The sequence below is a fragment of the Oncorhynchus clarkii genome, chromosome 7, assembly GCF_045791955.1.
Source record: "Oncorhynchus clarkii lewisi isolate Uvic-CL-2024 chromosome 7, UVic_Ocla_1.0, whole genome shotgun sequence".
In the NCBI taxonomy this organism is placed as follows: Eukaryota; Metazoa; Chordata; class Actinopteri; order Salmoniformes; family Salmonidae; genus Oncorhynchus; species Oncorhynchus clarkii.
In genome coordinates, this window is record NC_092153.1 from 44909564 (window position 1) to 44971774 (window position 62211).

The 62211-nt window shown below is 42.8% G+C and overlaps 2 protein-coding genes and 1 pseudogene across 3 annotated transcripts; 1 reads left to right on the plus strand and 2 right to left on the minus strand.

Annotated features, from left to right (window-relative positions):
- Positions 1-6196: 6196 nt before the first annotated feature.
- Positions 6197-11002, minus strand: LOC139412601 (protein SAND-like; annotated as a pseudogene).
- Positions 11003-12034: 1032 nt separating this feature from the next.
- Positions 12035-17134, plus strand: LOC139414265 (TRAF-interacting protein). 2 transcript variants are annotated; one of them, XM_071162166.1, is made up of 16 exons: positions 12035-12513; positions 12756-12867; positions 13018-13075; positions 13219-13305; positions 13440-13479; positions 13597-13724; positions 13822-13916; positions 14031-14144; positions 14739-14826; positions 14950-15039; positions 15172-15260; positions 15375-15530; positions 15643-15694; positions 15849-15956; positions 16174-16224; positions 16418-17134. In XM_071162166.1, the coding sequence occupies exons 2-16, from the start codon at positions 12770-12772 to the stop codon at positions 16529-16531; spliced, it is 1368 nt and encodes a 455-aa protein (XP_071018267.1). In that variant the 5' UTR covers positions 12035-12513; positions 12756-12769; the 3' UTR covers positions 16532-17134. The 2 variants fall into 2 exon arrangements, with proteins under 2 accessions (XP_071018267.1, XP_071018268.1); XM_071162167.1 differs by having other exon boundaries at positions 12437-12557.
- Positions 17135-19262: 2128 nt separating this feature from the next.
- On the minus strand, positions 19263-54625 carry LOC139413356 (metabotropic glutamate receptor 6-like). Its single transcript, XM_071160618.1, has 11 exons — positions 53250-54625; positions 51478-52088; positions 27155-27371; positions 26863-26998; positions 26561-26715; positions 26276-26416; positions 25961-26161; positions 25051-25190; positions 24171-24794; positions 23686-23997; positions 19263-19502 (listed from the first exon to the last, which is right to left on the minus strand). The coding sequence occupies exons 2-11, from the start codon at positions 52018-52020 to the stop codon at positions 19263-19265; spliced, it is 2709 nt and encodes a 902-aa protein (XP_071016719.1). The 5' UTR covers positions 52021-52088; positions 53250-54625.
- Between the last annotated feature and the right edge of the window lie 7586 nt (positions 54626-62211).

Here is a 62211-nt window from a genome sequence, read left to right on the forward strand (position 1 = left end):
CGGTCATATGCGTCTGCGGCTGGGGGGGGAGCAGGGGCGGGGGATGGGGGAAGAAGAGGAGGGGAAGGAAGCACACCTCATGATCAGAGTACAGGTCCAGAGGGGAAGGCCACAAGGAAGGAGGAGGAGCAAGAAGCGACGGAAGGAAGAGAGAAGGAAACGGAAGGCACGGGAGTAGGAGAACCAGGAAAAGCGGCGGAAGAAGGCAACCGAGTGGAGGAGCATGAGAGAGAAGAAAGCGATGGAGGAGTGGTGGAGAAGGAGACGGTGGAAGAGCAAGTGGACTGGGGGGAATGTGCCCTGGTGGAAGAGATGAGGGGTATGGTGGAGGAGCTGGCGGGGGGGGGGGTTGGTATCTCTCCACTGCCGTCATCACCAAAGAAGAGAATGAAGAGGAGGGAGCGATTGGCCGACAGTGAGAGGGAGGGGATGGCCAAGAGAGTGATGGGGGTGGGAGAAACCTCTGGGTTGCTGCTGGTTTCCACAGGCTCTCAATATCTGTTGGGTGGGGACACACCTAACAGGACTCAGGACTGGGTACAGGAGGAGGTGGGGAGTTTTTTGTTTGGGGACTCAGCCTCCCCGGATTTTTTTCCAATCCAGCTGCAGCACTGGGGAGGGGGAGGATTGTGGGGGTAGACCCAGGGTGCAGGGCACCCCGGAGCCAAACACTATTCCTGCATCCTGGGTTGGTGAGATGGAGGAAGAGGAGGGGATGTTGGGAGTACAGATGGTGTTATCACCGGTAAATATGGAGCAGGGGAGCATCGGGTGAGTCTCCTGTTTTTGTTTTTTTCTGTCTGGGTTTAGAATTTGAGTGTATTACATGTTTATATTTTATTCTTTCATGGGGTCTGATTTTACTTTTGTTAGTTTAAATGTAAGGGGTTTAAGGGATTGTGTTAAGAGGAGGGCGGTTTTTAGTTATTTGGAGGGTGTGGGGTTTGATTTTTGTTTTTTACAGGAGGTTCACCTGAGGGATGGAGGGGATGTTAATAGGTTTAAGAGGGAGTGGGACAAGGGGGAGTCGGTTTGGGGTGTTGGGGGGGTGCACTCATCGGGGGTAGGGATTTTGTGTGGGCACAGGGAGGTTAAAGTGGAGGATTCTTTTGTGGTAATGCAGGGGAGGGTTATAGGGGTGGATGTCACGATAAGGGATTGTAATTTTAGATTAGTGGTGGTGTATGGACCACAGGTGGTGGCAGACAGGAGGGAGATGGTGGACTGTCTGACGCCCCTGTGTGTCACAAATAGGAAATTAGTGATAGGGGGGGATTTTAATACAGATTTAGGAAGAGGGGGGGATAGCAGTGCAGGCGCCATTGCCAGGCTAATGGCTTGCCATGGTCTGGTAGATGGTGGTCTGCACACTACTCCGAAAATGGACGGTCCTACATGGCGCAACTCCAGGGGGGTTGAGCGGAGGCTCGACTATATTTTTGTACCCAGGTCTTTGGGTAAGTTGTCTGGGCGGCTGTTGCCTGTTTCCTTTTCGGATCACGACGGGGTGCTCCTGCAGGTGGGGTCGCCAGTCTGCCTCTTTGGTAGGGGGTACTGGAAGCTAGATCGGGATGTGCTGGAGGAGCAGGCTTTTGTTGACAGGTTTTATGGTTTCTTTTGGAGGCTTGAGGGTCTCCGGTCCATGTGCGAGGGGGTGTTAGAGTGGTGGGAATTAGTTAAGGTGAGGATTAGGGCTTTTATAATAGGGTATTGCAAGAGGAAAAAAAGGGAGGAGAGGAGGGAGGTGGATCGTATCCAAAGGTTAATTGAACTCGAGTACGAGGCAGGCAACCTCGGCGGGTCATTTGACTGGGAGAGATCCGCAACCCTAAAGGCGCAGCTCAGGGAGTTGCAGGAGCGGAAGGCTCGAGCTTTCCTGGAGCGTGCGCATAGTGGCTTTCTAGAACACAATGAGACTTGTTCTGCTATGTTCTTTAAGTCGGTTAGGGCCAGACAGAGTAGGAAGGTAATGCATGGCGTTAGGGAAGAAAATGGTAGTATAGTTAGAGAACCAGAGGATATGGTCAGGGTGACAACTGATCATTTCCAAGGTTTATTTAAGGAAAGGGAAATAGATGTAGAGCAGGGAAATGTGTTTTTAGAACACTTGTCCAGGCGGTTGCCGGAGGACATTAGAGAAGTGATGGAGGCCCAGATCTCACTAGAAGAGGTTGAGAGCGCTCTTAGGAGGATGGGAAAAGGGAAGGTGCCTGGGATAGATGGGCTGCCGGCTGAGTTTTATCTCAAGTTTTGGGGTATACTTGGACCAGTGGTCCTCGAAGTCTTGAAGGCCATCCTTGAGACGGGGGTCCCGGGGGGATCAATGGCTGTTGGTGTGCTGTCACTTTTATATAAGAAGGGGGAAGTAACAGACCTTGGCAACTGGCGGCCGTTGACCATGCTGTGTGTAGATTACAAGCTACTTGCAAAGGTTTTAGCAGACCGGTTGCGCACAGCCCTTCCCTACGTCGTCCATGAGGATCAGACGTGCGGGGTAGAGGGCCGCTCTATTAGATGGAACCTACAGTTAATCAGGGACTCCATCGCTTGGGTTGAAGATAGAGGACTGCCTTTAATGGTAGCAGCGCTAGATCAGGCGAAAGCCTTTGATCGCGTGAATAGATCATTTTTATTCAGAGTGTTAGGTCGATTAGGATTTGGGGAGAAGTTCATAGGATGGATTCGTACATTATATGTCGGAGCGGGGTGCCGAGTTAGTGTAAATAGTCACTTGGGTGACGTTTTTGACCTCTCGTCTGGGGTCAGGCAGGGGTGCCCACTCTCGGCTCTCCTCTTCGTTCTGTACATGGAGCCTCTGGGGGCTGCCATTAGGGCAGACACAGGGGTGGAAGGCTTGTTGATCCCTGGAAGTGGTGGGCTGCGTGTTAAGATGACGCAGTACGCCGACGACACTTCCTTGCTGCTGTGCAAGGACTCGTGCCTGACAAGGTCCCTTGCCATCTTTGGGGATTTCACCCGAGCGTCGGGAGCAGTTCTGAACCATGCAAAGTCTTCCGTCAAGTTTTTCGGAAGATGGCGCGGTAGAACGGATGTGCCCGGGGGGTTATCTCTCTGTGAGGGGGCCCTGAGGATTCTCGGGGTCCATTTTGAGATCTCCGGCTCAGCGGCGCTAAACTGGAACATGCGTATCGCAGTGGTACAGAGGAAGCTAGCAATGTGGAAGGCTAGGTATTTGTCTTTTATGGGCAAAGTCCTGGTTCTAAAGGTGGATGTGTTGCCGTCTCTTTTGTATTTGGCGTACATCTACCCATTGCCGGCTAGTCTGAGGAGGCCTCTAGTGAGGCTTGTGTTTCAGTTCATGTGGAGTGGCAGGTGCGAGTGGGTCGCCAGGGCACGCATGCTTTGTCCCATCGGGGAGGGAGGTAGGGGGGTACCACATTTCCCCCTCAAGCTGGACGCAATTTTTGTTTCTTTCTTGTTAACGGAGCTTGCTCATCCAGTGATACACCCGTCCGGTTACCTCCTGCGGGTGTTCTTCTCGTATCAGGCGAGAAGCGTAATGGTGTGGTCTAACACGGGTCCTCGGGCGGAACAGCTGCCGTGGCACTTTGGTCATGCGGCCAAGTGGCTGCGTGAGCACCCTGAGGTTGAAGTTGCCCGAGTAGGTTTAGATCACAGGCACCTGTACGAGGAGGTCAGAAAGGCAGGGAGTCCGGCGCCTGTAGTGGGCATCTCGGAAGTGGTCTGGGAGGGAGTGCAGGCGCGGGGTCTGGACAACAGGCTCAAGGACCTGAATTGGTTGAGCCTCCATAAGTGCTTGCCGGTACGTTCCATCATGTACCGGTATAGTTTGGTGCAATCCCCCACCTGTCCAAGATCTTCTTGTGGCAGGGAGGAGACTGTGCGCCATGTCTTTTGGGACTGTGCCTTTGCCGGAGTAGTATGGGCTAGGGCACGGGTGTTGTTAGGTTTGGTAAGGGGGGATTTTGTATTGACGTGGGCCAGGTTAGAGAGAGGTGTAGGGAGAGTGAGAGGGACGGATAGGGACAGGTTTCTGCTCTGGCTTCTCATGAGTCTCTTTAAACGGGGGCTGTGGGAAGCCAGGCAGAACATGGTGAAGACAGGGAGAGATTGGGGGGTGGAAGGGATAGTGAGGAGGGTGGAAGGAGATTTGAGGGGGAGGATGAAGAGGGAGGAGAGGAAGTGGGGGCAGCATGCTGCCCGGGAGAGGTGGAAGGGGGGTTTAGGGCTGGGTGTCATTTAGATTTGTAAGGGGATAGATTAGGGACGGGGAGATAGGGAAAGGTAGTTTGTAGGATGACGGGGAGGGAAGATGCTCCCCTGAGGTTTTGTTTGGGGTTTTTGTTTTGTTTAAATTAAAATACCACTATTTGAGTTTGTATGGAAATTATGAGTTGTACAGAATGAATGGTATTGATGATAATAAATTATTTTTATAAAAAAAAAAAAAAAAAAAATAGGCTGTTTAGGTTTTCACGGTATGTTTATTGTTTTGTATTGTTCATGTTTATATTTTATTAAACATGTATCGAAATAACCATGCTGCATTTTGGTCCGCCTCTCCTTCGACAAAAGAAAACCTTAACACTTTGTTTAGAAACATTGGAGTAAAACAAGCTTATAGTTTGTGTTCAGATTGAATACGACAGTTGAACTAAGCTCATGGGGCATTTATAAATTAAATCCTTTAAGAATCAATGGGTACATATCATTCATATTACAAGTCCAAAAATGGATGTAGCTACTGCAGATTGCTAGCCTGACAACTCACACTAAAATCTTCCGCTGCTCTGTCGTTTGCTACATACTTTAGTCTGAGACTGCCATCATTGAAGTCGTTTGTGGTGACGAAGGGTGTTGTACAAAAAAAAATAATCAGCGATTGGATCGTCTCTAACCAATCAGAGTGTCAAAGCCAATGAAGAATTTTCAAACCAACACTTTACCCACGTGTGTTCTGGCTTTGGCCCAACCCATCAGTTTCTGGACCAATCAGATGGCCCAGAACGTGTTCGCATTCGGTGAAGGGTTGGAGAGGTACTCAGATCCAGGCTCATTGCGTAGAAGAAACTAACGTCTCTGGGCGTAGCCTAGCGTTTGGCCGGAGCAAGGAGTCTGGGTAGCCAGGCAAGCAGATTGGTTTTTATTTAGTAACTATTTAAGCGGCAAAGGTCATATCTGATGCCAGTTGTCTTATGATAGCCTACAGACAAAATCCTCACACTGTGTTGTATTCAGAGATTAACACTTGTCCAATGAACTTGTCCAAATGAAATCCTTTGCCTGCTTTTTAAAGCTACTTTTACTATTAATTTGCTTGATCTCCAAGGGAAGGCTATTCCACAGACATACCTGTATGGAAAAAAAATGCTCCTCGCAGTACTGTTTACTCTTGGGATTTTACAAGACAAAACACTAGGGCTGGTATTGTGACTGTGTTGGTTATAGACCATATCAATGTGGTTTTTCATGTAACCTGGGGCACAATCATTTAAGATGTCAAACATATGATTCAGTTTAAGTTGGTCCACTCTGGACTCCAAAGGCAACAAGTCCACCTCCCGGAACTCCTGCATCCCTATGTGGGTCCTAGGGGGGACATTCAGCATATACCTGATAACATTATTTTGCATGACCTGCATGCTCTCATTCAGCTTTAGCCCACTATACCACAAGATACTTTCCCAAGCAGATCACCTTTGACAGTGAAATCCTTCATCCAAAACCCAAGCAACAAATAAAGACACAAATAATAATTAAAATAACTCATCTGAGCAACACAACTGTAATCATGGGAGACTTTTCCCCTGGGAGTATGCAGATAAACAAAATAGTGGAATTAATAGAAGTATGTGTTTAAAGTAGGTGCATATACAGTACTGTAAGTAGAGTGCATGGGGCTAACTGCATTACAGCCAGAAAGTGAGATTAATCTTTCTTGGTTTCATCAATTAATGGGCTAACCATTACGGACTCTTTTGACAATAGAAGGCATGTTTCCATTGACCCACGTGTATTTGACAAAAGCAAGTCGCAAAAAACAACAACATTAGGACGTGTAATGGAAACGGCAACTATAAGAGAACTGTTCTAAACAGCGTCATTTTTATCTGCTCAACGGGTGGATTCTTATTTTGTCTGGCTTTCTTAATTTGTCACGACTTCCGCTGAAGTTGGTGCCTCTCCTTGTTCGGGCGACGTTCGGTGGTTTCTAGCTGCCACCGATCCATGTTTATTTTTCCATTTGTTATGTCTTGAGTGTACACACCTGGTTCCCATTAAGTTATTATTATTTCCCTATTTAACCCTCTGGTTCCCATTATGTTTTATGCGTGACTATCCCTGCGTGGATTATGTTGGCTGATATATTTTACTTTTTTAAAGTACGTTATTTTACTCAATTCTGTGTCCTGCGCTTGACTCCGTCCTCACCTCTGCACAACTGACATAATTGCAACAAATGATGGAAACTGTTTTTCGAATAAATTATGATTGCTGAATAATTTTGAAGGTACCCGGGCACGTTGTGATCACGTAACTATAGCTAAAGCTCCACTCCACATTTAAGTATAAATCCCTACTGCTTGCTTAATCTTTTTTCTCAACTATACACATTATGTTTCTTCCAGGACAAGGATTGTCCTGACTTTCAATAATGCCTGAATTGCTTCACCTTGTTTTTCTGGTTGGCTGGCTCACCTGGATAAAACGTTCACTATGCAATTATTTCAGATCTACAGGAGCGCACGTTTTACCATGGCACGGACCGTGGCGATACGTTGGCAGGGCACATTATAATTATTAACATATGGCAAATTAATGACAGGTCTATTACAGTTTCAAATAATCATCATCTTATAGCAATTGGGACACCCATCACAGATTTCAGCATTGTTATTAATAGAAATGACTGCTGCATATCTCTCAATTCCCATAAGTCAACCACCAATTAAAATCATGAAATTCTGTTTGATAAAACATAGCTTTACCCTCATTGTGATTACCTAATTTTACCCCCTGATGACCATAGACTGAATAATCTGCAAAGAGCAAACAGACTGCATATGCACAAAAGTGATGCATGATGATTTGTTGGCATTACATCCATGACCTACAATAGTGTCCATCCGTCTTCAAGGTCACGAGGCAGCAGGTTTAGAGGGCCAGGGTTTCTTAGTACTGTAGCTAGGTCAGCTGTGGGCTCAGTATGTCAGGGGACTGAGGACAAAGAGGCAGTCGTCCTCCCTCTTGATCCACTCCAGCAGCTTATTAACAGCGGCCACGGCCTTGGTCCCCAGGGGACTGAAACAGCGGTAGAGCTCAATGCCACTTGTCACCTGACGGAGAGGTAGGGTAATGGAAGAGGGTTTAGAGGAGAGATTAATAACCATGGTACTACAGATATCCCCTGAAGAGAGCCGCATGGACAAACATCTTCCTTCTACACTGCAAGACTGTGCATTTCAAGATCAGCTGCAATGGTATAAAACCAGTGTACTATGCTTACCCAGGCCAGCATGTTCTCAGTCTCTCCACAGCGGTAGGTGGAGCGCAGGGGGCGTGTCGGGTGGTGCAAGTGGCTTTGGAGGTACTGGTACAATCCCATCAGCCTCTCCTGCTCCTCTACAGATTGGTATAGCAGGGGCAGCTCAGGGCTGGTGGAAGACACAGAAACAGAATGGGGAAAAAAAGAGGTAAGACGGTTATCAAGGACTATAAACCGTATAAGCCGTGATGGTGTACACCAGTGGCTCCCAAACTGTGGTTCCCCCAAAAATTATATTATTGTTTATTTTTTAAAGGAACTCAGTCCGGCTTTCAACTTAGTCTTGAAAGTTTTAATAGTAGAATGCACAAGGGGCAATTTCAAAATTGGGTAGTGTTTTCCTCTTGTCATGTCAGCCATAGAGAGCTATTTATAACTTGTCAGAAATGTCCACATCAACTAGTCCATGTCGGCTAACATTTTTAGCTGGGTTTTTTAGCCCATAGAATAATGTTTGAGTCACTTAAATATCACACATTAGACATGGCAAAATGTATAGAATTGCAAGAAAATTAGCTTTAAAACTGCTACATTTGCTCTGCACCCCATGACAAAAATGTGTAGAATTGCAGGAAAGCTTTAAAGCTGAAACAAATATATTCACCAACATGAGGGGTGTGAACAGTTTGTACCATGAAAAGTGCTTGTGCTAATAGAAATAGACATGGAACGCAGGGGGGGCGTGGGATGTTCCCCAATACTTGAAAGGAGGGCCTGAGTGAAAAACTTTGGGAACCCCTGTTGTACATTACATAAATCGTCCATACTCACCTTGTGTAGATTCCAGAGGTCTTGGACTTGTACAGAAAGTGCCTGAGCTCTGGGATGCCGACCTGGTTGACAGAGTAGCTGGGGAACTTCAGTGTCTCCTTCAAGGCCTTGTAGGCAGTGCGTTGGCTCAGCCACTCCAGGAAGCGGTGCTTGCAATCAAAAAGGTTAAAGAATTCCTCCCGGTCGGCGGACACCAGGATGAGGCAAAGGTCAGAGGCCGGCTCCAGGTAAGAGATGTGGGTGTGGAAGAAGCCAGCAGTGCTGAACTTAGGGTGGCAGATGGGCGTCCAGCCTTCACCCTCGTGGAAAGAGGACGCCCACCAGGTTGAAGAGCAGGTGCAGGTCCATATGGTGCAGGTACTGGTCCTTCTTGCGTACCAGGGTGACCAGGCAGTCCCCAGCCAGGAGGATGGAGAAGACCAGGTTCTTGGTCTTGGCAGCCTGGAGGAGACCAAGTCGCTGGTGGAGCTGGCAAGGGGGAGGCAAGTGACAGTGCTGACGAGCAGGCCCGGGTCACGGTCCAACAGACGCAGCAGGTTGTCCGTGAGATGCTCGGAGACTGTCAGTAGGCGGCCCAGGTCATAGTTCTGCTTGTGCTGGAAGATGTGGTTGAGCTGGGTGAGGTTGAGCAGGCAGACGATCTGGTAGTATATGTACTACAGCTCACGCGTCAGCTCTCTATCTGACTGACAGGTCTGGGAAACGCCCACCAGGACCAGAGGAGTTTTGCGAAGGAACACCACTCTGTAACCGTCTTGAACAGAAGATTTGAATGAGAGGGCAATAACACATCTACAGTACAGTACAGTCAGATTGTTATTTTGCAATATGGCATATCTTACTGACTGAGATTTGAATTGCATAGCCTACTTTATAGTTGTTCACTATGTTTCACTGACAAAAACTATGACAAAGCTACTTTACCCTCTAACTCTAATTTTCCACTCCACAGAGATACTCCCCAAATCTTCTACTCACCTGCGTGAATGGAGCAAATGATACTGTTGTCTGCCTTCACAACGAAGACCAGGCACCATCATGACCCCCATGGTGCTGGAGAGGGCCTCCTTTGTGCCGTAGCGTGAGTAGATGGGCTTGCCTGCCTCGCTCAGTACAAACATGTTTCCTGTGGCTACGACAGGCCTCACTGCACACATCCTCTTCCTTAATCCTGCTTTCTGGGCACACCTCCTCCTCTACCTCCACCTTATGCTGCTGCTCCTTCTGGGTCTCCTCCTCAGCCCCCAGACACAGAGCCTCCTCCTTTACAGACGGTCTTGACTCCCAAAGCACAGAGTCTCTTTCAGTTTCGATCTCAGTAGTCACCTCACTGTCAGCAGTCAGGTCCTCAAAAGACTGTACATGAACAAACACTCTCCTGGCCAGCACCTGTGGAGATTAGATGTTTTTAATACAGTGAATCTTGACATAAACCCATTCTCATAAAAAAAGTGAATACAGGGGGAGCATATATGGCTTAACTAACAGCAAACCCTGGGTTAAATATTGATTGGTCTGTTATACTGTTGTGAAGGACAATTGTATGTCTGTGCTTTTCTAATAACCAATTTGACTGGGTTCATGCAAGTGACTGATTGATCGTGCCTGGGAGGAATCCTCACTATCAGTATCTGCAATTTGGCAGTACGCTCAGAACATTGTCTTGAGAACCAAAAGGGGTGTCTCAGTTTCAAGGTCTCAGCTTGGAGAGAAGAGGCCTCGTGAGGTATTGGTTGGTTACATGCATGAACCAAACGTTAACGATTAATCAATTATGAATAATGAATAAGCTAAAATCATGCAAATATAACTTGTCTGTGTAAGAAGTATATACTGTGAGATAACTAATGGGACTTCCTCGGCAGAGCTCACTTCAGACCTGCACTTTATGCATCTAAGTTTGACTATGACCTCTCCAGCTTGCTGATTACTTTAGGTGTCCCTGGTGGTAATTTCCACGACACTGTACTATTACTTACAAATGTCAATTGATGAAATAGTGAAATCTACAGGGGAAAAAAGGAAATTAGTAAAAGTGTAATAAAGTATAAGTGAATTCAGTTTATGGATCTTGCTGGAAGGACAGAGAACTGAGCTGTTTCAACTGTGCTTTGACTACGACACTGAAAACAGTCATTCCAGATAAAGATCATGAATGGTGTGTATTATGAATTTGTTTATTTTACCTTTATTTAGCCAGGTAAGCTAGTTGAGAACAAGTTCTCATTTACAACTGCGACCTGGCCAAGATAAAGCAAAACAGTGCGACACAAACAACAACACAGAGTTACACATGGAATAAACAAGCGTACAGTTAAAAACACAATAGAAAAAAAGAAAGTCTATTTACAGTGTGCGCAAATGGCGTGAGGAGGTAGGCAATAAATAGGCCATAGGAGTGAAGTAATTACAATTTAGCAGATTAATACTGGAGTGATAAATGAGCAGATGATGATGTGCAAGTAGAGATACTGGTGTGCAAAAGAGCAGAAAAGTAAATAAAAACAATATGGGGATGAGGTAGGTAGATTGGGTGGGCTATTTACAGATGGACTGAGTATGATACGCTGACAGTTTTTCTGTGTGACTATGTTGCTATCATGATAAAAAAAATAAAAGGGAAATATGACTGGTACAACACTCTTCAGTCAATGGCTATGGTCATAGAGATGGAAAGAGGCCTCATCATTGTACCTGTGCCATTGTGGTGTATGTGACAGCATGAGCAATGCCATTGAGCCTATCTCCATTTTAGGGAATACGTTTTCTTCTTCACGATTGGCAGATCCCTCCTGATGACCCAGTTGGACATGACTCCAACAGGGTCACCAGGAGGGATCAGCCAATGAAGTTGGAAATTACACACTGTTGACTACATTAAAATGGTGGAAGCGCTCAATGGCGCTGCGGCGCCAATGCTAAGACAGCCTTTCGGCCACTAGAGGCCTCTATCATTCTCTATGGCAATAATGTAAAACCACAATGTTAACAACTTGAGCTGAACTTCTTTGAGCTGTTCCTGATCTGCTGAGACGGAAAACAGATAGAAATATCTGTCATTGTTCTCCAGATGTATAAATGTGAAGCATCCGATTGGCGTTTCCACTCACTACCAAATATGGTGGTGAGAGGAAGCCCAGTTGCCGGCAGTGGGAAATGATGGAACTTTGGCCTTGCTACATTCTTCAAATGTTCTCATTGATGAAACATGTGATCTCAATACAGTTTTGTTTCCAAAATTCAAATCTGTTACGAGCAGAGTGGACCCTTTTGTCGACTTTACTCAGTCAAAGTTTCCAAAAAGTGCTAGATTCCAATCTCGCTAGATCCTGCTAGGCTCTGCCCCTCTCCTTGCTTGTTCTGCCCACTATTACACATTTGTTCACATTGGAAACGACAGGCCGTGGTCTATCTTGAGTTAGTTATGGACATAATTTAGCTGCTAGATTATGCAGCTAAATAGAATAGTTAAGAAGCTGAAGAATTTTCCTGCGTGTAACGTTACACAAAATAGCTACCTCTAATTTCTTCGAGTCGAGTTAAAATGCATATTGAATGTTGTAACGTTAACCGTTGACTGTCACTGTGTAAAATAATACCACTCGCTTGGGCTGGCTAGCACATCATTTTCTGACAGAGAAGGTACAGGGGTGCAATCATTAGTACACAGTTTCGTTTTGCAACAGAAACGAGTTTATTTTCGACAAATTCAGGTATGTCCCTCCCCGTTTCGTTCAGTTCAAGAAACGTTTTGCAACAGAATCGTCGTAGCGAAACAACTGAGGCGTATTCATTATCATTGAATCTTGTGGAATTAAGTATTTTCTCCACATTTTCGCTAGCATCCCGAATGCTTATATTTTCACTTCACGGTGGTTTGCATGGCCTTGATTGCCACAGATTCGTTCCTATTTTCGGCGGGTTTAGCTCGCTATTTGTGTTGCGGTTAACACTATTTCAGGGTTGAAAGAATGCCACGGTTTATCTCAGAGCAATCTCTTTTACGGCAGAACTCAGACTGAAAGAAAGCAGACAGGAAGATATCTGAACGTACCATTTGGATGATTACGTACACGCAAGGGGCGGGGACTTTTACGTTCGAACTGCGCCGCGCGAGTGTTGTGCGTGCTAGCTAGGCGTAAACAGGATTTCATAGTTATTCGAACTGCAATGAATAATATACGTTAATGTAACAAATACTCGATAGCTTTAAGGTAAATACGGGCGAATGTATGCAACACAGCCTGCTGTATCGTAGGTGACAATGAGGGTTAACAGCTATCTAGTTGGCTAACGCGAGCTAGCTAGGTTGCTAACTATTGGTTAGATAACTATTGGCAATAATAGCAAAGCTAGCTAGCTAGCAATTTAGCTACTGGTAGCTGATATCAACATTAGAACCAGCAAACATGACTATGTTGAACACAAAAATGATAACTTGCTTTTTTCTTGACAGGGTGGTCTTCAAAAATGCCTATTCGTGCCTACTGTACCATCTGTTCAGATTTCTTCGATCACTCCAGAGATGTGGCTGCCATCCACTGTGGGCACACCTTCCACTATGAATGGTGAGTTACCAATGACTGTCAGATGAATCAGTCTCTACATTAAGGAAATAGTTTGACTAGCCAGTACTTGTGGCCCTAGCCACATTTAATAGTCTAGCTATTGTTAAATGTCAGTTGTGTGTAACTTTTCACTCTTTCCTCTGCTTACAGTCTTCTTCAGTGGTTTCAGACTGCCCCCAACAAGACATGTCCACAATGTAGAAAACAGGTAGGACTAACTTGCTATACTGCTGACACCCTTCTGAACACTGGTGTTTCATTCTGTACACGTTACATCAATCCCATTCATCTCAAAATAACCCTACAAATACTTTTTCTACATGTTCATCTTTGTCTGGACTCTCCCCTCAGGTTAGCACCAGACACATTATCAACAAGTTGTTCTTTGACATTGGTGGTGAAGGAGAGGGATCCTCTGCGGATCCAGAGTGTTTGCAGGTAGGCCTACACCAGGAGGACTACCATCTTGACTCACGTTGTGGCAACATTGAATAGAACATTGTCATGGTGTGTGAATTTGGGATATTATTGTATGATGTCGCTTATTCAGTGTTTCATTTTTTCTTCTGCAGAACGAGCTCGATAGAATGAAAGCTGTTTTAAGTACCAAAGGTAAGAGGCCAGTGAACATAACTGATGCTTGCTTTGATAGACCACGTGTCATTATGATGGTGTAACTGTTTTTGCCATTTGGACAGCTGAAACATTGACTTGTATTTCTATCCTCAGAGAGAGACTGGAGGGACAGACTGAAGATGGTAGAGGGCTTGAAGGAGACTGTGGACAGGCAGAAGAAAGACCTGGACATTGTTAGGAAGGAGATTGGCGAGAAAGATATGCTCTGCTCAGTTCTCAGGGTAGGATGTTAAGTTGTCAAACATAAAGCCAAATGTATTTACATGCTCCTTTCTACCTGACATCTCTCTAACATTTTGAGGGTTTTGGAACTTTCAGAAACAGATGAAATACCTGGAGAACCAGCAGAGTGAGACTCAGGCTGCTAAGGAGGAGGCCCGACGACTCAGGACCAAAATGAAAACATATGAGAGGTAGCCCACAGACTCGCACAATAACAATTTTCTGACTTTTGTGCCAACCCAAACCATACTGTGCTGGCTTGAATATTTTACGTGTGTGTGTGTGTGTCCCCTTGTCCTTCCCAGTCTGGATGTGGTGTTACAGGGTCAGAGGGCTGAGGTGGAATCCATGATCAGTGACATGGGTGTTGGCCAGGCTGCCATGGAGGAGCTCTCCATCTACTGCATCTCTCTCAAGAAGTAAGGAATGTCAAACATTTACATTATACACTGAGTATAGCAAACATTAGGAACGCCTTCCTAATATCAAGTTGCATCCCTCCCTTGCCCTCTGAACAGCCTCAATTCATCAGGGAATGGACTCTACAAGGTGTCAAGCGTTCCACAGGGATGCTGGCCCATGTTGACTCCAATGCTTCCCATAGTTGTGTCAAGTTAGCTGGATGTCCTTTGGGTTGGACCATTCTTCATACACACAGGAAACTGTTGAGCATGAAAAACACAGCAGCGTTGCAGTTCTTGCGTCTGGCACCTGCTACCATACCCCGTTCAAAGGCACTTAAATGTTTTGTCTTGCCCATTCACCCTCTGAATGGCACACATACACAATCCATGCCTTAGTTGTCTCAAGGCTTAAAAACCCTTCTTTAACCTGGCTCCTCCCCTTCATCTACACTGATTTAAGTGATATCAATAAGGAATCATAGCTTTCACCTGGTCAGTCTGTCATGGAAAGAGCATGTGTTCTTAATGTTTTGCATTCTCAGTTTACATTGTCAGGGCAACAGTGTTTTGTAAGGATATTTATCAAGTAATTCCTATTATCCTTTGCAGAGAATATGAGAACCTAAAAGGGAGCCTCAGATATTCAAATGAAATGTCTGAAAAGCTCAAAAGGGAGGTGTTTGCTTCAAACAACAAGGTAATACATGTAAAAATATATATATATTTTTTAGAAACACATTCATTGAATTGTTCTGTGCTAATGTGGGATGTCTCACCTATTTCCAATCTGAGACTGACACAGTTTCTCATATCTCTGTAGTTGCAGAAAGCCACAATGGAGATGAACAGGACCAATGATGACATGAAAGCTGTCCAAAATGACTTGACCAACGCAGACAAAGAGATCACTGTAAGGAGCCCTCAATTCTGTAAATTATGAGCACTGTGCAATTTGCAAAGCTATGTTATATTTGGGTAATTAAAAATACTAATGTATTTGAAAATCTGAGTTTACTATTCCACTACTTTTTAACACTGTTAGAGTCTGAAGAAAAAAGTTGAGATTCTTCAAAAGACCCTGAGCACACCAACCCGCACTAACGAAGCCTTGAGCCGACTAGTCTTTGAGAGGTTTGTCACTTCACCAATCGATTTCTACACAGCGCGTGCTACTTAGTATATAGATACCTTCTTGGTAGATCTGGTGTTAGTCACTGATTGGGGTCTTTCCCCCTTGTCTTTCAGCCCTGCCCCAGTGCAGCTGCAACAGCCCCGTCTCCACCAGCCTGCCAACAGTGAGGACATTGACCTTAACATGACCTTTGACATCACCACACCTGACCTGGTGGATAAGAGGGCGTCACAGGTCCCATCCAAAAAGATGCGTCTGGATCCAGCCACGTGAGTCTCCCTCTACAGTGTGTCATTGACGAGGGACACATGCTCCTGACACTTATTTGTTAAACGTTTCTGAAGTATTGATCATATTTATCTTTTGTTCTTTCTTTCTCAGGTTGTCGTCCTCGCCAACCAAACACCGTGACAGCGCCTCGTTTGGAAGCAAGGTATTTTACCACTTCCAAGGGTTCACTTAACACATGCACCACGTGTACTGACTTTGTGATGACCACATTGCTTTGGATACATTTTAAAGCTAGACGTGTTGTACTTTAGTGTGCATGGCATGCCATAAGCTTCTGTGTTTATGAATTCTCCCAGGCCAGAGAGGAGGAGGTGCCAATGGGTACATTCTTCCGTAACTCCATTCTGTTCAGGAAGAAGACCTTTGGCAGCATGCTGGACCCCCAGAGGAGTAAACTGGGAGCTGTAAGTAACCTGACTCTATTCTCTTTCCCTCACAACACTACAGTTACTGTATGATTGTTCTGGTGTTTTTCTGTTCCACATTTTCACACCCTCAATTACAGTGAAGTACAGTGCATTCCACCTAATGACTTCCAAAACATGACCCACAATTGCCCTTGCTTCCCTGTCTTGTTCCTGTCAATGAAATAACAAAATGTATGACTATCTCATATTCCAGGTCAGAAGTGGTTATGATGGACTTGGAGGGAGAACCAAATTCTTCCAACCTGTATCCTTTTCTTAAACCGTACAATTCAGGTTTTGAAGTACATATTGTGACTGTAGTATATCCTCTATGATGTCTATTGATAAATGTCTGTTATACATTACTGTAACTAATCTCATAGGAAACAATCAGGGAGAACAGGAAAATGCCATTTGTTATGGAATGCCATTTTCCTTAATTCGGCCACCCACACCAGTCTCCTTTGTCAGATATTCGCCCGCTCATGATGACGGCAAAGAGAAAAAAGGTTTCCCGACCAGCTCCTCCCAAGATCTCCACCTGTCTTACTCTGGACAGTTATCTGGAGTGACCTATGACCTGTCCATCCCTGACTAATACAGACGTGTCAGATGCACCTCTGACACTAGGGGCCAGCCGGTCTGGAACAATCGAGAGAGGAGCAACCTGAATAGGTTTACCAGTCCAGTAAAAGGACTATGGTCTACTTTGGTTTGCACTTCTTACTTGAGGGCTTGCTCCAGGCTTTGGGCATGAATGGGCACAGCAGATGGTTTGGTGTAGAATATTTGTTTTGGTGTATTGAGACTTCTTTTGTCTCATCATGGAACTACGTAGTAATCTTGTTTTGAGGTGTTTCAGTTTCATCTAATTGTAATTAAGTGTGCGGTACAGAGTTATTCTGAGAACTTTCCTGTATTATGAGCATCTGTGAAATGTCAGCCATTTGACTGTTGCACATCACAAAAAAATCTCTTGCGCACTTGAACATTTATTGTTTTACTAACGCTGTCTGAATATTGTAATACAGCACTGTATTGAATATTTGTTTCCCACTTCCCCAGAACATCATCATCTTTTAGTGCTATTTATTTTAGATACATACATACTTTTACTTGTGATTATTGTGTAAGATCTCTTATGTTTGTGAAATAATAAACTATAGTTTCCTTAACTTGAGTGGGGTGTGTTAATGTATGTTATTTTTTTAGTTTCCACACTATGCATCTCACTATGATACTGTAGCAGAGACGTCCTCTCCACCGCATGGTCCAGTAATGTGTCCCACAGTCCAGTCTCCATGCTACAGAATGGTTAATTAAGTTTCTTTGCCAGCACGTTGTTGTTTTACTGTACATTTTTAATAAATCTCCAGCAGGGGGCAGTGTAATGATGATGGCAGCCTCACAATGGCTACAGTTACAGAAGTGCAATAGTACGAAGGTTGAATTATTGGGTTTTATCTATATTTTCGTTTTCACGGTATTTTTAAGTTAACATTTATTTTTTGAATTAAATACTTTGTTTCCTGAACTTGAGCAGAATCCCAGCCAAGCCAAAAAATAATCTTACTGCAAATAACTTAATGGAAACGGTGCCGCATCCACTGCATTGTGTTCTGACAAAATCAGAACGCAATACCGCTCGGCACAGAGTGATTGCTACAATCATGCGATATGCAATGTAGGACTGCTTGGAGTGTGACCTGAACTGGGCTACCGTCATTTTGTGTACCATTACAGTGCCAAAGCATTCATTTTCAAATACGTTTACATAATTTAAATGATATAGTAATTTTATTTTAAGGGAAACTTGTAACATTACATATATTTTGAGAACACAAAAGAGTGATTTAATGGCACAATATTGAAGAACACAAGTGATCATTGATGCTAAAACCAGTGATATTATCAATGAACTCAAGTGTTACCATCAACTGTTCTCACAACCGCAACACCAGCAGCACTATAAAGAAATTAGGAACAATCTACGGAAATGCCATAAGTTGCTGTCTAGTGTCTACCATGTGTTGTTGTGATTCTAACAACATATTGTCTCAGAACACAATATCCTGTTCAGATCCACTGCTTCTCAATTTAGAAAGTAGCATCGTATAGAAGTTATTACTGCTAAAGCAAACTAAACCAAAGCATAACAGAAAATGTTATAATATTAAAATGGTACCTTACATGAGATCTGGCAGTATTGATGTCAGTAATCAGAATTCCCTACAGTTGTTTCTCTTTATCACTATGTCATTCAAGAACCCAACACTAGTTATTCCAGGATAAAGTGGTGCATAGAGAAGCTAGTTCCTTCCAGTGTAATAAGTAAAGTATAACCACGTGTCAAAGTTGTGACACCCATACAAACAGTACTGTGGAAACATTCGTATAATGTACACACAAACTCACAACCCATGCAGTGCTGATAAATCACGTAAACAACGAAGCTTGTTCTCAAAGGATCCTACTTTAGGTCTTCCAGTGAGGAAAAGGTTTAACATTTTATTCACTATTGATCCAACTAATTGTCCTGAGAGAAATCAAAGAGAACTAATTCATTGCCATGGTCGCTTAGACATATCCTAATGTAAAAGGAGACTTTGTCCTGAAATCTAGCAAAGCTGTCCACAATGTTCATTGTGTTCTGTTCAGGATTCAGGATGATCCAGGATGATCCAATGCGTCGACTGTTCCATTTACAGTCAGGTCACAGCATCTGTGGCGAGTCAGTGAGTGTGTATTTCAAATTACAGAAAAGGTAGCATCTCCATTTTCCTTTATTTCCATTCCAACCATGAGACAATGTAGCCTTCACCACTGATCAAAAACTGGCTTTTATTTATTTATTTGAATTTTACTTAACCTTTATTTAACTAGGCAAGTCAGTTAAGAACAAATTCTTATTTACAATGACGGCCTACCCTGGCCAAACCCTAACCCGGACGACGCTAGGCCAATTGTGCGCCGCCCTATGGGACTCCCAATCACAGCCAGTTGTGATGCAGCCTGGAATCGAACCAGGGTCTGTAGTGATGCCTTAGACCGCTGCGCCACTCGGGAGCCCCCTCTCTGCATGTGAGGGAGTGCTTTGCCAAGGGAGACCATTATAAGCTGTCGTCTGTTAGGTGCCAGGTGTCGTATTCATCTCTGGTTTCCTGCTGGATTATCTAAAGTGATTGAAGAGAGAGACAATTACCAATTGTTTTAGTGAAAAATGAACACTAATCTGTTTCTATATCATTGTGAATACATAAGGTAGCACAGGTGAGGGATCAGTGGATACCGCCGCTGCTTTACTCACTGTGATCGGTCAGGCACTATGGCACTACTTTTGGACTCTCCGTTCTGCTTGTCGTCTTTCTGGGAGAGTTGTGAGGTCACTGTGGAAGCCACAGCCTTGGAGCTGCGCTTGCGTTTCTGTACGTTCTGCTCCGGTTGGAAGATGATGACATAGACCTTAGGGACGTACAACATGCCCAGTGACACAGTGGCACTCAGGCTCATGGACACCGTCAGGGTGGTGGTCTGGATGAACATCTAGAGCAGAGGGAAAGCAGGATGAAGGTTAATAATAAATACCTGAGTATACACCTAGACATTTTACAATAGGGTTTTGATTGCCTGGCTGAGTACTAAATGAATTGTTTGTGTTGCGTTCACAATTCAAAATACACCTTTTCCTATTTTTCCTTTCTATCCTATGCCTATCCTTCCATCTATTTATCTGATAATACATCTGAGAATGAGAATATAGTATTCTGATAATATTCTGAGAATACAGTAAAACTGTACATTCAATCAATATTAATAATAATGTATGGAGGTTGTCTTACATAATATTTTCCATGGCAATCCCCATGACATACCTTTATTATACCTAATTATTGTATGAAGAATTGATCGACAGCAGGTCAAATAGGAGGTACACAGTATACAGACGTTGTTTCTTCATCTGAATGCTCAAGGAGACAGTTGTGTTTTTAGCCTGGGATGAATGATTTATATCCCAGTATAAGCACTGAGGAGTGGTGCTCTATTTATGGGCCTTCAACATGTCTATTCACGTGTTGTTCCTCTGTTGTCAGGCTGGCAACAACAATACTGAGAACAGACTTGTGATCTGAGTCCGATGCACTGACAATTCAAAAGCAGTACATGTCATGAATAAACGAAGAAATACATGCCATGAAAAAATAAATTAACAAAGACCCAAAGTGCATTTGGAAAGTATTCAGACCCCTTGACTTTTCCCTCATTTTGTTGCGTTACAGCCTTATTCTACAATTGATTGAATTGTGTTTTTCCCCTCATCAGTCTACACACAATACCCCATAATGACAAAGCAAAAATAGGCTTTTAGAAATTTTTGCAAATCTATAAAAAAATATCACACGTACATAAGTATATAAACCCTTTACTCAGTACTTTGTTTAAGCACCTTTAGAGGCGATTACAGCCTCAAGTCTTCTTGGGTATGATGCTACAAGCTTGGCACACCTGTATTTGGGGAGTTTCTCCCGTTCTTCTCTGCAGATCCACTCAAGCTCTGCCAGGTTGGATGGGGAGCGTCGCTGCACAGGTTTTTTCAGGTCTTTCCAGAGATGTTTGATCGTTGTTAAAGTCCGAGCTCTGGCTGGGCCACTCAAAGATATTCAAAGACTTGCCAAGAAGCCACTCTGGCGTCGTCTTGGCTGTGCACTTAAGGCTGTTGTCCTGTTGGAAGGTGAACCTTCACCCCAGTCTGAGGTCCTGATAACTCTGGATAAGGTTTTCATCAAGGATCTCTCTGCACTTTGCTCCATTCATCTTTCCCTCAAACCTGACTAGTCTCCCAGTCCCTGCCGCTGAAAAAAATCCTCACAGCATGATGCTGCTACCATCATGCTACAATGTAAGGATGGTGCCAAGTTTCCTCCAGACTTGAGGCTTGGCATTCAGGACAAAGAGTTCAATCTCGGTTTCATCAGACCAGAGAATCTTCTTTCATGGTCTGAAAGTCTTTAGGTGCCTTTTGGCAAACTCCAAGTGGGCTGTCATGTGCCTTTTACTGAGAAGTGGCTTACATCTGGCCACTCTAACATAAAGGCCTGATTGGTGGAATGCTGCAGAGATGGTTGCCCTTCTGGAAGGTTCTCCCATCTCCACAGAGGAACTCTGTAGTTCTGTCAGAGTGACCATCGGGTTCTTGGTTACCTCCCTGACCAAGGCCCTTCTCCCCCGATTGCTCATTTAAGAATGATGGAGGCCGCTGTGTTTTTGGGGACCTTCAATCCTGCAGAAATGTTTTGGTACCCTTCCCCAGACACAATCCTGTCTAGGATTGGGACAAGACTGTAACTACTAATTGGATATCATGAAATTGGGGAGAAAAAGGGGGTAAAGTTAAAAAACAAACATATATATATATATATAAAATAATAATTCACACATTGAGGGAAGTCAGTAGAAAAATGTAAGAAAAAATAGCCAACCCCCTAAGTTTGCCAACACCTTACATTCACACTTCCCTATTGATCAACTTGCAATTCTTTACACTTTTCTGAGTACCTCTCAAAGTCTAATGCATCAATAACCTTGCATCCAATCTAAGAACACTCCTTCCCTGTTACTGTAATGTTGTAATACTGTCTGGTCAAAAATGTCAACTAATGCGATCTGAGAACTAAATGTTATTGATGCTATATTTAGATGTTCTAAGCTGTAAGTGTGTAATTGAATAGCATGTAGTGGATATTTATTTGTCTCTCAGAGACCCATTTTATCACTGAGCTTATCTGACCTCTTTTTGACCTCTTTGATTCATTTCATTTCGATTTGCAGAGGTGAAAAGACTTTAAAGACTTAATTTAGGCTGACTGATTTAACAACATACTCTACTAAACTGAACATACACTACATTGCCAAAAGTAAGTGGACACATGCTCGTAGACTCTCTCATTCCAAAATCATGGACATTAATATGGAGTTGGTCCCCCCTTTGCTGCTTTAACAGCCTCCACTAATCTGGGAAGGCTTTCCACTAGATGTTGGAATATTGCTGCGGGGACTTGCTTCCATTCATCCACAAAAATATTAGTGAGGTCGGGCTCTAATGTTGGGAAATTAGGCCTGGCTTGCAGTTGGTGTTCCAATTCATCCCAAAGGTGTACGATGGGGTTGAGATCTGAGATCTCTGTGCAGGCCAGTCAAGTTCTGCCACAATGATCTCAACAAACCACTTCTGTATGGACCTCACTTTGTGCACGGGGGCATTGTCATGCTGAAACAGGGAAGGGCCTTCCCAAACTGTTGGCACAATGTTGGAAGCACAGAATCATCTAGAATGTCATTGTATGCTGTAGTGTTGAGATTTCCCTTCACTGGAATTAAGGGACCTAGCCAGACCATGAAAAACAGCCCCAGACCATTATTCCCCCTCCACCAAACTTTACAGTGGGCACTATGCATTCGGGCAGGTAGCGTTCTCCTGGCATCCGCCAAACCAAGATTTGTCCATCAGACTGCCAAATGGTGAAGCATGATTCAACACTCCAGAGAAGGCATTTGCACTGCTCCGGAGACCAATGGTGGAGAGCTTTACACCACTCCAGGTGACGCTTGGCATTGCACATGGTGATCTTAGGCTTGTGTGTGGCTGCTCGGCCATGGAAACCCATTTCATGAAGCTCCCGACGAACAATTATTGTGCTGACTGTCACGCCCTGACCGTAGAGAGCGTTTTATGTCTCTATTTTGGTTTGGTCAGGGTGTGATTTGGGTGGGCAGTCTATGTTCTATGATTTTCTATTTCTATGTGTTTGGCCGGGTGTGGTTCTCAATCAGAGGCAGCTGTCTATCATTGTCTCTGATTGAGAACCATACTTAGGTACCCTTTTTCCCCACCTGTTTTGTGGGAAGTTAACTTTGTCTTTGTTCAGAGCCCAAAGCTTCATGGTTTGGTTTTTGTTCTTCGTTTTGTCGGCGTCATTTTTGAATAAAGAAAAAATGTACGCTTACCATGCTGCACCTTGGTCCAGTCCTTCAACTAGCCATGACACTGACGTTGCTTCCAGAGGCAGTTTGAAACTCGGTAGTGAGTGTTGCAACTGAGGACAGATGATTTTTACCTGCTACACGCTTCAGGACTCGGTGGTTCCCTTCTGTGAGCTTGTGTTGACTACCACTTTGCGTCTGAGCCGTTGTTGCTCCTAGACGTTTCCACTTCACAATAACAGCACTTACAGTTGACTGGGGCAGCTCTAGCAGGGCAGAAATGTTACGAACTAACTTGTTTGAAAGATGACATCCTGTGATCGTGCCACGTTGAAAGTCACTGAGTTCTTCAGTAAGGCCATTCTACTGCCAATGTTTGTCTATGGAGATTGCATGGCTGTGTGCTCGATTTTACAGACCTGTCAGAAAAGGGTGTGGCTGAAATAGCCGAATCCACTCATTTGAAGGGGCGTCCACATACTTTTGTATTTATAGTGTACTTCCTTCTTTTAAATCCTGACCATTGTTCCGCTGTAAGTCAATGAAGAGGATGCTGAACATACTGTGAGTGCCTCATGGATAAAATCTGATATTAAAGGTAACAAACAAGCATTTGATAACAGTCTAGAACCTATTCTAGAAAACATACTGATAGTTCTAGGGTTGCTTTTTTAAGTATATAAAAAATTGTCTTTCTCTGCCAATGGATAAATACCAGCAAATATAGAAATGTGATTGATTTTCAAACCTTCTCAGTAGACTGTGCTGTACCAAAGAAGATGGGCACAAAGGCCAGCCAGATGATACAGGTGGTGTACATGGTGAAGCCAATGGGCTTGGCCTCGTTGAAGGTCTCTGGCACCCCTCTGCTCTTGATGGCATACACAGTGCAGGTCACCATCAGCACGATACTGTAGCTCAAGCAGAGGACCAGGGCCAGGTCGGACATGTCACATTTCAGGACCCCACGTGCAAACTCTGGGTTGGGCGGCCGCTGCTCCTCATAGTCTATGATGGTGTGTGGGGGCACCACTCCGAACCAGATGAAAATGCCAAGTAACTGTGGAGATACAGAGAATGATCCCAAGATTGATGTGGCCCATGATTCAGCAGATCAATCTAATTCTCCTGTATACCATTCCAGATACCATTTCTTGTGTCTTTAACAAGCACTGTTGTATTACTGCCTTGTTTTCATCAAATGCAATAGGAGAGAGGCAGCAACTCACTCACCTGCACTCCAATGAGTATAAAGGTGATGATCAGCTGAGAAGCAGGGCTGATGAATGGAGGTGGCGTGACTGCTTTCTTGCCCTGCTCAAAAATACGGTAAATGCGGTTGGTCTTGGTGAGCATAGCTGAGTAGGTAATACACATGCCCAGGCCCAGCAGCAGCCTGCGGAATGCACACACTGGGGCGCTGGGCTCTGCGATCATGAGGAAAGTGATCAGGTAGATGAGGAAGATGCCTGTCAGGAGAACGTAGCTGAGCTCCCGACCGGAGGCTCGGACGATGGGGGTGTCGTTAAAGCGGATGAAGGTGATGATGCATCCAGAGGTGGCCAGGATGCCCAGGACAGCCAGGAACACAGGGATGATGGCCCAGGGGGAGCTCCACTCCAGTTTGATGATGGGTGTGGACCGGCAGCCCGTTCGGTTTGGCATGGGACGCATATCGAAGGGACACATGTCACAGTTTAGCTCATCCAGCTGGTATTGATATCCGTCGCACAGTTCGCAGTGCCAGCAACAGGGTACACCCTTCACCATCTTCTTCCTCTCTCCTAGCTCACAGGGGAAACTGCACACCGAGTCAGGGACTGCACGGTCCCCACCCGACCACTGCATCTCCTCAGCCTTTAAACAGAGACAGAGACAATGTTGAAGAACATCAAGTGAACTCCTGAAGTAGTCACATCATGTCATTACTGGGGAAAAGAGAATGAATGACCAAATGGAGCTAAATAAAAGTGCATGAATAACTGGAATGAGTTTGGTTAAATTGAAAGGTTGTCAACTCAAAACACAAACAGTACATTCTTCAATGCAATAGCAACACTGATAAAGTGAACATCGTCATTGAAAAATAAAATAGACCAAAACAAATGTTTACATTGAGTCGCAGATTGTTTGTCCACTGGCCAATACACCGGTAGCCAGGGTTGGTGGTGTTGGAAAGTTGGAACTGGAAGATGTCGTAGCGACCAGGAGCATCTCCATTCTCATTGAACATGACCCCAGTCCCTGCACTACCTGTTGGATAGAGGAGCAAGGATTTGTAACAGGGCTACCCGCTAGTGGGCCAATAGTGCAATGCTTTTACCTTTGAACAAAGAAAAATGAAACCTACGGTGAACCTAAAGCTCATGTCTTATGCAACCAGTGCAAAGCTGAGCATAAGATTCTTCCTGCTGAGGGTTCCTTTCCATACATCCCGCTATTTCTGTACTCTCTGTTCCCTTCAAGCATTGAATCAGAGGGCTTCCACACAAGCAAAGGTCATCCACAAACAAGGAAAAGGAAATAGCTTTGCTTTTCATAGAAAGCTCCTTGGACTCCAAGAAAAATATTTTTTGTGAAAGATGGAGATGAAAAGAGGAGTGTTTCTTGTGTATGAAGAAGGAAGAGAGGCTGCCCTGTGGAAGAATAGTGCATTGAAGAGGTTAACACAGAGTGCAGTGATGTCTTCAGACTGACTTCCATCCACACTTTTTTGGAGTGACTGACCTCTCAGACTAACCTCTCTGATGGGATGTGATGGGAACCAGTAGTGGAAAATGCTTCATGAAACCAGGACATTTCCTCTGTTTGGGCTTTAATTATAAAAATATATCATTTCAATTATCAAGAGTATTATCTGACTTGACAGCCACAACAAAAAGAAAGGTCAGGATAGAAGATAGAATTTCAAACTCGATCCAAACAAAGTTCATTGAACGTTCCCAGACCTGATTAACTACTGCTCCAACGAAATTTCTCAAGACCCTTTTTAACAATCCCTGGTCTATACATTTCCAACTCACCATTAAAGTTGACTGAGCGAATGTAATGGAGCAGCTGACTCCCTTCCACTGGGTCCATCTTCTCACAGATGCCCATGGAGCCCGGACAGAGGTCCAGGTGCATGCTGTGTAAGGCATGGGCCATGGCATACACCGCGTCTATCACAAACTGTACTTTCCCTTCCTGCTCGTACTGAGATTCCTGGGCAATTCTCTCTTCCCCTGAAGAAGGGAGGAAGGGTGGCATACAATGGATAAAACCTGTGTAGCCTGTAAGTAAATCGGCTTATTTGAGATAAACCTTTGAAATATGTCAGAAATAACCTCTTTTCCTACCTGTACATTTTCTTCTACCAAGGTCGTACTTGATACCTGGTCGAGTGAGTTTACATTTGAAGTCGTCCTCCCAGTATTCTGCAAACCAGATGTTCCTTCTGTTGTTTTTCAGAGATCTCGAGGTGAAGTAGTTGTCGAACCCTGGGCAAAGGACCAACAGAGCATCACTATCACCTTATGTTTAAGACTTTCCCAGACTTTCCCATCCCCCACTAAAGTTAAATTCATATTGAACACCAAAATACAATGTATCTCTGCAATATCTTTTTCATGTGTTTGCCTTACCATCGATGGAGGCCCTCTTGGGGAGGATGGTGACAGCCCCCTCAGCCACATCCTCCTGGTCCAGGATGGGGGAGCTCTTGGCCCCCCAGCTGTCAGAGCCCACAAACAGGAAGTGACCCGTCAGGTTAGCCCTCTTTGCTGCCTCCAAGACACGTCTGTGATAAGTGGTGATAATGGATTAGCACACTGGACCTTCATTAGCTTTGAGTCTATAGGAACTTGGTACTGTGGTGCTTAGAGAACAAGTAGCATGGTGGTTATGTGACAACAGTCCTAGGGAAAGGAACTAGTTTGCCACTAACCTGATGTCGTCCTCATTGGCAAAGATGATGACCCCACGAGCATTAGAGGTCTCCATTAGTCTCTTGATGATCTTATCAAATCCACCTGGTTTCGGCTCTCGAGGGATTTTGATGGATTGGCCGATGCATAAACCTCCTGAATGAAGGGAGAAGAAAGACAAGACCCAAACCAAGGCTGCTCCTCCATTGGACGTCATGTCCTCCCCATATAGTACCATCAGTTCCAACACCATGTTGGCCATGGTTAGGCTACACCAGAACATTTGAATTCCCCACTAAATTCGGTACAAACCTGCCTCTCGAGAAATCTGGAGGAAGGCATCGACTCCACTCTCACCGTAGTTTCCTTCTGAGGCCAGTGTAGATACATAGTTCCACCCCATAGCCTTGACGATGTCCACCATGGCCTGGGCCTGGTAGGAGTCAGGAGGGACCACGCGGGAGAAGAACTCATAACGACTTTTGTCACTCAGCTCTGGAGCCGTGGACGCATAACTAATCTGGGGGATCTGAAAGATACATACGTTACATGATGTTAACGGCTGCATGGTTTTAAGAAGAGACCTGAGACAGTCATTAGATTCAAAAGGAGCGTTAATGGATGTTGGACAGCTACTGAACCAGACACCATGTGTTATTATCAAATCAATCTTCGTCTGGATAAATCAGACACAGTTGGTAAACTAACCACTTAATACCTTATGATGACACGTTGCCAGTAATTGAGAGTACTGAATAGTTCTCACATGTCCAGCCAATGTAATCCACTAGGACATGGCGACAATCATCCACTGTAATATTTCTAGAGCTTTACTACTGGTCTATGTCGGCCATAAAAACCAACGTCATGGTGAAATACAGATGGTAAATTTCACTGCTGTAAAAGCATTTGTTTGAAAAAAATTAATGGATTAGAGGATTAATTTACTGGTGTGCTACTTCCTTAATGACATAGTTTATGTGAGTGGGCTTGACTCTGATCCCACTAATGCCCGCCCATGGCTTGATGAGAGGTTCTTTAGAGGGAGTAGGGAAAGGTAGACATACAAAGGGTTGTGAAGGGAGAAGAAGAGAAGAGGGAGAGAACCATTTCACAGATTATCTGGAAGGATTATATGGGTTTTAGTCTAATTACATTGAACACAGAGGGACAGAGACAGAGATCAAGAGACAAGGTTACCATATCTCAGCTGTAAGCCATACAATATATTTAATTCTGATGGTCACGTGCAACTTACATTTGCTGCTTTACTTGAACTCTTTCTCTCTAGAACATTCATCTATTACTGTGATAGGTATGGCTCCTACTAGTTTATAATCTTCTGTCTGGGAGGGTGAAATTCGATACACCAAACATTGATGTGATCAATGATAACATCATTTTCAAATATTTACATTCCATCACTAATTCCTAAAGAAACATGAAGCCTCATTTAATCCAAAATACAAGGATGGCATAATTTATCTTTAAAATCAAGTAATTATGGCTGTCAGACAGTCCATAAAAAAATACATCTGTAGACTGTTACGCTATGTTGCAACCCTAACTGGTTCTTTGGCCCTGCCATGTACATTTCAGTGCCATGCGTGTTGAGTTCCATGACATATCCAAGGATCTCTGACCTCAACCCCATAGACAAACCTAACCTTTTTCTGACAGGAACATTTAGAGCATAATTATCTAGATTTCCATTCAAATGTTGTTGTAATCCTTATCATTGGCATAAAACACTCATAACTTAACTGACCTAGAGTAGCTGACATGTTATTTCAAGGTGTTATGACACATTCCTCTTCTGTGCAAACCATTTTCATTCAGAATATACTGAAATTACTGATGGCAAAGCATCAGTAGGCTAAGTATTGTTTCGTAAGTGCGCTAGCACTCTCCATTTATAGAATCCTATAGAAGCTCTTACAATTCAATCTCAATGTTTGTGTAGTCACAATTCAAATGTCTGTGCTGAAATTCAATAAAATACCACAAAGAACATTTAGTTCAGATGTCATGTTAAAATATTATGTAATGTGATTAAAGAGAACAATCATTCAAATATCTGATATGGGCAGAAAGCTTAAATGATTTTTAATCTAACTGCACTGTCCAATTTACAGTAGCTATTACAGTGAAATAATACCATGCTATTATTTGAGGAGAGTGCACAATTATGAACTTGAAAATGTATATAATAAACCAATTAGGCAAAGTTGGGCAGACTTGATGCAACATTTTGAACAGATATGCAATGGTTCATTGGATCAGTCTAAACTGCTGCCATCTAGTGGCCAAATTCTAAATTGCCTGGGCCTTTCTCTTGCATTTCAAAGATGATAGTGCAAAAAAGCATGTTTATTTCTTTGTATTATCTTTTACCAGATCGAATGTGTTATATTCTCCTACATTAATTTCCACACACTTCAAAGTGTTTCCTTTCAAATGGTATCATGAATATGCATATCTTTGCTTCAGGTCCTGAGCTACAGGCAGTTAGATTTGGGTATGTCATTTTAGACAAACTTGAAAAAAGGGTCAGATCTTACCTGAGTAACTGTGCATACTCTAAAAAAGTGCCTACTGGGAAATGCCAAAATAAAGGAATCACTTGAGTAAATGAGGGATAGAAAGTATATCGAAACCACAGGTGTTTCCACACAAGTGTGGTTTCTGAATTATTTCAGCAATGAATTCCATCATGTTTAGGGTAATGTAAAATAATAGAGTCAGCTATAACTCTGAGTTGGACGGGGACAGACTGTATAGAGCACCGAGATGGACAGTATAGCAAGCAACTGGACGGACCCGCTAGGAGGAACCCTCAAATGGATGTTGAACTGGATGCAGTTCAACAATTGAAACAATTGTTATTGTTTCAAACATTTGTTTTGGTTGTAGCAGTTGGGCTAGCTAGCATGCTAGCTAACAATCATACTGGTTTGGTTAGCTAGTTAGCTAATACACACTAGCTATCTAGCTAGCACAATACAGCACTAGCTAGTTGGGTTTGGCTAGCTAGCTAGTACACATTAGCTAGCTAGCACATTGCAACACTAGCTATTTGGTTTTGTCTAGCTAGCACAATACAACACTTGATACGTAGCTAGTACAACACTCGCTAGTACACATATGTGCTTGAGCCAGACCCTACTGAACCCAACTCTTGATTGGCACTACTTGGTGGGCACGGTGTGTAGTTGATCGTCACTACACATTGCGACCCCCAATACTTATTTTCCACCATAATTTGCAAATAAATTCATTACAAATCCTACAATGTGATTTTCTGGATTTTCTTTCTCATTTTGTCGGTCATAGTTGAAGTGTACCTATGATGAAAATTACAGGCCTCTCTCATCTTTTTAAGTGGGAGAACTTGCACAATTGGTGGCTGACTAAATACTTTTTTGCCCCGCTGTATGTTCTAAATGTTGAGGATTTTATTTCACAACATTTTTTTCTTCATACACAGTACCAGTCAAAAGTTTGGACGCACCTGCTCATTCAAGGGTTTTGCATTATTTTTCCTGTTTTCAACATTGCAGATTAATTGTGAAGACAAAACCATGAAATAACACATATGGAATCATGTAGTAACCAAAAAAAGTGTTAAGTAAGTCAATATATATTTTAGATTCTTCAAAGTAGCCACTCTTTGCTTTGATGACAGCTTTGCACACTCTTGGCATTCTCTCAACCAGCTTGAAGGAGTTCCCACATATGCTGAGCACTTGTTGGCTGCTTTCCCTTCACTTTGCGGTCCAACTCATCCCTAACCATATTAATTGGATTGAGGTCAGGTGATTGTGGAGGCCAGGTCATCTGATGCAGCACTCCATCACTCTCCTTATTGGTCAAATAGCCCTTACACAGCCTGGAGGTGTGTTTTGGTCATTGTCCAGTTGAAAAACAAATGACAGTCCCACTAAGAGCAAACCAGATGGGATGGCATATCGCTGCAGAATTCTGCGGTAGCCATGCTGGTTAAGTGTGCCTTGAATTCTAAATAAATCACAACAGTGTCACCAGCAAAAGCACCCCCACACAATCAAACCTCCTCCTCCATGCTTCACGGTGGGAACCACGCATGCAGAGATCATCTGTTCACCTACTCTGTGTTTCACAAAGACATGGCGGTTGGAACCAAAAATATCAAATTTGGAGTCCAAAGGACAGATTTCCACCAGTTCATTGCTTGTGTTTCTTGGCCCAAGCAAGTCTCCTCTTTTATTGGTGTCCTTTAGTTTTTTTTTTTGCAGCAACGAAGGCCTGATTCACGCAGTCTCCTCTGAACAGTTGAAGTTGAGATGTGTCTGTTACTTGAACTCTGTGAAGCATTTTTTTGCAATTTCTGAGGCTGGTAACTCTAATGAACCTATCCTCTGCAGCAAAGGTCTTCCTTTCCTGTGTCGGTCCTCATGAGAGTCAGCTTCATCATAGTGCTTGATGGTTTTTGCGACTGCACTTGAAGAAACTTTCAAAGTTCTTGACATTTTCCATATTGACTGACCTTCATGTCTTAAAGTAATGGACTGTGGTTTCTCTTTGCTTATTTGAGTTGTTCTTGCCATAATATGGACATGGTCTTTTACCAAATAGGGTTATCTTCTGTATACCACCCCTACCTTGTCACAACACAACTGATTGGCTCAAACACATTAAGGAAGAAAGAAATCCCACAAATTAACTTTTAACAAGGCACCCCTGTCAATTGAAATGCATTCCAGTTGACTACCTCATGAAGCTGATTGACAGAATGCCAAGAGTGTGTAAATCTGTCATCAAGGCAAAGGGTGGCTACTTTGAAGAATCTAAAATATACAGTATAATGACTTATTTAACAGTTTTTTGGTTACTACGTGATTACATATTGTAACGACTCTCGTGGGTTGAAGAAGGAGACCAAGGTGCAGCGTTGTAGGCGTTCATGATTTTTAATAAACTGAACATCGCAACAAAATAACAAAGCATAGAAACGAACGCGCACAGTTCTGTCAGGCAACAAAACAGCTAAACAGAAAATAACTCCCCACAAAACCCAAACGGAAAATCACAACTTATATATGATCCCCAATCAGAGACAACGATAAACAGCTGCCTCTGATTGGGAACCACACTAGGCAAAAAAAACAAAGAAATAGAAAACATAGATTCTCCCACCTGAGAATTTGTGTTATATGTGTTATTTCATGGTTGTGATGTCTTCACAATTATTCTACAATGTAGAAAATAGTAAAAAATAAAGAAAAACCCTTGAATGAGTACGTGTGTCCAAACTTTTGACTGGTACTGTATATGTAAAGTTCACACAACAATCACCCCAGACTTTTTTAACACCTTTCTATCAAGTATTTTAGCTACTTCTCAGATACATTTTATACCTACATTTCACTGTTTTGCTCTTGTCCCTGACCCAGACATTTGAGCTTCTACTATGTTTTTCTATGAGAAGACATTAATAATTACACATTATATAATGTTATTTACTATAGAAAGAGTCAATGGCATAAAATCTACATCAAAATGTACTTTGAGTATGCCTTTTATATATTTCTTCACACAAAATATACCTGTCCTTTGGTAGTGGTGTCATTTCCACCACTGAGGACAAATAACTCATTGATACACTTTTTTCAAGAGAATGTTACCATGGAAACTTAATGTGACACTGAAGCACATGGCTGCAGCGGACATTTGTTCCAGATGTGATGTCCAGAAGTTTGCTTGTGTAGAGAATATTATTTTTGACAGACATTTCCAAACAGGCTATAATTTCTTTAATTTGTGGTAGAATTTTGTATATTTGATGTATTTATTGTAAACTATATGCTAGTTGTAATACTAGCCAAAGCATGTTAAACTGCCTGTCATTTTTCTCCAAAAACTGTATTAAGCATAATTTCCACCACAGTAATTTCCGTTACAAACTTAACTGTGGTGGAAATGACAGAACGTGGTGCAAATGATCCATTATGTTTTTTACTTTAGGTTTATTTAATCATGTTTTAAATTAATTAGAAGATGCCACATAAAACAGCACAGACATAGAAATAAAATCAAAAAGGATCCTATACGATACCAGGAACATCTGCAAAGATACTGGAAGAAAAAAGAGAAGGGAGAAGTGAAATCTATCTCTGAACTTACAAAGCGAGAACAAAGAAGCAAGCGAAGAAAACTGAAATGCAACCAACGGAATAGAAGACAGGCTTTAAAGATAAAAGTTGCAATGGAGACCTTACCTATCAGGCAACACACCACCTCAGTCACCAGATGACTTGCAGTCAGAGGTCAACATAACTGCCACTAACTTACCTACCCCGATGCATGCCCTGATACCCCTTCCTCATTGTCTGCAAGAGGAATGAAAAGTCGAATACTCGCAGGAAGGAAAAAGGTTGGAAGAGGTCGCTCAAAAACATACAGAGATCTTTGCATGACAAATGTCAAACTTCATAATGCTTTACGGAAAGCTGAGAAATACAAAAAAGGTATTCCCCAAAGACAAAGACAAAACAGCAAATGAAGGGAACTCTGAATAACTTGAGAAGGATTTAATTGTTTCAAGATTCCATCAATGCAGAGTTAAAGCAAAAAGTATCAAAACATGTTCAGTGCCAAGGACAAACAAGTGGCATCAAAAATGCTCAGAGGCTACATCCTGAGAAAGTATGGCCTGGTCAAAGCCACAAACAGAGAATGAGGGAAAAGGGAAACAGGCCAACAAGTCTTCAATACTCCATTAAAAAGCAGTGTAACAGATTTATTACAGCCACAGGAGACAAAATCACTAGATTCTATGAACATGATGACAACAGAGCAACAACTGGGAAAAAGGACACACTAACGAGGAACAAGAAGAAAAAGATGCGCTTCTTGAATGGTACAATTCAGAACCTTTATCATAAGTTTAAGAGGGAATATTCAGAGATTAAAATGTCCTACTATGAATTCTTCAAAAGAAGAATTTGGGTTGTCAAGCCAACAGTCCAGGATAGGGACACATGCCTCTGCAAAATCCACGTCAAAGTCCAGTTCATGGTGGACAAACGACAGTATCACAATGTGATCAGCTGCAACAACATTGAGAACCTTATTGAGTCTTTCTGCTGTGAGGACCTAAAGAAAGAGTGCATGTACACAGAGTGCTCCCTTTGCCAAGCAAAAGAGCTTAAACATCTGACTTTGATGCTGGTGAGCAGACATGCTGGTTTAGGTGGAAAAACAAAGCTGAAGAGACAGAGAGAAGACAAACAAAGAGGGAAACATGGAGAAGTTCACGGTACATTTGACACTAAAATAAAATGTGTGCGGCACACTACAGACTCTACTGGAGGACTTCTCCAAAGGAATGAAAGAGAACTTTGGGAAACACGTGTACAATATTCGACACCAATAAAGAGGAGATCATTGTGCATATTGACTTTGCAGAGAACCACTTCTGTAAATACACCAGTGAAATCCAGGCAGTTGGTGATTCTCACAAGCAGGTGACCCTCCACACCTGTGTTGGATATACCACAAACTATACAGTTTCACTTTGCTCACTGAGCTCTTCTATGCATCATGACCTCTCAGCTATCTGGGCCCATCACTCAGGAACACTGGCCTACTTCCTTGAGCTCTGCCCATCGGCTACTTTTGGAATCTCACTTTGTCTTATATTAATTCAATGTTTAACAATGGTTGTTGTTCAAAATGTTTGCAATAAAATACTGTTTTCATACGTTTTGTTTTAACATACTGTAGATGTCATTTCCACCACACCCATATTTTCTGGGTAAATTAGTATAGTATGTATAATTTACATTGATTGGTTTGTTTTAGATAGGTGGTTGATATCATAATCTCACAAAAATTTGGGGTGGAAATATTTTATTTTTCAGCATAAATAAACCTTTTCAGCTGTCTCAAAGGCAGGTTTATTGAATTATTAGTATTAGGAAAACCTTAAACGTCACTTAAAATAATATTCAACACAAGTTCATGTACAAATGTATAAGAAATGTGTTCTAAATAAATTGTATGATATTTCATTTTCAACTAAAATGGATTTTTAATGACGTGATGGAATTGACATTTGTCCATGGCTGTCTGGGGAAAATGACAAAAATATATAAATTCCTGAATAGTACGATCGCAGCAATTATCAGATATTGTTTCTAGACAAATCAAAGACAATTATAATACTGGTAAAATGGTGTTTCAATAAGTTTTAATTTCTGAAATCTTACAGGGCCAAAGTGCCCGAAGTTGCAGAATCAACCAACTTTTAGGTAGACCCACAACTTTTGTTTAGTCTGGAAAATATTGTAAAACATGTTGATGCTCTCATTATCACTGTGTTGACACATACTGCTTTTTTGTGTTACTATTTTGCATGGGTGAGCCTGGGGATGCCACACCACTAACTCAAGCTGAACGGAAAGAGGTGGCTGCAGCTTTGGTCCATGTTGTGTCTAGAACTGTCTCCAAAGTGACAGGAAAACACACGCACTGCTGTGAAGAAGCTTGCCAGACCCAAATGCTTCAAATGACACAATTACATAAGGGGCTGTCTGTTTGACAATGTGTTTATCAAAAGGAAACCACCAGAACAATCCCTCACAAGGTCGACTAAAAACTGTGAAAAAAGTACATTTATTGAAACTGTTTTATCATAAACTAATGATTCATTAATTACATGTTGACTACATGTTCTGTTACCCTTTCCTGATGCCATTTAATAAATCCTGACTGCTGTCTCTAGGTTAGTATTATATGGCACTTGTAGCTGAATGTATTGCTAATACCGCCCCAAAAACATCGCCATTCCCATGCTGTTTCATTCTGTGTATCTCATTAATCATTTACATAAACATCTGTGTGAGCTATGTTGTGTTGTTATTCCTGTGTTGACAGTTGGTCAAAATGGCAAGAATTACAAATATATTTATACATTTTCTTTCATTGATTTTGATCTCAGTGCCAGTTCCAACATCATAAATTGTGTACTCTGCCAGGTCTGAACTACATGTTCTCTGTGGTATTTTATTGAATTTGGCCAGTTCATTAAGTACACCATCCCTGTGACTTGCTATTTAAAGCAGGCAGACGGGCATCGATGCATTCCATTACTGTTCGATTGAATGGTCAAAACGAGTGACCTAAGAGACTTGCCAGGCGTGCCGGTTCCAGTATCTCAGAAACGGACGGCCTCCTGGGCTTTTCAAGCACGACAGTGTCTTGGGTTTACCAAGAATGTGGCGACAAACAAAAAACATCCAGTCAGCGGCAGTCCTTTGGGCGAAAACAGCTTGCGGGTGAGAGAGGTCGAAGTAGAATGGCAAGAATCGTGCAAGCTAACAGGCGGGCCACAAACAGGCAAATAACGATGCAGTACAACAGTGGTGTGCAGAACGGCATTTCGGAAAGCACAACTTGTCGGTCCTTGTCATGGTTGGGCTATTGTAGCAGAAGACCACACTGGGTTCCACTCCTATCAGCTAAAATCAAGACGAAGTGGCTCCAGTGGGCATGCGATCACCAACACTGGACAATTGAGGAGTGAAAAAACATTGCCTGGTCCAACGAATCCCGGTTCCTGTTGTGTCATGCTAATGACAGAGTCAGGATTTGGTATAAGCAGCATGAGTCCATGGCCCCATCCTGCCTGGTGTCAACGGGACAGGCTGGTGACGGTAGTGAAATGGTGTGGGGAATGTTTTCCTGGCACACGTAGGTCCCTTGATACCAATTGAGCAACATTTGAATGTCACACCTTGTAGAATCCATGCCCCAAAGAATTCAGGCTGTTCTGAATTCAGGCTATTCTGGAGGTCTGACCCGCTACTAGATGGGTGTGGCCAATAAACTGTCAAGTGAATGTATATATTTAGCTGTAGAGGGATAAGTGTGTTGACTACCGATGCCACCCCAGGTTTAAAAGAGAGCATGTAGAGCTCTGCCTAGTAATACAGTACAATACAGGTTCTTAGATCTGATGGGAACTCCCACTGTTTCACCCAGGGAAGAGGCTAAGACTGAAATAACTTTCTGGAATTTGTTTATTTTAATGTTACTTTTAAAGGTAGAGTCAGCGATATGACATTGATGCAGACGTAAATGCGTCCTTTCTGGTCCAAGGCAACCTAATATACTGTAAGTTGGGCTAACATGAGCAAAAGGGGTGGGTTAACAGGATCACATTGTGTTTATGAACAGTGAGCCTCAAAAGTACTGGGACAATGACACATTTGTTTGTTGTTTTGGGTCTGTACTCCAGTACATTGGATTAGAATTTATATGATGACTATGAGGTTAAAGTTCAGACTGTCAGCTTTAATTTGAGGGTATTTTCATCCATATCGGGTGACACCTGTTCTGCCAGTCACACTCTGTTAAAGGTCCCTAAAGCACACACATCCTTGGGTCACTTGTCTTTTCAGTTCGCTGCAGCTAGTGACTGGAACAAGCTGCAACAAACACTCAAACTGGAAAGTTTTATCTCAATCTCTTCATTCAGACTCAATCGTGGACACTCTTATTGACAGTTGTGGCTTTGCATGATGTATTGTTGTCTCTACCTTATTTCCCTTTGTGCTGTCGTCTGTGCCCAATAATGTTTTTAGCGTGTTTTGTGTTGCTACCATGTTGTGCTGCTGCCATGTTGTGTTGCTATCATGTTGTTGTCATGTTGTGTTGCTACCATGCTGTGTTGTCATGTGTTGCTGCCATGCTATGTTGTTGTCTTAGGTCTCTCTTTATGTAGTGTTGTGTTGTCTCTCTTGTCATGTAGTGTGTTTGTCATATTTTTTATTTAATTTATTTTTATTTTGAATTGCAGCCCACAACTCCACAAAAGGCCATTTGCCTTTTGGTAGGCCGTCATTGTAAATAAGAATTAGTTCTTAACTGACTCGCCTAGTTAAATCAAGGTTAAATAAACATTTAAAATTAACAGACATCTCAATATCAACTGTTCAGAGGAGACTGTGTGAATAAGGCCTTCATGATCGAATTGCTGCAAAGAACCCACTACTAAAGGAAAACAATAAATAAAATAAAATAAATTGTATTGGTCACATACACATGGTTAGCAGATGTTATTGCGAGTGTAGCGAAATCCTTGTGCTTCTAGAGTTCCAACAATGCAGCAATATCTAACAAGTAATCTAACAATTCCACAACAACAACCTAATGCACACAAATCTCAGTAAAGGGATGGAATAAGAATATGTACATATAAATATATGGATGGGCCATGACCGACCGGCATAGACAAGATGCAACAGCTGGTATAAAATCAGTAGAAACATCTGGGATGAGTAGTGCAAGATATGTAAACATTATTAAAGTGACATTAATAAAGTGACTGGTGATCCATTTGTTAGAGTGGCCAATGATTTCAAGTCTGTATGTAGGCAGCAGCCTTTCTGTGTTAGTGATTGCTGTTAACAGTCTGATGGTCATGAGATAGAAACAATTTTTCAGTCTCTCAGTCACAGCTTTGTTGCACCTGCACTGACCTCGCCTTCTGGTTGGTAACGGAGTGAACAGGCAGTGGCTCGGGTGGTTGATGTCCTTGATGATCTTTTTGACCTTCCTGTGACATTGGGTGCTGTAGGTGTCTTGGAGGGCAGGTAGTTTGCCCCCGGTGATGCGTTGGGCAGACTGCACCACCCTCTGGAGAGCCCTGTGGTTGTGGGCGGTGCAGTTGCCATACCAGGCGATGATACAGCCCAACAGGATGCTCTCAATTGTGCATCTGTAGAAGTTTGTGAGGGTTTTAGGTGACAAGCCAAATTTCTTCAGCCTCCTGAGGTTGAAGGGGACAGCAGTGGAGAAACTTGAAACTTTCCATGAGAAACTTGAAACTTTCCACCTTCTCCACTGCTGTCCCATCGATCTGGATAGGGGGGTGCTCCCTCTGCTGTTCCTGAAGTCCACAATCATCTCCTTCTTTTGTTGACGTTGAGTGAGAGGTTGTTTTCCTGACACCACACTCCGAGTTCCCTCACCTCCTACCTATAGGCTGTCTCATCGTTGTTGGTGATCAAGCCTACTACTGTTGTGTCGTCTGCAAACTTGATGATCGAGTTGAATGGCCACACAGTCACAGGTGAACAGGGAGTACAGGAGGGGTCTGAGAACGCACCCATGTGGGGTCCCAGTGTTGGATCAGCGAAGTGGAGATGTTGTTTCCTACCTTCCCCACTTGGGGGCGGGCCCATCAGGAAGTCCAGGACCAAATCGAACAGGGCGGGGTTGGGACCCAGGGCCTCAAGATTAATGATGACCTTGGAGGGTACTATAGTGTTGAATGCTGAGCTGTAGTCAATGAACAGCATTCTTACATAGATATTCCTCTTGTCCAGATGGGATAGGGTAGTGTGCAGTGTGATGGCGATTGCATCCTCTGTGGACCTATTGGGGTGGTATGCAAATTGCAGTGGGTCTAGGGTGACAGGTAAGGTGGAGGTGATATGATCCTTGAATAGTCTCTCAAGGCACTTCATGATGACAGTCCAGTTACCTTTGCTGTCTTGGGTACATGAACAATGGTGGCCATCTTGAAGCATATGGGGACAGCAGACTGGGATAGGGAGAGATTGAATATGTCCATAAACACACCAGCGAGCTGATCTGCGCATTCTCTGAGGACGAGGCTAGGAATGCCATCTGGGCCGCAGCCTTGCGAGGGTTAACACATTTAAATGTCTTACTCACGTTGGCCATGGAGAAGGAGAGGGGGAGGGCACAGTCCTTGGTAGCGGGCCGCGTCAGTGGCATTGTATTATCCTCAAGGCAGGCAAAGAAGGTGTTTAGTTTCGCTGGAAGCAAGATGTCGGTGTCCGTGACGTGGCGGTTTTCTTTTTGCAGTCCGTGATTGCCTGTAGACCCTGTCACATAGGTCTCGTGTCTGAGTCGTTGAATTGCGACTCCACTTTGTCCCTATTCTGACTTTTCGCTTGTTTGATTGCCTTGTGGAGGAATTAACTATACTGTTTGTATTCGGCCATATTCCCGGTCATCTTTCTATGGTTTAACGTGGTTGGACACGCTTTCAGTTTTGCGCGAATGCCGCCATCTAGCCACGGTTTCTGGTTAGGGTAGGTTTTAATAGTCACAGAGGAAACAACATCTCCTATGCACTTCCTTATAATCTCCCTCACTGAATCAGCGTATAAACCTATATTATTTTCTGAGGCTATCTGGAACATGTCCCAGTCTGCGTGATCAAAACAATCTTGAAGTGTGGATTCCGATTGGTCAGACCAGTGTTGAATGGTCCTAGTCACGGGTACATCCTGTTTGAGTTTCTGCCTATAGGAGGCGAGAAGCAAAATGGAGTCGTGGTTGGATTTGGCGCACGGAGGGCAAGGGAGGGCCTTGTATGCATCGTGGAAGTTAGAGTAGCAGTGATCCAGTGTTTTGCCAGCCCGGGTACTACAATCGATATGCTGATAGAATTTAGGTAAGGTTGGTTTCCAGTTTGCATAGTCCAGTTGAGTTCCTTGAGGGCCGTCGTGGTGTCTGCTTGGGAGGGGATATACACCGCAGTGACAATAACCGATGAGAATTCTCTTGGGAGATAATAATACGGACGGCATTTGGTTGTGAGGAATTCTAGGTCCAGTAAACAGAACGACTTGAGTTCCTGTATTGTATGTTGTTACAATTACACCATGAGTTGTTAATCATGAAACATACACCCCCACCCCTGATGTTTATTCCTCTCGTCGCGACGCACAAAGAATCCCGGTGGCTGTACCGATTCCGACAGCATGTCCCCAAAGAGCCATGTTTCCATGAAACAGAGTATGTTACAGTCCCGGATGTCTCTCTGGAAAGCAACCCTAGCCCTAATTTCGTCTATCTTGTTATCAAGAATCTGGACATTAGGGAGTTAGATACTCGGAAGCGTTAGGTGGTGTGCGCACCTCCGAAGTCTGACCAGAAGGCCGCTCCATCTACCTCTCCTGCGGCGACGTTGTTTTGGGTCAGCCTCTGGAAACATTTTGAATGCCTTAGGTGGTTTGAACAAAAGATCAGGAAAGTCATATTGCTGGTTGTAGTGCTGGTAAGTTGATGTCGCTCTGATATCCAATAGTTCTTCCCGGCTGTATGTAATAATACTTCAGATTTTCTGGGCTAACAATGCAAGAAATAATAAATAAAAAAACAAAATACTGCATAGTTTCCTAAGGACTTGAAGTGAGGTGACCCTCTCTGTCGGCGCCATCTTGCTAAGAAGAAGAGATTTGCTTGGTCCAAGAAAAACGAGCAATGGACATTAGACTGGTGGAAATGTGAGATTTTTGATTCCAACCGCTGTGTGTTTGTGAGACGCAGAGTAGATGAATGGATGATCTCCGCATGTGTGGTTCCCGCCATGAAGCATGGAGGGGGAGGTGTGGTGGTGCTGGAGTGCTTTGCTGGTGACACTGTCAGTGATTTATTTAGAATTCAAGGCCCACTTAACCAGCATGGATCCCACAGCATTCTGCAGTGATACGCCATCCCATCTGGTTTGCGCTTAGTGAGACTATCATTGGTTTTTCAACAGGACAATGACCCAAAACACACCTCCAGGCTGTGTAAGGGCTATTTGACAAATAAGGATAGTGATGGAGTGCGCATCAGATGACCTGGCCTCCAAAATCCCCCGACCTCAACCCAATTGAGATGGTTTGGGATGAGTTAGACCGCAGAGTGAAGGAAAAGTAACCAACGACTGCAAAGCATATTTGGGAACTCCTTCAAGACTGTTGGAAAAGCATTCCAGGTGAAGCTGGTTGAGAGAATGCCAAGAGTGTGCAAAGCTTTCATCAAGGCAAAGGGTGGCTACTTTGAAGAATCTACAATTCTTCAAATTCTTCAAAGTACAGGGAGTACAGGAGGGAACTGAGCATGCACCCCTGAGGGGCCCCCGTGTTAAGGATCAGCATGGCGGATGTAAATTTACCTACCCTTACCACCTGGGGGCAGCCCATCAGGAAGTCCAGGATCCAGTTGCAGAGGGAGGTGGTTTGTCCCAGGGTCTTTAGCTTAGTGATGAGCTTTGAGGGCACTATGGTGCTGAATGCTGAGCTGTAGTCAATGAATAGCATTCTCACATAGGTGTTCCTTTTGTCCAGGTGTGAAAGGGCAGTGTGGAGTGTGGTGGTGTGCAAATTGGAGTGGGTTTAGGGTTTCTGGGATAATGGTGTTGATTTGAGCCATGACCAGCCTTTCATAGCACTTCATGGCTACAGATATGAGTGCTACGGGTCGGGAGTCATTTAGGCAGGTTACTTTAGTATTCTTGGGCACAGCGACTATGGTGGTCTGCTTGAAACATGTTGGTATTACCGACTCAGACAGGGAAAGGTTGAAAATGTCAGTGAAGACACTTTCCAGTTGGTCAGTGCATGCTAGTACACGTCCTGGTAATTCGTCTGGCCCTGCGGCCTTGTGAATGTTGACATGTTTAAATGTCTCACTCACATCGGCTGTGGAGAGAGTGATCAGACAGTCATCCAGAACAGCTGGTGCTCTCATGCATGTTTCAGCGTTACTTGCCTCGAAGCGAGCATAAAAGTAATTTAGCTCGTCTGGTAGGCTCCTGTCACTGGGCAGTGCTTCTGTGCTTCCCTTTGTAGTCTGTAATTGTTTGTAAACCCTGAAACATCTGACGAGTGTCGGAGCCGGTGTAGTATGACAGTGCCGACTGAGATGGCAGCATAGCGACTAGCTCTTAGAAAACTTTGCAGTATTTTTATTTCTTTTTTACTATTTTTTACATTATTAGCTCAGGAAAAGTTTTGTGTCTTTATATACAGTTGGGAAGAACTATTGGATATTAGAGCGGCGGTAAACTCACCAGAACTACCAGCATTATGTCCAGGAATACAACTTCCATGGAGAAGATTCTTTGTTCACTCTCCCCAGAGCAATTTAACTTATTCCAGAGGCCAACCCAAAACATCACTGGCAGTGGAGAGGCACTCAAGGCGGTCTACTGGTACACGCATACCACCCACCGCTTCCGAGTATATTACTCGCCAATGTTCAGTCTTTGGATAATGAAGTTGATGAGCTTAGAGCAAGGATTTCTTCCAGAGAGACATCGGGGCCTGTAACATACTTTGTGTCGGAGTCGGTAAAGCCAGCAGGATTCTTAGTACATCGCTCAGACATGAATAAATATTTATCTGGGAAGCAGAAGGGTGGAGGGGTGTGTTTCATGATTAACAACTCATGGTGTAATTCTAGGAACATACAGGAACTCAAGTCATTTTGTCCACCCGACCTAGAATATCGCACAATTAAATGCCGACCTTATTATCTCCCAAGAGAATTCTCCCCCATCATCGCCACGGCCGTTTACATCGTACCTCAATCCGAAACTTTGATGGCCCTCAAAGAACTTCACTGGACTTTATGCAAATTGGAACTCACATATCCCGAGGCTCAATTTATTGTAACAGGGGATTTTAACAAAGCCAATCTGAGGACTAGGCTGCCGAAGCTCTATCAAAATTTTGACTGTCTTTCTCGCGCTACTAAGACTCTCGACCATTGCAATTCAAACTTCCGGAATGCTTACAAGGCCCTCCCCCGCACTCCCTTTGGAAAATATGACCACGACTCCATCTTGCTCCTCCCGTTCTATAGACAGTAACTTACAGGAAGTGCCCGTGCTTCGTACTATTCAACACTGGCCTGAACAATCGGAATCCACTCTTCAGGATTGTTTTGATTACGTGGACTGGGATATGTCCATGGTAGCTTGCGAAAATCGTCTAGACACATACACAGATACGGTGACTGAGTTCATAAGAAAGTGTATAGGAGATGTAGTACCCACTGTGACTATTAAAACCTACCCTAACCAGAAACCGTGGATAGATGGTAACATTCATGCGAATCTGAAAGCGCGAACCACCACATTTAACCATGTCAAGGTGACTGGTAATATGGCAGAATATAACAGTATAGTTATTCACTACACAAGGTAAAGGAGTCGCAATTCAACGACTCAGACACGAGACCTATGTGGCAGGGACTACAGACAATCACGGACTACAAAAGCAAAACCAGCCACGACGCAGAGACCAACGTCTTGCTTCCGGACAGGCTAAACACATTCTTCGCACACTTTGAGGATAACACAGTGCCTCCGACGCGGCCAGCTACCAAGGACTGTGGGCTCTCCAAGGACTGTGGGCTCTCTATTATTGGTAACATTTGAAAGGAAACACTTTGAAGTTTATGGACATATGAATGGACTGTAGTAGAATATAACACAATCGATCTGGTAAAATATCAAATAAATAAAAAAACAACCGTTCTTTTGTATTTTTTTTGTATTTCATCTTTGAAAGGCAAGAGAAAGGCCATCATGTATTATTCCAGCCCAGGTGCAATTTAGATTTTGGGCACTAGATGGCATCAGTGTATGTGCAAAGTTTTAGACTGATCCAATGAACCATTGCATTTATGTTCAAAAATGTTAAAGACTGCCCAAATGTGCCTAATTTGATTATTAATAACTTTTCATGTTCAAAATTGTGCACTCTCCTCAAACAATAGCATGGTATTCTTTCACTGTAATAGCTTCTGTAAATTGGACAGTGCAGTTATATTAACAATAATTTAAGCTTTCTGACAATATTAGATATGTCTATGTCCTGGGAAATGTTCTTGTTACTTACAACCACATGCTAATCATATTAGCCTACGTTAGCTCAACCGTCCCGTGGAAGGGACACCAATCCAGAAGATGTATTAACTCTTGCAAGGCTGCCGGCCCTGACAGTATCCCTAGCCGCGTCCTCAGAGCATGAGCAGACCAGCTGGTTAGTGTGTTTACGGGCATATTCAATCTCTCCCTATCCCAATCTGTTGTCCCCACATGCTTCAATATGGCCACCATTGTTCCTGTGCCCAAGAAGGCAAAGGTAAATTAACTTAATGACTATCGCCCCGTAGCACTCACCTCTGTCATCATGAAGTGCTTTGACAGACTAGTCAAGGATCATATCACCTCTACTTTACCTGCCACCCTAGACTCACTTAAATTTGCTTACTGCCCCAATAGATCCACAGACTATCCAATCGCCATCACTCTGCACACTGCCCTATCCCACCTGGACAAGAGGAATACCTACGTAAGAATGATGTTTATTGACTATAGCTCAGCGTTCAACACCATAGTACCCTCCAAGCTCATCATTAAGAGGCCCTGTGTCTGAACCCCATCCTGTGCAAGAGGGTCCTGGAGTTCCTGACAGGCCACCGACAGGTGGTGAAGGTAGGAAACATCACCTCCACTCCGCTGATCCTCAACACTGGGGCCCCACAAGGGTGCGTGCTTAGCCCCCTCCTGTTCACCCATGACTGCGTGGCCAAGCACGCCTCCATCTCAATCATCAAGTCTGCAGACGACACAACAGTAGTAGGCTTGATTACCAACAATGACAAGACAGCCTACAGGGAGGAGGTGAGGGCTCTGGGAGTGTGGTGCCTGGAAAACACCCTCTCACTCAATGTCAAAGAAACAAAGGAGATGATAGTGGACTTCGGGAAACAGCAGAGGGTGCCCCCCCTATCTATATCTATGGGACCGCAGTGGAGAAGGTGGAAAGCTTCAGGTTCCTTGGCGTACACATCACTGACAAACTGAAATGACCACCCACACAGACAGTGGCGAGGTCAGTACAGGTGCATCAAAGCTGGGATCGACAGACTGAAAAACAGCTTCTATCTCAAGGGCATAGACTAGGAATCACTGGCCACTTTAAGGAATGGAACACTAGTCACTTTAATAATGTTTACATATGTTGCATTACTCATCTCATACGCATACACTGTATTCTATATTATTCTACGATATCTTAGTCACTTACTACCGTTTACATATCTTGCATTACTCATCTCATATGTATATACTGCTGTTTTCTATACTATTCTACTGTAGCTTAGTCTATTCCGCTCTGACATCGCTCCATTTGTATATAGTCTGAATTCATTCCTACTTAGATTTGTGTGAATTGAGTATATGTTGTGTAATTTGTTAGATATTACTTGTTAGATATTACTGCACTGTCGGAGCTAGAAGCACAAGCATTTCGCTACACCCACAATAACATGTGCTAATCACGTGTATGTGACCAATAAAATGTTATTTGATGATTCGATCTTAGTCCTGTTGTCACGCCCTGACCTTAGAGAGCCTTTTTATTTCTCTCTTTGGGTAGGTCAGGGTGTGATTTGGGTGGGCATTATAGTTTTCTATTTCTTTGTTGGCCAGGTATGGTTCCCAATCAGAGGCAGCTGTCTATCGTTGTCTCTGATTGGGACTCATACTTAGGCAGCCTGTTTTCCACCCTAGTTGGATCTTGTTTTAGTACAGTTATTGTGTAGCCTGCAGAACGTTATGTTCGTTTATCTTTTTTTTTTTTTTTTTTTGGTGTTCATAAAAAATAAAGAAAGATGTACGCTTACCACGCTGCGCCTTGGTCTCATTCCAACAACGGACGTAACAGCTGTATTGACACATTGCCTGTTTGACGGTTTGTCGGAGGGCATAGCGGGATTTCTTATAAGCTTCCGTGTTAGAGTCCCGCTCCTTGAAAGCGACAGCTCTACCCTTTTAGCTCAGTGCCTGTGATCTATGGCTTCTGGTTGGGGTATGTACGTACAGTCACTGTGGGAACGACATCATCGATCCACTTATTGATGGAGCCAGTGACTGATGTGATGTGCTCCTCAATGCCATTGGAAGAATCCCGGAACATATTCTAGTCTGTGCTAGCAAAACAGTCCTGTAGCTTAGCATCTGCTTTATCTGACCCCTTTTTCATTGACCGAGTCACTGGTGCTTCCTGCTTTAATTTTAGCTTGTAAGCAGGAGTCAGGAGAATATAATTATGGTCAGATTTGCCAAATGGAGGGCGAGGGAGAGCTTTGTACGCGTCTCTGTGTGTGGAGTAAAGGTGGTCTAGAGTTTTTTTCCCTTCAGGTTGCACATTTAACATGCTGATAGAAATGGGGTAAAACAGATTAAAGTTTCCCTGCATTAAAGCCCCCAGCCACTAGGAACGCTGCCTCTGGATGAGTATTTTCCTGTTTGGTTATAGTGGTATACAGCTCATTGAGTGCGGTCTTAGTGAAAGCTTCGGTCTGTGGTGGTGGTATGTGGACAGCAACGAAAAATACAGATAGTGTGGTCTACAGCTTATCATGAGATACTCTACCTCAGGCGAGCAAAACCTTGAGACTTCCTTAGATATCGTGCACCAGCTGTTGTTTACAAATATACATAGACCACACCCCTTGTCTTACCAGAGGCTGCTGTTCTATCCTGCCAACGCAGTGCGTAACCTACCAGCTGTATGTTAATCATGTCGTTGTTCAGCCATGACTTGGTGAAACATAAGATATTACAGTTTTTTATGACCCGTTAGTAGGATATATGTGCTTTTAGCTCGTCCAATTTAGTATCCAGTGATTGTGCGTTGGCCAGTAGTACGGATGGCAAGGGCAGATTAGCCACTCGTTGGCGGATCCGCACAAGGCACCCCGATCTCTTTCTGCAATATCTTTTCGGTCTCTTTCTCCTGTGAATAACGGGGATGAGGGTCTGTTCGAGTGTCTGGAGTAAATACCTCTCGTTGGACTCATTAAAAATAAATGATTTGTCCAGTTCAAAGTGAGAAATCGCTGTTCTGATTTCCAGCTCTTTTTGGTCATAGACGGTAGCAGCAACATTATGTACAAAATAAGTTACAAAAAAATTGAAAAAAACTAACAAAATTGCACGGTTGGTTAAGAGCCCATGAAACGGCAGCCATCCTCTCCTGCTCCATCTTACTTGCGCCAATTGTGTACAGATCCTTGCAACATGGGGCCATACATTATCATGCTGAAACATGAGGTGATGGCGGCACGACAATGGGTCTCAGGATCTCGTCACAGTATCTCTGTGCATTCAAATTGCCATCGATAAAATGCAATTGTGTTTGTTGTCTGTAGCTTATGCCTGCCCATACCACAACCCAATCCACCACCATGGGGCACTCTGTTCACAACGTTGACATCAGCAAACCTCTCGCCCACACTACACCACACATTCTGTCAGCCATCTGCCCAGTACAGTTGAAACCGGGATTCATCCGAGAAGAGCCTACTTCTCCAGTGTGCCAGTGGGCATCGAAGGTGAGCATTTGCCCACTGAAGTTGGTTATGATATCAAACTGCAGTCAGGTAAAGACCCTGGTGACAATGACAAGCACGCAGATGAGCTTTCCTGAGACGGTTTCTGACAGTTTGTTGTGCAAACCCACAGTTTCTTCAGCTGTCCAGGTGGCTCGTCTCAGATGATCCCGCAAGTGAAGAAGCTGAATGTGGAGGTCCTGGGCTGGCATAGTTACACGTGGTCTGCTGTTGTGAGACCGGTTGGACGTACTGCCAAATTCTCTAAAATGACTTTGGAGGTGGCTTATGATAGAGAAATTAACATGCAATTATCTGGCAACAGCTATTGTTGACAGTCAGTATGCCAATTGCACGCTCCCTCAAAACTTGAGACATCTGTGGCATTGTGTTGTGTGACACAATTGCACATAATAGAGTGGCTTTTATTGTCCCCAGCTCAAGGTGCACCTGTGTAATGATCATGCTTCAGCTTCTTGATATGCCATACCTGCCAGGTGGATGGATTATCTTGGTAAACGAGAAATGCTCACTAACAGGGATGTAAACAAATTTGTGTACAACATTTTAAAGAAATTAGCTTTTTGTGTGTATGAAAAATGTCTGGGTTCTTTTATTTCAGATCATGAAACACGGGACCAACACTTTACATGTTGCGTTTATATTTTTGTTCAGTGTATGTGAAAATATGTGAAAATATTTGCTATTGGACTGAATGTAAATATATACTTTTACATAATCTATACAGCTAAAAACAACAATGGCATTGACATTGAGGTTAAGAACGTGTACTATATCAATTTACCTAATTTTGCTGACCATTACTTTGGACAAAAACATCAGTATTGTTTAATGCTTTAAATATAAAAACTAAATCTTAAAATTACAGGACAATGAGCAAACTCTGAAATTTCAATGAATCTATCTATCTATCTAATTTATCACAGCAAATCCTACGATTAACTTGATTGCATGTGAAAATCCATGTGGAACTTCACATGTCCTAAAACCACATGTCTGACTCGTGTGAAAGATATAAAAATATATTGTGTTTTTTTTACGTGTCATTTGTCACTTGTGTCCGAAAGCCACATATTATTTTTTTTCCACAATATTGTTTTAGCACATTTGGTTCTTTGGAAGTTATGGGAACATATATTTTTGGTTTCACATTGGTTGGGGGAACAAAATCATACGTTTCCTGCAAACACATTTCTTTTTTATTGTGAAACAGCATAATTGAGATTCACACCTATAATCTTCTGGTCTCCTCTATCTGTGGAATTAGACCACTGCACCACCAGAATAGAGCTACCATGCCATGTTTTCTGAAGTATGCAAAGCTGTTTATTTTAGTTGATTCAAATTAGAGGATAGACAGAGTTTTGTTGATGCTGAGAAAGGAATGTATATGTTTTTATATAACATTCTTAGAACGTTCTATGAACGTAATTAAAGTTTTATTGTGTTTTTTTATGGATAGTTTTCTTAACGTTCTCTGAACAATTTGAGAACATGACTTTAAAATAGAACAATGAAGAAACCTGTAGAAGAACATTATTTCTTAACATTCTTGGAACAATGAGAACATGACTTTAAATAGAATCATGAGGAAACGTTATGCTGAAGTACTGAAATTCTGAAGTACTATTGTTTCTTAACGTTTCTTAATGTTCTTAATGTTTTTTCTTAATGTTCTCTAAACTACAGGACCAGTCAAAAGTTTGGACACCCCTACTCATTCAAGTGTTTTTTTTGTTTGTTTTTTACTATTTTCTACATTGTTGAATAATAGTAAAGACATAAAAACTATGAAATAACACATATGGAATCATGTAGTATCCAAAAAAGGTTTAAACAATTAAAAATATATTTTATATTTGAGATTCTTCAAAGTAGCCACCCTTTGCCATGATGACAGCATTGAGGTGCAGTTATTTGCCGATTTCTGAGGCTGGTAAATCTAATGAACTCTGCAGCAGAGGTAACTCTGGGTCTTCCTTTCCTGTGTTCGGTCCTCATGAGTGGCAGTTTTATCATTGCGCTTGATGGTTTTTGCGACTGCAATTGAAGAAACTTTCAAAGTTCTTGAAATTTTCCAGATTGACTGACATTCATGCCTTAAAGCAGGGGTGGGCAATTCCAGTCCTCAAGGGCCTGAATGGTGTCACAGTTTTGCCCCAGACCCAGCTAACACACCTGACTTCAATAATCACCTAATCATGATCATCAGTTTAGAATGCAATTTGATTAATCAGCTGTGGGGGATGGAGAAAAAGTGTGACACCAATCAGGCCCTCGAGAACTGGAGTTGCAAAAGCCTGCATTAAAGTAATGATGGACTGTCGTTTCTCTTTGCTTATTTGAGCTGTTTTTGCCATAATACGGACTTGGTCTTTTACCAAATATGTCTATCTTCTGTATACTACCCCTACCTTGTCACAGCACAACTGATTGGTTCAAATGCATGAAGGAAAGAAGTTCCACAAATAAACTTTAAACAAGTGACACCTGTTAATTGAAATTCATTACAGGTAGCTGGTTGAGAGAATGCTAAGAGTGTGCAAAGCTGTCTTCAAGGCAAAGGGTGGCTACTTTGAAGAAACTAAAATAAAAATATATATAAAAAATGAAAAATATATTTTCATTTGTTTAACACTTTTTTGGTTACTACATGATTCCTTATTTGTTATTTCATAGTTTTGATGTCTTCACTATTATCCTACAATGTAGAAAATAGTAAAAATAAAGAAAAACCCTTGAATGAGTAGGCGTGTGCAAACTTTTGACTGGTACTGTAGGTCTATAACCTCTCATATAGTTTTAATATTAACTCATGCAAAAATCAGTAGCTGTGCATTGGTAAAATCACTGTGGAAGTCAAGCCCCCCCCCCCCCCAAAAAAAAACAACAACATATTACAACTTACATGTTGTGATAATTGCGTTGTTTGCATTAAAGGGATGACACACACTGTCATTGCACTCTGAAAACTCTCATAGGGAAACGCTGTTGTAATACCTTTCATGGCAGGCCTCTGGAAGAATCACAATACCATAGCAACAATGGTGAACTTTTAACTTTTAAGGCACACCTGTTAATTGAAATGCATTCCAGGTAACTACCTCATGAAGTTGGTTGAGAGTGTGCAAAGCTGTCATCAAGGAAAAGGGTGGCTACTTTGAAAAATCTGAAATATATTTTAATATTCTGTTTAACACTTTTTTGGTTACGACATAGTTTTGATATCTTCACTACTATTTTACAGTGTAAAAAATAGTACAAATTAAGAAAAACCCTTGAATAAGTATGTGTGTCCAAACTTTTGACTGGTACTGTATATTAACTCTGATGAAGAAAATGTGTGTGAGGATGAGAATTCAGCATGGGATTATAGTATAGGGAGGGCTAAAAATGCACAGCACAGGAAGGAGTCTCACCGCAAAGAGTCTCAGCACGTTGGCCACCATGATGGACACAGAGCTGCCTGATGCCCCGATTACTCCCACCACCCTCTCTGGTTTGCGAATAATGGGTGGCTCATTGTTGGAGCAACGCACGTCTGAGTTATCCTTCTGGATGAGGGCCTGGACGAAGGTGAGTGACTGCTCCAGAGCGTAGGTGTCTCTGGAGCAGGTGTCCAGGACCATGGCCCCCAGGGTGATGTTAGGAAGGAGGTCAGGGTCACTGTTGATCTGATCCAGCGCATACAGCATGGCCTCCATTCGGTGGATCCCCTTCTCCCTCTTGATCTCCCCACAGGGCACACCGGCTGGCCCACGGGAGTGCACTGGAAACAGGCCACCCAGGGTGATGTCCCCCTTGATCTTGATGGAGTGTGGTTGTGTGCCCTGCTGAGCCCATGACTCTGGACTTAGACCCAGAAACAGCATCCACAGTAACCTGAGCAATGTAGTTACATGGCATCCAAACAGTGGACCAAACCGACAGCAGAACTGTGATGTGTGGCACTGTGATATCATGATTCTGGCCACCAAAGGTTCCTGTATCCAGTGTTAAAGTACCAGGCTTCTCCCTCTACATGTGATACCTGTGAACAGTAATGAGGACATGTTGGTCTTTGGTTTAAGTTCAGTTATAGCTTTTGTTACATCAATTTTAGACTAACACTGAGTGAATAAAATAACTGTTAATCATACAAATGGATCTGCAAGCGCTCTTACCATGACATCAGAAATGACTATACAGTATGTCTTGGCATCAATGGCATATTACCAAACATTGTCACTCAATCGGACAATATAGGACATGCCACCTCAGTTCTTCACCACAATCTCAAAATGAGAATAAAAATATGTGTCTGTGTAAGAGAAGATCTACTGCTTCTAGACTTAAACATAGTCACACTCAAACCCCACAGCAAAGAGTCTTCTAAGTAAAGGGTATCTGCATGGTTGGACAAGTAAAACACAGCCAAGAGAGCAACAAAGAGCATAGTGACACATCTCATAAATATTGCACAAAAGCTAACATGGACAAATATGTGTTTTATGAATGTTTTTCATGTTCTGTAATACTATTTAGGTTTAATGAAACATAAGGGAAACATTGGGGTGAGAAATAGAATTAAGGGGCATGATCAAGATACAAATATGTGTTACGCAAAGATCAAGTCTTATCCTGATTAATTTCATCCTGATATGAAGCTAAGAATATGAATATATACTGAAATATTTATAGCTCAGTTTGACTGCCTATCCAGCTTACTTTCCTTCCAATTTCACTGTGTCATCCAATTAAGTTATAACAGTATTGAAAAATGGCATATGATGTAAAAGATTTGGTTTAAGACAAATCCGACTAAAGATATTGAAATTACAAATATGATGTTCCACCGAGTAAGTTTAATTAAAGTTGTATCTGTTCACGTTTTTTTTGCAAAACAGAGTTTAATCTTAGTTGTATGATTAGCATCAAACCAAACATTATATTATATAACATTATATATGCAACATATCAATATTGTGCAAACAATGAAAAAACTATGTTGGATACTGGCATGAAGTTTACACAAATGATGCAATGCATTGAAATAGAGATATGCCTCCCAGAGATTAAATGTTCAATACAGTATGGGTAGCAAGCTTAACATGTATATGACACATATAATAAAAGAGTCAAATGTGACCTAGGTACTTGAAATCTGAAAAGAGGTTTATGGGTGTAATAAATATAAGAATTGACTGCTTACCTGAACATTCCATTTGGACCAGTCTTGATTTCATTCATCACTCCAACACTCCCAAACAGGTCTATTCCCATATTCAATATGTGATGATGTTCAGTGCCAGATTCTTCATTGTTTTAGCAAAAGGTAAATCCATTAACATCTCAGATATTATATGTATTTTCTAAAAAATAACTGGAATGGACTCAAATCCTTCAATAACATAAAAAAAAAATTTAGTTAGCAAAAAAGGATTGAACATTTTGGCTTTCGAGGCTTTAGTGTATAGCATTGTCTGAATCACGGAAAAGTAGAAAAAACACCATATTACGCCACTGAGATTCTACAAATCACTGCCAAATCCCTTTAAAGTTCTCTCCCACTTGCTCTCTGTTTATGTCACTGCCTCGCTCTCTCTGTTGGACCCTCTTCTCTCTCAGTGCACTAATGGGCACAGATTGAGATTATCATGCGGCCGTCTGTGAAGAAATCCCTAGGTGGACTAGCCTTTATATGTGTATGCAGCTGTACTATATGTAGTACCCTCCCCCTTTTATGATGGAACTCCGTCACTTTGCAGGGGAGATCAGAAAGGCAGCGACATGAGAACACATTCTCATACACACCTGTAGAATATCATGTTCTAACTACTGAAACATGTTCAACTAAAACAATAGTGATTCACACAATCACATGGAAATGATAAAGATGTTTCTCTGCTGTATAGACAAAATCATTTTCTATAGCATCCCCAGGATCAGTCACATTAAATAGTACTGTTAATCCACGGCTTAAATTGATATTTTAGTGATCTGTTTGATACCCATTGGATTTGATCAAATCAACGATTTTGGTGCAACAGACCTTTCTCACAGAATCTTTAATAACTAAATGGAGACCTGATACAGATTCATAACAAAACATAAATCATTATTTACAGGTGCTAGATATGGTGTGAGATTTTAGTCCGTTTTCTGTCTGCCTGTAGCGGAAAGAATGATGATGGGGCCACTTTGCAAGCTGCTTTTCAGTTGTTTGATTGGAATCTCTAAAAAGGCACACTACTGCCACCTAGTGTATTAGATCCATGTTTGACATCACACTACCGTAATCCGGCAGCTGTAAAACTGACAGCACTAAATGTAACTGTCAAGACCTGACATTTTAACAATTTGCATAGCTAGATAGCATTGTGACAAAGTCAAAACACACAGAAATACTTTTCAAAGACATATTGGTTTACTCTAGATAAATTATACAGGGAAAGAAATGCTTAGCACAGTAAGTTACAGTATGTCATAACTCACATGTAAGGCAGTGCTTAAAATTGAAACAAACAAAAAAATACATTACAAAGAGAGTTACAGTGTTTTAAAACAAGAGGTTCAATGTTTGGCTAGTACCCTAAGAACACAGACTTCTCCAAGCCGTCCTCTGCTTTGGTGTACTCCAGGTGGGATCTGTAGTACTGGCTGTTGTAGTGAGGGCTGTTGCGGACGTACTCCAGATAGTCAGGGGTTCCTGGACAGATTACATTGTCTGCCAGCAGCACTGTGCCTTTCTGTATGAGACCACACTCCTAGAGAGAGAGGGATATAGGAAGAGATATAGTTGGGGGGATGGGAGAAAGAGAGGGAGATGGGAAGACATATAGTTAGGGGAATGGGAGAAAGAGGGAGAAAAGAGAGAATGACATGTGTTTTGTTTATTCATATCAGGGTAAGAGTGTAGGACTATCAATGCTTCACTATCATCACAGGATGATCAGACTAGTTATCTTACTTACCTCCAGCAGTTTTGTGTCAGGAAGGTAGCGCTCTTTCCAGTGGTCCAGGAAAACTAAGTCAAACGCCTGGACCCCGAAATGCTCCTTCATCCAAGGGATCCAGTCTCCTGAGGCTCCCTCCACTAGCTGCACCTGGACAACAGTAATGAGATCTCATCTAAGCTTCTGAGTTACAACTGACCCGTATCTTTTAACATCTACTACCCACCCATATTTACATGAATGTACATCACGTTCATCATCAGATGTAATTATATTCATCTATACTAATCTCCTTTTACCTTATCTTCCAGTCCTGACCATTTTATGACTTGACGAGCAATGGCAGCATAATCTGGGTTGAACTCCAAGGTAATGACACAGGCTCCAGGGGGTAATAGGCGGGCTATGCGTACTGTTGAGTAGCCACAGTAAGTGCCTAACTCCAAGACAGTGACTGGACTCACTTCATTGACCACCGAGTCCAGAATGGAGCCTGTAATGAAGTCACAATATATAGACACACACACGAAGATGTGGACACAGTCAAGACCAGGCAGACATGTGGCCTGGGGTGGTCTAGAGGTCTAAGAACACATCCTGTATATACGGCTGCAACATGGGTTAATTCAATCTGACTGCTCTTTCAGCACTCTCCCCTACCTTTCACCTCTATCTATCCAATAAACATACAAAATATTTACTATATACTGTGTTTGTGTATATATATATATATATATATATATATATATATATATATATATATATATATATATATATATATGTCATTTAGGTTTTAAATACCAGGCAGACTGATGATAGGATAAAGATCAATTAAATACTTTTATTCTCATTTAGCTGGTTATCTGAGGCCACCTGATTATAAAATGTATGCACACATGACTAAGTCGCTTTGGATAAAAGCGTCTGCTAAATGGCATTTGTTATTATTATTAATAACCCATTCAAAGCACATGTAGAGTACCTTTCTCATCCCCCACATTCATGGCCCATTCTCTATGTCTGCAGAAGTGGTCGATGGCTGTGATCACACTCTGGGGGTCTCCTACAGTGGCTTTCGTCTGCACTGCCTTCAGAATACGCTAGATATTTGAGAGGGAAAAATTACGGATGGTATTGTACCTACGATGATGCCTACATTACATTTAGTATTTACTATTTTATTAGGATCCAAATTAGCTGCTGCCAAGGCAACTGCTTCTCTTCCTGGCATCCAAACAAGAATAAAACGACACATCACAACAAAACAATAGTCTACTCTACATCATAAATAAAACAACACATCACACAATACATTGTGCACTATACACATTTACACTGGTCCACCATAACAAATGTACAATATAACATGTACAACATTACAACAATACAATATCACAAATACAATGTGTGTGTGTGTGTGTGTACGGTATGGTATGGTTAGGTCAGGGTGTGACGAGGGTGGGTATGCTAGTTTTTGTATTGTCTAGGGTTTTTGTATGTCTAGGGGTTTTGTAGGTCTAGGTAATATGTATGTCTATGGTGGCCTGATATGGTTCCCAATCAGAGGCAGCTGTTTATCGCTGTCTCTGATTGGGTATCATATTTAGGTAGCCATTTTCCCTTTTGTGTTCGTGGGTTCTTGTCTATATGTAGTTGCCTCTCAGCACTCATTCGTGTCGTTTTGTTATTTTGGCTAGTTTGTTCAGTGTTCATTCTTATAATAATAAAGAATGTACGCATACCACGCTGCGCCTTGGTCCTATCCTTATAACGACCGTGAAAGAAGAACCCACCACAAAAGGACCAAGCAGCGTGTTAATGAGGAGCGGACATCATGGGCCCGGGAGAAAGATGAGTGGAGGACATCCTGGACCTGGGAGGAGGTAATGGCAGGGGACAAGACCCTGCCAAGGAAGCAGGTGGAGATAGCGCAGGAGGAAAGGCGACGATACGAGGGGACACGGTTAGCACGGAAGCCCGAGAGGCAGCCCCAATAATTTTTTTGGGGGGGCACACGAGGAGATTGGCTGAGTCAGGTTGGAGACTTGAGCCAACTCCTAGTGCTTACCGTGGGTAGCGTGTGACTGGTCAGGCACCGTGTTATGCAGAGATGCGCACGGTGTCTCCGGTTCAAATTCATAACCCGGTGCGCTCTATTCCAGCTCCTTGCATTTGCCGGGCTAGAATGGGCATCCAGCCAGGACGGATGGTGCCGGCTAAGCGCTCCTGGTCTCCAGTACACCTCCTTGGACCAGGATATCCTGCGCCGGCTCTGCGTACTGTATCTCCGGTGCGTCTGCACAGCCCAGTGCATCCTGTGCTGGCGCCCCGCACTTGCCGGGCTCAAGTGAGCATCCAGCCAGGACGCATTGTGCCAGCTCTATGCTCCAGATATCCAGTGAGCCTCCACAGTCCAGTACGTCCTGTGCCTGCTCCCCGCACTCGCCCTGAGGTGCGTGTCACCAGCCCGGTACCACCAGTGGTGGCACCACGCACCAGACCTCCAGTGCGCCTCCACATTTCAGTACGTCCTGTGCCTCCTCCCCGCACTCACCCTGAGGTGCGTGTCATCAGCCCGGTACCACCTGTACCGGCACCACGCATCAGACCTCCAATGCACTTCCACAGTCTAGTATGTCCTGTGCCTCCTCCCCACACTCGCCCTGAGGTGCGTGTCATCAGCCCGGTACCACCAGTACCGGTCCCACGTATCAGGCCTCCAGTGCGCCTCCAACGTCCAGAGCTTCTGGCGACGTTTCACAGTCCGGAACCTCTAACGACGGGCCACAGTCCTGAACCTCCAACAACGGGCCACAGTCCGGGGTCTCCAACGACGGGCCACAGTCCGGAACCTCCAACAACGGGCCACAGTCCGGAACCTCCAACGACGGGCCACAGTCCGGAACCTCCAACGACGGGCCACAGTCCGGGGTCTCCAGCGACAGTCTCCATCGACCTCCGGCGATGATCCGCAGTTCAAAGCCTCCGGCGATGATCCACGGTCTAGTTCTACAGGCGGTGGGATCAGTGTAAAGAGGGGGGGCGGCGTCCAGAACCAGAGCCGCCACCAAGGGTAAATGCCCACCCGGACCCTCCACTATAGGTTCAGATTCCCACCTTTAGGGTGGGGTACTGTCACGCTCTGACTTTAGATATCTCTGTTTTCTTTATATTTTGGTTAGGTCAGGGTGTGACGAGGGTGGGTATGCTAGTTTTTGTATTGTTTAGGGTTTTTGTATGTCTAGGGGTTTTGTAGGTCTAGGTAATATTTATGTCTATGGTGGCCTGATATGGTCCCCAATCAGAGGCAGCTGTTTATCGTTGTCTCTGATTGAGGATCATATTTAGGTAGCCATTTTCCCTTTTGTGTTCGTGGATTCTTGTCTATGTGTAGTTGCCTGTCAGCACACATTTGTATAGCTTCACGTGTTGTTTTGTTATTTTGATTAGTTTGTTCAGTGTTCATTCTTATAATAATAAAGAATGTTCAAATACCAAGCTGTGCCTTGGTCCTATCCTTATAACGATCGTGACAGCTATGTTTTATCATTTTTTTTTATCTGAATTTACTGCTAGCTTCAGTAACCTGATGTGGAAGAGAGTGCCATGTAATTATGGCTCTATAGTACAGTAAGTTTCCCAGCCTCTGTTCTGGACTTAGGGACTGTGAAGAGACCCAGGTGGCATGTCTTGTGGGGCATGTATGGGTGTCTGAGCTGTTTGTTAGATGTTTGAACAGACAGTTGGGTGCTTTCCACACGTCAATACTTCTGACAAAGACAAGTAGTGATGCAGTCAATTTCTCCTCTACTTTGAGCCAGGAGAGATTGACATGCATGTTCTTGATATCAGCCCTCCGTGTACATTTAAGGGCCAGCTGTGCTGCTCTGTTCTGGGCCAACTGTAATTTGCCTATGTCCTTCTTTGCGACACTTGACCATATATATATATATATATATATATATATATATATATATATATATATATATATATATATATATATATATATATATATATATATACAGTACCAGTCAAAAGTTTGGATACACCTGCTTATTCAAGGGTTTTTCTTTATTTTTACTATTATCTACATTGTAGAATAATAGTGAAGACATCGAAACGATGAAATAACACATGGAATCATTTGTTAGTAACCAAAAATGTGTTAAACAAATTAAAATATATTTTAGATTTTAGTTTCTTCAAAGTAGCCACCCTTTGCCTTGAAGACAGCTTTGCACACTCTTGGCATGCTAGTTAAGTGTTCCTTGAATTCTAAATAAATCACAACAGTGTCACCAGCAAAGCACCCCCACACCATCACACCTCCTTCTCCATGCTTCACGGTGGGAACCACACATGCAGAGATCATCTGTTCACCTACCCTGCATCTCACAAAGACACAGTGGTTGGAACCAAATATCTCAAATTTGGACTCATCAGACCAAAGGACAGATTTCCACTGGTCTAATGTCCATTGCTCGTGTTTCTTGGCCCAAGCAAGTCTATTCTTCTTATTGGTGTCCTTTAGTAGTGGTTTCTTTGCAGCAATTCAACCATGAAGGCCTGATTCACGCAGTCTCCTCTGAACAGTTGATGTTAAGATGTGTCAGTTACTTGAACTCTGTGAAGCATTTATTTTGTCTGGTAACTCTAATCAACTTATCCTCTGCAGCAGAGGTAACTCTGGGTCTTCCTTTCCTGTGGCGGTCTTCATGAGAGCCAGTTTCATCATAGCACTTGATGGTTTTGCAACTACACTTGAAGAAATGTTCAAAGTTCTTGAAATTTTCTGGATTGACTGACCTTCATGTCTTAAAGTAATGATGGACTGTCGTTTCTCTTTGCTTATTTGAGCTGTTCTTGCCATAATACGGACATGGTCTTTTGCCAAATATGTCCATCTTCTGTATACTACCCCGACCTTGTCACAGCACAACTGATTGGTTCAAATGCACGTAGGAAAGAAATTCCACAAATACACTTTTAACAAGGCACACCTGTTAATTGAAATTCATTACAGGTAGCTGGTTGAGAGAATGCTAAGAGTGTGCAAAGCTGTCTTCAAGGCAAAGGGTGGCTACTTTGAAGAAACTAAAATCAAAAATATATTTTCATTTGTTTAACACTTTTTTTGGTTACTACATGATTCCTTATGTGTTATTTCATAGTTTTGGTGTCTTCACTATTATTCTACAATGTGGAAAATAGTCAAAATAAAGAAAACCGATTGAATGACAAGGCGTGTGCAAACTTTTGACTGGTACTGTAGGTCTATAACCCCTCATATAGTTTTAATATTAACTCATGCAAAAATCAGTAGCTGTGCATTGGTAAAATCACTGTGGAAGCCAAGCCCCCCCCCAACAAAAAAAAATATATGATAATTGCGTTGTTTGCATTAAAGGGATGACACACACATTGTCATTTCACTCTGAAAACTCTCAAAGGGAAACGCTGTCGTTATACCTTTTCATGACAGGTCTCTGGAAGAACCACAATACCATAGTAACAATGGTGAACACCAAAGACCGAACTATATATCTGTTTAGAGAGCTCACTTGAGGACGTGAAGTCCGGGTCAAGGTGTCCAATGCACGCTCCACGATGACATCATGCCACAGTAGTGCCAGTCCTCCATGATACTGCACAGCCATGGGGATCACCCAGCGGTAAAGAACAAAGAGGACAGCCGCTCCCATGATCAAACCAGAAAGAAGGCTCAGCAACATCCTAGGACACACAAAGATGGCTGTCATAAAAATGAATTCACTGTAATATAAACGATTTCTAATTTAGTTATGAAGACGAATAAACAGATAAATAACCATAGACACACTGTATCCATTTTAAAAGATTTTGCAATACAGTATGTCCTCTTATAAACAACAAGAAATCTGTGTGATCATAATGAAATGAATACTTATGGAAATCAATGCCCACGTCCATCAGATCTTGTATCTCTCCTTTCATTCCTCCTTTTGTACTAGGCTAATGAAATGGGTATTTACTATGCAGCAGATGACACTCAAACATGTCCTCCTCTCATTATCATTCAACCACTGTTGTCATATCCACTCATTACTCTCCATCACTCTCACCATCACCCATCAAGGGGAAATGTATTTCATGATTGGCACTTTATATTCTTATTTTTAACAAATACATTCATGTGTCCATGTGTTTCAAAATAATACTAACTAAATCACACTGGACTATGACAAAGTAACAACAAATACAACAAGTGTCAATTCGTGAAGAAAAGTCAACAACCTGGCGCTCATATTGAAAATCAAAAACACCTCTGAAACATGGTGGTTGAGTTGATAAAAGTGCAAAAAGGGATAAAAACAAAGCCTAAATCTACTACAAAACAAATGATTTGCACGTATGGAGGCGGGGGGGGGGGGGGGGGGGTGGACTCTTGAACCTTTCATAGAGAATGCAACTCATGTCTATAAGCCCAGGAGAGGCTGAGCGGAGGTAATGCCTCAAGATGGGCTTTGCGTTGCATAGCAACGGGCAGAACAGGTCAAGCTGTGAGACAAAACCCATGGCACTTGGGCTGAGACCATCTTTACTTAGCCTTTCTTACACGTACGTGTACTGTAGCTACACACATAAAAGCTTCTGGAAATGTAGTCAGGCGCTTTGAGAGAGTGCCTTAATTAGATGGCAAATATACAGGAAATTGTTTGATGAAGCGGATTAACTGTACCATATTCCAGTGGGCCTTGCACCCTCAAGGTGCTTGAGATGTATAAAATGTATAAAGACAAAGTAAAACATATAAAGACAAAATATTAACATCTGCTTATACTAAATAAGTATAAACTGCAGTGTACAGAGAGAGAGCTCAATAAAACAACTCTGAAGATATTTCCAGGACATCATGAGGTGAAGAGGGGCATGCGAATCAGATGATAGAAAACACATGCCACACATATTTAACCCAATCCCCTCTGATGTAATTATGGAATCTAAACAGTTCCAATGAAATCTACACAATTCAGTCAGTCAAACATCAGAATGCTCCGCAACATCTTAAGCTTTTTAAAAAGGGAGAAGACAATTTACTGCATTGTTATCATGAAACCACAGTTAAAACCAACAATGTAAGCAAGGAAAAAGTAGCAGCTATTTCCTATACTATTTCAGCATGCAAAGGTAGAGTAAAGACATGTCAATGGCATAATAACATAGCTATACCTACATCTG

What these genes read in the sequence shown, in the direction of transcription:
- LOC139413356 (XM_071160618.1), bottom strand. Translation starts at nt 52,020, where the DNA reads ATGATATCACAGTGCCACACATCACAGTTCTGCTGTCGGTTTGGTCCA. An exon ending in CAAGAGGGCCTCCATCGATG is followed by an intron (nt 26,417 to 26,560) that starts GTAAGGCAAACA and finishes TCCTTTGCCCAG; the next exon opens with GGTTCGACAACTACTTCACC. An exon ending in TGGTAGAAGAAAATGTACAG is followed by an intron (nt 26,162 to 26,275) that starts GTAGGAAAAGAG and finishes TCCCTTCTTCAG; the next exon opens with GGGAAGAGAGAATTGCCCAG.
- LOC139414265 (XM_071162166.1), top strand. Translation starts at nt 12,770, where the DNA reads ATGCCTATTCGTGCCTACTGTACCATCTGTTCAGATTTCTTCGATCAC. An exon ending in AGCTGTTTTAAGTACCAAAG is followed by an intron (nt 13,480 to 13,596) that starts GTAAGAGGCCAG and finishes TTCTATCCTCAG; the next exon opens with AGAGAGACTGGAGGGACAGA. An exon ending in AGAGGAGTAAACTGGGAGCT is followed by an intron (nt 15,957 to 16,173) that starts GTAAGTAACCTG and finishes CTCATATTCCAG; the next exon opens with GTCAGAAGTGGTTATGATGG.